This window comes from Lepidochelys olivacea (assembly GCF_965140295.1).
Source record: "Lepidochelys olivacea isolate rLepOli2 genome assembly, chromosome: 14".
NCBI classification, from domain to species: domain Eukaryota; kingdom Metazoa; phylum Chordata; order Testudines; family Cheloniidae; genus Lepidochelys; species Lepidochelys olivacea.
The window spans coordinates 26,298,989-26,369,016 of NC_140424.1; the positions used below are offsets into that span (position 1 = coordinate 26,298,989).

At 46.4% G+C, this 70,028-nt stretch overlaps 4 protein-coding genes across 7 annotated transcripts; 3 read left to right on the forward strand and 1 right to left on the reverse strand.

Moving 5' to 3' along the window:
• The first annotated feature begins 7,866 nt into the window (after positions 1-7,866).
• On the forward strand, positions 7,867-19,809 carry TMEM220 (transmembrane protein 220). Its single transcript, XM_084647546.1, has 6 exons — positions 7,867-8,181; positions 11,375-11,404; positions 12,069-12,129; positions 14,185-14,308; positions 16,206-16,265; positions 18,612-19,809. Exons 1-6 carry the CDS (start codon positions 7,921-7,923, stop codon positions 18,742-18,744), a joined length of 669 nt encoding a protein of 222 aa, XP_084503672.1. The 5' UTR covers positions 7,867-7,920; the 3' UTR covers positions 18,745-19,809.
• Positions 19,810-25,789: 5,980 nt separating this feature from the next.
• On the reverse strand, positions 25,790-40,228 carry ADPRM (ADP-ribose/CDP-alcohol diphosphatase, manganese dependent). Of its 3 annotated transcripts, none has more exons than XM_084647531.1 (4): positions 40,011-40,228; positions 38,140-38,494; positions 31,152-31,268; positions 25,790-29,564 (listed from the first exon to the last, which is right to left on the reverse strand). In XM_084647531.1, exons 2-4 carry the CDS (start codon positions 38,468-38,470, stop codon positions 29,269-29,271), a joined length of 744 nt encoding a protein of 247 aa, XP_084503657.1. In that variant the 5' UTR covers positions 38,471-38,494; positions 40,011-40,228; the 3' UTR covers positions 25,790-29,268. The 3 variants fall into 3 exon arrangements, with proteins under 3 accessions (XP_084503657.1, XP_084503656.1, XP_084503655.1); XM_084647530.1 differs by having other exon boundaries at positions 38,083-38,494; XM_084647529.1 differs by having other exon boundaries at positions 37,840-38,494.
• Positions 40,229-40,452: 224 nt separating this feature from the next.
• Positions 40,453-52,303, forward strand: SCO1 (synthesis of cytochrome C oxidase 1). Of its 2 annotated transcripts, XM_084647541.1 has the most exons (7): positions 40,453-40,565; positions 40,832-40,957; positions 41,375-41,465; positions 42,662-42,859; positions 45,366-45,458; positions 45,607-45,722; positions 51,293-52,303. In XM_084647541.1, exons 1-7 carry the CDS (start codon positions 40,485-40,487, stop codon positions 51,422-51,424), a joined length of 837 nt encoding a protein of 278 aa, XP_084503667.1. In that variant the 5' UTR covers positions 40,453-40,484; the 3' UTR covers positions 51,425-52,303. The 2 variants fall into 2 exon arrangements, with proteins under 2 accessions (XP_084503667.1, XP_084503668.1); XM_084647542.1 differs by lacking the exon at positions 45,607-45,722.
• Positions 52,304-57,370: 5,067 nt separating this feature from the next.
• On the forward strand, positions 57,371-58,924 carry LOC311530249 (uncharacterized protein; the record flags this gene model as incomplete). Its single annotated transcript, XM_084646713.1, has 2 exons — positions 57,371-57,795; positions 58,383-58,924. Exons 1-2 carry the CDS (start codon positions 57,393-57,395, stop codon positions 58,922-58,924), a joined length of 945 nt encoding a protein of 314 aa, XP_084502839.1. The 5' UTR covers positions 57,371-57,392.
• Positions 58,925-70,028: the final 11,104 nt, after the last annotated feature.

A 70,028-nucleotide genomic window follows, 5' to 3' on the forward strand; every position in this document is an offset into this window, starting at 1 on the left:
CAGCTGTTTCACTGCGTCAAGCACTGGGAGGGAAGGAGCGGGGAGAAGCGGGACGTGGCGCGCTCAGGGGAAGAGGCGGAGCAGAGGTGAGCTGGGGCGGGTGCTGTTGGTGGGTGCAGAGACTCACCAATTTTTCCCCATGGGTGCTCCAGCCCCAGAGCACCCACGGAATTGGTGCCTATGCCCTCTCCCCCCACTCCCTACTAGTGGAATAATACCAGCCTTCCAAGATGGTGTCCAGTACCAGGTGACAGGATCACATGACCCTGCAGTGTCAAAGTAGCATCCCAGGAAGCTTCTGAGGAACATGGGAGATTAGCATCTTCAAAGCCCTATTGTTTTCCCTAGTGGTTTATTAACTAACCAGCCAGACTGATTGCATTTTGTCTAGTGGGTGTTCCCCAAGTGCAAACACTTTTCTAATTGATACATAGTCAATATTCCTAACTTCAGATACAGAAATGATACATGCATACAAATATGATAATCACATTCAGTAAATCATAACCTTTCCACTGATATCTCACATGACCCATCTTGCATAAAACAGATCTTATGCCATGTTCATATCATAACAATATCTCTATGAAGAATATGGGGTGTAGTGCCATTCATGGGTCTGCCCCGTGGAACTGTGTGGGCCCTTGGAGCTGGCACACTAAAGGGGTCACTCCCAGGAGACTGGTCACAGGTTGGGGCATAGACTGGACCCTGTGTCTGTGACAGACAGACAGAGGATCGTTCCTGAATACACCAGCAGTATTTTGCAATATGTGACTTGCAGCAGCAAAAACAAGGTTACTCCAAGGAACCAGCTAAGAGAAATGGTGTATGATCACTTCTTTAAGGGGAGCTCATGGAGCTGTGCAGAGTGAAGGTTAAATTTTGGAAAGTTGGCTAGGGTGCAGCTGGTGGAACTGCTTGAAAAAGACAAACAGGACAAGAACCAGAGTCTAATCCTAGATGGGGCTTCAGGCATGTGGCCCAGCTCACCAGTATCAACCGGGGAGATGCAGAGCCACCTGAAGAAGGGGGAAGAGTCTGAAGGTGCCGGGGAAGCACCTCCAAACCCCAGTAGCAGCCCCAGCAGCAACAGGGCAGACCCTCGACCAGGGCCATCCTTAGCGTTTATGGAGCCCTATGCAGTATTATTAAACTGGTGCCCCTATGCCCAACGGCAGCCTGGGCTCACATGTGTATTTTAGATACGGCTGGTCTTTTGAAGGATTTATTTAAAAAATGATATGTCTGAAGATCGAAGCATTTAAGGCTAAAGATGTGCATCTAAAAATCTATGCAAGGATTTTTTAGAGATGTGCTTTTATAATGAAATATTTTTTAAAGCCAATTTTAAATTAAGGTTCTGTAAACTAACATGTTCTGAGTAAATATTACAGTAATGCACAACTGTTTTTGTCAGTAAATTCAGAAACTGACAGTATATACGCGGGGTTTGGCAAATGCCTGTTAAATGGCTTCATTACCTCTTGAATGGCTCTTTAACAGTTTCAGTGTTGTGCTAATAGGTCTGGCAGGCTGGAATGCTTTTTCACTTTTAAGTAATAGATCCCCTCCGGAGGAAGACTCACCAGGCTGCAGCAGCCAGCTGTGGTGGGAGCCTGCAGGAAGGGTCAGAACAGGGATAGGAAGAGGCAGGAGGGTGGACACTAAGACCCAGGGTGCCCCAAATTTTCGGGTACCATACACAGCTGCATATGCTGCGTATGCCTAAGGACGGCCTTGCCCTTGCCCTTGCATCTTGAGAGTTGGAGAAGCAGAGGCTAGAGATGGAGGCAAGGAGCCTCTGTGTGCAGAAGCAGGGGACTGAGACTCAGGAGGGAACAATCAGCAGAGAAAGACCACAGGGTGCCCACTCTGCAGGGGGCATAGATGATAAATTGTTGGCCCTATTCCAGGAGTGTGAGTGTGAGAGAGCTTTCCCTTCACCCCCTCCCCTGGTTCTTGTCAAGCAGACAGAAAGCAGAAGACCAGAAGTCCGAAGTGCAGGCAATCCAATGTTTATTGGGGTTAGTTCCAAGCAAGTATATCCATAACTCTACACGCCAGCAGAATCTGTTTCCCAGTGTTCAGTTCCCAGCCCTGATGCTGCAGAGCGTTTACCTTGTGTCCCCCTTTCCAGCTCTGATGCTGCAGAGCCTTGCCTGTGTCCCCATTCCCATTCCCACCCCCTCCTTCTTAGCAGGCCCAAATATACCTACAATGCACACCCTCGGTCCCACCCCTTACAACTTATGGTCATGTTCCATTTTGGAGGGTTGTGAGTCTAGGGTCTTCATCCCATCTCTTTTGTATCCCATGGGAGGGATAAGGAGCGAGGTTGTATACTGGCCAAGGCCAGGCTTTGCTTTGGCTTTTAGTGTTTCTTATGCCTGCCCCCACCCTCCCCTATTCCCCCTCCCAACTGGTTGCTTGACCTTGCCTTGAGAAAGGAGTTTAGGCAGTTTTAACATGTGCGCTTGTGTAATATACTCCCACGATGCCCAGTAACACTTTAACTGTTCTTATCTGTAACAAACCCATCTGGCTAGGTAGAAGCAACATACACAGTGTCTTTGTCTATACATATTAGTAAGGATCCCTTTGTTCACATATATTAGTATAAGATATTAGAGTATCAAAAAGTCAAACCCAAAATTCTATCTCAGGCTGACAAACAAGCCTATATACTAACAGGGAGATATAGATGCCTGCCTCGCCATCTTGGAGAAGGCTAGTGGGCTGAACTAAATTCCCCCTGCAGACTGTCTGTGTAGTCTCACTCTTTTGTTGAGTTCCAGAACCATTGAGGTGTATAGCCAATCGGATGGGACTGAGACTGGGACCTATGAACATTCAAAGGAGCCTTTTTGTGTAAATTTTGGTTAACACCTGAGGCTTATAAGAAAAGGTTTTGGGCTGTGCAAAAAGCAAGGGGCAACGTATATGGAGGTTGGCAGTGGGATAGATGAGTATCCCCACAAGTGGGATAAAGGGGCTGGTGTCGCTACCCTGGAATCGTTGTATGATCTGATAAAGATAGGGAAGGTCTATGAAATATGTCCCCTTGAGCTTAAAATGTGGCTACTGGATCAAGCACCTAAGGACTCACATAGTGCAGGCTGATTGGTGGGTCAGTGTGTGGACAGAAGGTCTGGCCACTAAAAGAGACCCAAAGGGGAGTGACCTCAGTTGGGGCCGCAACAAGGGGGCACTATGAAGCAGATCCAAATGGGGGTTTAGGTAAAATGAACCTTGGAGGGATGGCCAATGTGGATAGACCATCCCCAAGGGATTGCAAGGGCTGGAGGTGCCACATTTATAGGAAAACCGGGCATAAGTGGGCAGGATACCCAAAGCTTGATGAAATAAGGTTTGCCCAGGATAGAGCGGCAAACTCTTCCTCTGTCCAGACAAGAAGAAGGCAGCCAGTATCTCAGGCACAGAGAACAAACTATGTGACTGAACATTTGGAGGAAATCAGTTACACAGCCAGGGCGGAAGAGGGGTGGTGACAGATTGGATCCCACTCCAGGCACTGGTATATATGTTCTGTTATACTCTCCTGGGCTCAGACCTGTCTGATCCCCCGTGAAAGTGAAAGGTAGTAGCTAATGGGAAGGTATTCATGGGGTGGAAAGATTCTGGGACAGAGAGAACCCTTGTCAAATCATGCGTGGTATAGCCCCATCGAATGCTGAAGTGCTGTGTAACCTGGGATAAGGTTACAAATATAAAGCCTACCCATGGCTCAGATCTCTGTGCAGACACAGGAAGGATCAGATTGACTAGTAGTTGGGGTTCTCCAGGATATCAACTTTGTCATCCTTCTGGGGAATGTCACCCCTGCAGGACTCTGTTGAGGGGAGGGAGGACAACAGGTTAATCCCAACAGGGGAGATGGACTCCTTGCATACAAAAACAACAAGGAATCCGGTGGCACCTTCTGTTAGTCTTTAAGGTGCCACCGGACCCCTTATTGTTTTTGTGGATACAGACTAACACGGCTAACCCCTGATCTTTGCATACACACAGCCCTAAGGGTGAGACACAGCTCTGGAGGGGCCTGCCAGGATGGGGGAGCACCTGGAATTGCTGCCTCACCAGACCCTGGGACACCAGAATCTTGGAGATAGTGAATAATGCAGGAGATACCCAGCCCTGAGAGCCCTGCACTCTGAAGGGGGCAATACAAGCTTCCTGCAGGAGTCTGGCATTGCAAGGAGCCATGGAGAGAGACAGGGAACACTAATGCTGAAGGCTCAGTCTTGGAGTCCAGGGGCCTGCCTCTGTGGAACTGTGGGGTTCCTTGGGGCCTGGTCCACAAAAGGGTTCACTCCCAGGAGACTGGTTACAGGCTGAGGCATACATCAGACCCTATGACCCATGACACAAAGCAGACTGGCATATTGCCCTCCTTTAATTCTTTATTAACTGAGTCCTCTATCAGCCACTTCATTATCTTGCCTTTGATCTGTGTCAGACTGACAGGCCTACAATTAGCTGGGTCATCCCATTTACCCTTTTTAAATATTGTCAATTAACTTTCTTCCAGTCTTCAGGAACTTCCCCAGTGTTCCAAGACTTATTGAAAATCAACATTAATGATTGATTTATCATCATTATCAACATGGGCTGTGCTGGGTGGTTGCTGTGTCCCGCTGGAGTGTCACTTTGTACTCCATGAGAACTACTGCTGCTGCTCTAAGGCTGTGCCTGACAGGACTGCACAACATTGCCATCCAGTGTTCTCCAGTGCACAGTGCAGACCCCACAGCAGTTCTGAGCTTTCTCATTTTACACCTTTCCCCGACCCTAGGAGAGAGCCCTGTAGTTCAGCAAAGAAGCTGTAGGAGAAAGACAGAGCCAGCACAGAGCTGGTCGTCCCCTTCCTCTGTGAGTGGTGTGTGAAAGGCTTCAGCTGGCCAGAAGCGCACACTCAGTCCCATCATACTAGGCTCTGTCCACAGTGATCCATTCTTCTGTAATGTCTATACGCAGCTACTGTAGTTCTCTGTATTTCAGAATGAAGCCCCATGCATTGAGAAAGATCCAGCTGGTTTGGAAAGCAGCAGCAGAGGTCACTGGGAACATGCCAACCACCCTGATATACTGCTCTCTTCACTGGTTCCTCCAAAAGCAGAATCCAGTTTCTGGTCACTGTCCGGACTTTCAAACCCTGCATGGAATTGTCCCAGCTATCCCAGAGACCATCACTGTCCTTCCAAATCCCAGAGCAGCTATGTTCCACTGGAACATAGACATTGATAACCAATAAAGGGAGGTTTGTGGCCCTGGGAGACACAGCCTTTGCAAGAGCCAGATCAAACCACGGATCCTGCAGTGTTGCCAACTCTCATGATTTTGTCATGAGTCTCATGATAATGATTGTTTTCCTTAAAGCCCCAGCTCCTGGAGGCAAGTGAGTATGTGATGATTTCAGCCTTCATTCTTAAAGAAAAAGTAAGTGTCTAGCCCTTGTGGCTTTGGAGAAAGGGTGCACTGGGGTGATATTTTGAAGCTAACGGCTCAAAAAGCAGAAGGCAACTAAAAAGAACCCCAAGTCTATTAATTTTACATAATTTCATGATTTTAAAGCCAATCTCATAATTTTTGGTGAGCCTGACCCATGATTTTTGAACATTTGGGGTTGGCAATACTCAACTTGTGGTCAGAAGAAACACCAGAATGACCATGTCACATTCAGAGCTAAATGCAAAATGCACTTCTTCACATAGGCTTTCCTACTAGAAAGCCCTCACCCTCATCATTCCATATATCCCAAACAGCAGGAAACTAACTCAACATGGCTTCTTCCCAGCATAGGCGCCGACTCCGCGGGTGCTCCGGGGCTGGAGCATCCACCGGGAAAAATTAGTGGGTGCTCTGCACCCACCAGCAGCCAAGCTCCCTGCCCTACCCCACCTCACCTCCGCCTCCTCCCTTGAGCTCGCTGCGTCCCCACTCCTCCGTCTACCTCCCAGCGCTTGCCACTACCAAACAGCTGTAGCAGCTCTGGGAGGGTGGGAGGAGGAGCGGGAATGTGGCACACTCAGGGGAGGAGGCGGGGCCGAGGCAGGGATTTGGGGAAGGAGTTGGAATAGGGGCAGGGAGGGGGTGGCGTTGGGGCAGGGACTTTGGGGAAGGGGGCAGAATGGGGGCAGGGCCAGGGCGGAGGGGGCATTGAGCACACACTGGCGCCAGTAGAAGTCGATGCCTATGCTTGCCAGCAGGCAGGGAAGAAAGACTTTATTGTGGTTTTACTAATGGGAGGCACTCAGACTATGGGGATAGAAGCTATATAAGGAGAGAGAGGAAGCTTTTTGAGCCTTCTCCCAGCCCAGGAGCAGCCCTACCTCACCAGCCCTGGAGGACCCCATGTCTTCTTCACTGTCAACTAGACCTGCCAAGAATAGGAAATTGAAACCCCTGAGGTTACTCCCTGGACACTTTGGGCAAAGGTCATCATGGCTTCCTTGGCTTTTCCTCTATTCCTCCTCACTGTCTTGCTTCCTCTTCTCTTTGAAGCTGCCTTTCTAACCGTCTCCTGCACCTGACTTACACTTTTTCTAGGATTTCTTATGCTTAAGTGGCATATAATAGGGCCCTAACCAAAAGATTTGTCTGTGGGATGTAAGGGGATATAATTGGTTATACTCACACATATATATAATGGATCCCTGACCAAGAGATTTGGCTGTCGGGAAGGAAAGGAAAGATCTTGGTGATGCTGAGGTTAAAGAAGTGGCAAGGATTTGGATGTGACTTGGATATGTATGGTGTTAGAAGAAGTAGGAGAGGGAGAAATCAAAAACAATGTAGTGGTTACTTGTTCTTCCCCATCCACCTTTCTCCCTTTGACTCTTCTCTCCCATATTCACCCTATGTAACTTCATCTTCCATGATGATGTCCCAACTGATTAGCTGCCCATCTCCTTGCCTTCAACTCCTGATTTGATTTCAAGTAATGTAACAATGCTCCCACTCACCAAGGTGGTCACTTATTCAAGCCTCTCTTGACTAAACACTATAACTTCTCTGACCTCTCAATATCTGCCTTCTCCCTGTCACCTCATTCCCTTCAACATTATCTACCAGTCCCTCCCATGACCATTCATATCCAGGACTTATTCTCACTACTCTCAGTCCCCCCCTTCCCCCCCACTCTGCCCTCTGCTCTGACTCAGATGTGGATTCTCTCCAATCCACTGGACTCTTTTGCCTCTCTCTCTGCCGCTTGAACATCTGTCCCTACAACCCTGACTCCTCAACAACCTGTGCTACTGGACACCCTTGGAGAAAGTCCTGTGACCACGTGAACTTCCTCCAGTTCTGTCATATTTCTTGTCAGACAGTACTATGTCTCCACCTCACTGACTCCACACCCATAACCACAGCTGCTTGTTTACTACCTGTGAGTTCCTCCGAAATCCTTTCCCCTCCTCCCTTTCTGTGAAAGATCCTGATGACTTTTTCAAATAAAATATCTACAAGATGGGCCACAGCCACCCTCCTCCTCCTCCTCCTGTCACTGATGCAGAGGTTTCTCCTCGGCTCTCACCTCCACCTGCCCCCGCGATCCTTCCCAGCTCGTGACCTCTTCACTCCTATTCTCTCCCTTCCTACACCCTTTGCTCGCTTTTGGCCTCTTCCCTTAAAAGGAGGGTCTCTCCATCCTGAAAAAATCCACCCTTGACCCTGCCCGTCTTCTTCTTCTGTCCCCCCTTCTTCTTTTCACTTTTAAACTCAGACACACTGCGGGCAACCAACGCCTGGATTTCTCTCCTCCAGCTGCATCCTGGAGCCACTCCCGTGAAACTGACCAAAACGTCGCTGGTCTTTTCCCGCCTGTACCCGGGGGCTCTGGTCTGCCCCGGCCTCGATGCGGCTGAGCCTTGTCTTTGGCTTTTGCGACTCCGTCCTATGTCTTTCCCGGGGGGGGGGGTCCGAGGCCGCCCGCCGCCCCGTTACCCCCACCATCGGGGACCGAGCCCCGCCCCGTTACGCACCCACCGACCAGGGAGCCCCGCCCCGTCAGCCCCGGGTCCGAGCCGGGCCCGCCCAGGCGAGGTGGAGCTCGGCGCGGCCTGCACCATGGCGGGGAGCGGCGCCGGGCCGGGCCGCCTGTGGAGACTCTGCAACCTGCTCATGGCCGCCTTCTTCGGGCTGGCGGCCGCCGTGCAGGTGAGGCCGGGCCGAGGGCGAATGGGGGGAGGAGAGTGAATGGGGAAAGGGGTCAGTCAGGCTGCGGGGTGAATGGGGAAAGGGGCTGGGGGTGAATGGGGAAAGGGATTGGGGGGAGGAGGAGGAGGGTGGATGGGGTCAGTCAGGCTGCGGGGTGAATGGGGAAAGGGGCTGGGGGTGAATGGGGAAAGGGATTGGGGGGAGGAGGAGGGTGGATGGGGTCAGTCAGGCTGCAGGGTGAATGGGGAAAGGGGCTGGGGGAGGAGGAGGGTGGATGGGGTCCCCCTTGTGTCCCGATATTCTCTTGATCACACTACAGTACTTGCATGAGGTGAATTGAAATATACTGTTTCTTTTGTTTGGTTTCAGAGTAACAGCCGTGTTAGTCTGTATTCGCAAAAAGAAAAGGAGGACTTGTGGCACCTTAGAGACTAACCAATTTATTTGAGTATAAGCTTTTGTGAGCTGCATCCGATGAAGTGAGCTGTAGCTCACGAAAGCTTATGCTCAAATAAATTGGTTAGTCTCTAAGGTGCCACAAGTACTCCTTTTCTTGTATCTTTTTACAGTGCAAATATTTGTAATCTGATGCAATAATATAAAGTGAGCACTGTACACTTTGTATTCTGTGTTGTAATTAGGGTGACCAGATGTCCCAATAAAATCGGGACTGTCCCGATTTTTAAATTTTTGTCCCGAGTCCCAACCGATGCACAGTCGGGACGCCATTTGACCTGATATTGCGGCTTTGGCCGTTCTGGCGTTTTTTGTTTTTTGGGTTTTTTTCCTTCTGCAACTCTGGCCACTTTTTTTTTTTTTCCTTCCCCCTTGTGTCCCGATATTTTCTCCGTTTCATCTGGTCACCCTAGTTGTAATTCAAATCAATATATTTGAAAATGTAGACAACATCCAAAAATATTTAAATAAATGTTACTCTATTATCGTTTAACACTGTGATTAAAAACTGTGATTATTTTTTTTAGTCTCGCTACTAATTGCAATTTTTGTAATTGTCTGACATCCCTACCGATAATCCACTCCCCGTGCCAGTTCACAGGACTGGAGTTTTCATTTGCAGATTATTGTTCATGGAGTTTGGTGTGGAAATGGCTCATAGAGAAGCTTGCTGCTGTGCTTGTGTAACAGGCCAGTGTGTAAACTTCACTGTGATGTTCTGTTCTGTGGAATGCTGCATGTACTCAGAGGTCCTGTGGTTTTGGCTGTGTAATGGCAGTAGCAGTTCGTTGCTGCAGCCCATCGTGGTCAGATGTCGTGAGGAATGTCATCAAGAAGTGATGTAGCTTTCGTCTGTCATAAGACAGAACCTTTTTCATGGCTTAACCCTGCCATCATACACTGCCAGTTTGGGGCTGTTCATGGTGGAGTGGGGCTTCCTAAGCCCCTCAAGGAGTTTGGTGGAAGTGTAGTTTTATCAGGGAGCAGTTCTCTTTGAGATTGTCATTCCCTTTAATTAGGTGGAGCAATTCATACGAGGAAAGTCAGATGAGAGGAAATTTATGTATATTCCAGAGATAAAATCAAAAGAAAAGAGAACAGTATTTTATCAAACCTGGCTATATGCAGGACTAAAGAGGGAACATAGGAAAATTGGTAATTAATAAATATTAAATAAAGAAAAATAATTTAATGCTGGAAAAACCTACTGTTGTTACAGCATAAAATGGGGCTTGAAATAGACAAGGAAATTGTAAAGGAGGAAATACAGTTCTTCAGTGACTGGAATCCACCACCATAGCCTGTGTACACATAATGCAGGTTAAATCTAGACAGACGTTAAATCGGATTGCCCAGAGTGAACAAGATAGATAATTTACTTTACTATACCTCAGCCAAGCCATAAATAAGGCTCCATGGGCTCTGTGACAAACTGGACCTAAATTTTGCATCAGATTGTGTATTAAAGCTGAGGAGCTGGGCTAGGTAACAGGGCTGTGCACAACCACAGAGTCAACGGGGAGCCCTGCTGCCCTATCTCTACCCATCCTACCCAACCTCCAGCTGATGTGAGACGTGGAGGAGCTGTGTTTGCTGGATACTATAGGTGGTTTGTCAAAGCCCAGCTCTTCTCCAGCCCACTTCTCCCAGTGCAACAGCAATGGTTTTACACATCTTCATGACTGCCGTGTACAGCTCCCCACTCCTCCCCTGTAACATCGAGTTGGCTTTCCCAGTTCACCAGGCAGTAGAACCAACGGGGCGCCCTTAATGTGCCAATGACTCAGCGTATGGAGGGTAGAGATATGTGGCAGGATTTACTCCTGGAGGGAGTCTGCTTAAAAAAATAAAAAATTCTGCACATTTTATTTGTCAAAAGAATGCAATATAATCACACCAATTTCAATTGTTTTGGTAATTTATTTAAACTACAATACAGAAAAAAGTCACAATAACTGTTCAGCGTTTCCTAAATACATGAAAGTGAAATTACAAACACTTCGTAACTAATACCCTGCATTTCAGTTATAATCCTGAGTTATCAGCCAGAGGGACCTGAAAAAGTATGACTCTCGGGGGAGAGTTTCCTTAGGCAAAGCTAGAAAATCTTTGATCAGAATATAATATTATGGAAAATTAAAAGTCCGCTGAAGGGGTGATGTGTTTTACAGATGGAGCAATTGAGGCACAGAGAGGGGAAGTGACTTGCTCAAGGGTACTGTCACCCACTAAGTAAAGTTGGGAACAGAGGCCAGATCTCTTTATTCTCAAGCTAGTACTGAACCCAAAGTACAATCTTCCTTGATTGAATCCAAACTCCAGCTGGCTCAGACTGGCAGTTTTGCCCTAGTGTTAGCATTGAAAGCTGCCCCCTGCTCTTATTCTTTGGTGTTATCAAGAAGAAACTGTCACCCATAATTCTGTTTAAATTGGTGACAGTTGGCATAATTGGGGAAAATGTGCTTCCCCTGCTCAACAAAATTTTGATCGCTGGATTCTCTATTACATGCATCCAGATGATGACAACAGCAGTGCAGGGTGCTTATGCACACGTGCTGGCTCGAACCAACTCTCCTCTCCAAAATAAGAGAAATCTGAACCAGGAGGATCCTTTAATAAAGTACTTTTTATTCTTGACCCAGCCGGGAGGACAAATGTAGGTTTGAGAATCCTGACACCAGGTGAAAGCCTGTAAGATCTTGTCTGAGTGCTCATTCTGACCTCTTTGTTATTCCAGATAAATGACCCTGATGCAGGACTGTGGATAGTGAGTATGACTACAGACTTTCCTAGCTGCTGAAGACTCTGGAGCATTTTATAGGAGAGAATCCTAAATTTGCTCCTTTGTTGGACATCTGCCCTCTTTTCTGTTACAACGCCCTTCTGAAAGGTTTGCAATGACTCTTCTAGCTTTGGCCTGACCTGTGGCGCACAAGTTCACAACACTTGGGTGACTTCAAACCACCTGAATGGGTTCTGTAATTCTGCCTGGAGCAGGTAAAACCTGAAGCCTGCTTTGGATGAGTTTTAAATCCTCATCCTTGATTAAAATAAACAGCTTTTTAAAATTACACCTTTTGGGAACATCATCTTCCCTCTGAATAGTGACCTGGGTGTGGAAAGGCGGTGGACAGGTTACTCAAGTTTGATTACCTGCATGACATTTCCAGGGGTTTTTATTCCACTTTGCTTACCCCCACCCCCTACCATCTTTGTCTAGGGCAGGCACCAAACTATCTCTTCTCCTCCTTCCCTGGGGCTCACACCTCCTGACCTGAGTACCTCTGGGCTCCACATCACCTCTGTGTATTGTAATCGCTCCAGATCACCTGCTCTGCTGCATTGTGTAAATGAGCTGGATGGGATGTGGCTGCTTCTCTGTGCTCTGCCTTCTCATGCTACAGAGTGGACTTGCAATATCTCACTAACAGGTGGTCTACATTGTACCTGCTGTCCTTACGCTGCTTGTTGGCCTTAATCCGTCAATTACAGGTATGATATTGGCATTCTAAATGGACTCACTCGTCAGATCTTCACCTCAAAGAGATTAGTTTTCATTTTTTGCCATGGTAGGATGCAAACCCAGGGCTGCATGGAAATGTGCTCAGCTGTCCATGACTGCAGGTAGTAAGGTGCTCATTCCCAGGAGTGATGGTGACTGCTTTCCTGTTTGCAGATGGATGTCCTAGAAATGGATTTAGTCCATTCTCTCTGCATCAATTCCTCGTCCTGAGACATCCTTATTACTGCACCTATGCCGCAACAGTCTGGTTCTAGTACTAAATGGTGATCTATTGGGCTGTGCACGAGACTGCGAGCCAGAAACTTCCATGTTCTAGTCTTTGGCTCTGCTGCTCCCATTGGCAAGTCACTGAACTTTTCTCTCTGTTTCCCCATCTGTAAAACTGGGATAATTCTTACCTGTGTCCTAGGAGGGCTGAGAGTTAATGTCTGTACAGTGTTCTGAAGAGATAACGGTATAACTACCAAATACTGTGATTACCACAGAAGGTGCACATACAGCAGTGTAATATTTTTAGTGGTTATAATATGGCATGGTAGGAGTTCTAAGATTGTATAGTCACTGGGGAATGTTATCTGCTGGCTGAGACCGATGCGGCTGTATTTACAGGGTCCCTGTAAGGCCAAATTTGGCCCAGAAAATAAAAGATCACTAGAAGTATTTCCTTGATTTTTTTTTCTCTCATTGGAAAGAATTTTGAGAAATTGTTTTTTATATGCTAAATGACAACCATATATGCTGAATGAATTTTATTTTGGATTAAGGAAAATCCCAACAAAAACAAAGTAAAGTTTCCATGAGAGAGCACAGTGTCTCTTCTGTAACATGCTGCATCAACTCTGCCACCTAAAATGCTGGCTTTGTTAAATGAAAGTGTAACAGTCACTGCTCATAAATAAACCTTGCTCTGCAGCATTTGCAACCTCAACATTGCAGCATTTTGCTAGTGCATGAGAGCCTGAAAGTGAAACTGAAAGTCTGTTTTCAATGCCCAAATTGAGATAAATGCCAAAAGTAAACAAACAGGAGTGTTGAAAAGGGAAATAATTTTTCCAGATTCTTTTGGTTTAGATAGCCTAAAGTTTATTTTCAGCATACTTGTATATTTTCAGGACATTTGTTTTTCCTAATTATTTTAATTTTGATATTGCCAAATCAATAAGAAGCATTTCACATTAGGACTGTGAAAGGCCCTGAGCTGCAGCCAGTTCAACAGAACCATCAGCCTTCTATGTAGACCTGTTGCAAAGTAAAAAATCATACACAGCTCTTTTCTATATTGGGAGCCTATAATGATCAGCTCTTGCTTGGAGCTCTCCATCCACTGGAGGGTTCAGCCCTCAAGAGATTTTGTTTGTTAAGCCTTCTGGTTTTCCATTTGTTGACTTGTCATTATGGAGGTCAGCCAGAGAACCATTTGTTATTCACTTACCTATGCCTCCCGTAGCCCTCCAGCATGGACCTGTAAGCCACAAGAGCCTGTGTCCGGGCCCCTTCTAATCTTTCCTGAAATATTTTGAGGCAGGGACAGCTCATGCCCTAGAATTACGGGGAGCACCCTGATGTCACTGCCAAGAGCCTGACAGTGGGCATAGGGTGTCAGGAAGTCATGCTCCTTGCTATGTAGAGGCTTCAGTTTGTAATTCTCCATGGCCTTTTATGAAGCCATTGAACAGTGGAGCATGTTTCTGTTTCCTAGGGAGGATCTGTGATGGTCTTCAGAGCTGTGGTGCTGCCAAGGAGTTGTTTCCCAGGAACTCAGAATCTGAAATCCACCCAGAGCTTGCATTTGTCAACAGTATTTCTAGACCAGAATTCCTTTGCCATTCCAAACACCTGGATACATAAAAGAGCAAGTCCTACCTAGTATTGCAGCAGACACTCCTGCATCCCTCCTTCCTAGTGCATGTGTGTTTGTGGAAGGGTCCATTTTCACGCAGCCTCTTTACAGTCTGGAAGACTTGGGATGTACTTCATGTAGTATGTTCATAAGCATTTAGTAGCTCCAGTCTGTTCTTCCCCAGATAATGTCATCTGGAGGAGCCTGTCAGATCTGCATTCTGCTGCTTGTTTAGTTGGAACCGTTGCCTTGGGGTGCTCTTTGTTCGCTTATGCAGAAAGTAACATCTTGCATGAAGAGGAAGGAAGGTGAGTAATGCATCTATTCTGTCCTGATCCATACAGCCCATGCATGAAGCAGATTGTCCCTCTGGCAGCTCACTCCCAGGCAGACCAAGCTTCAGTTTTTGATTGCTACAGTGAGTGGGTTGGCCCTAAAAAGAAGGGAGTCAGGCTAGTAAGGAACTCAGCCTGGATGTTGCTAGTCCAGCAGTATGTTGGACAAACCGTTGACGAAGGGGCCAGTGAGCACAGGTTGCAGCTTGGCTGAATCCCCTGTTCTCTTTGCTTTGGTCAGTCACAGATGGGGATGGGGTAGGGGTCGGTACTGGCTTTCAAAACTCACAAGACTGGCACTGTGCACCTTGGAAGCACCCTGTGTTCTGATTCCAGAGCTTTAGAGGCAGGAATTGGGTAAGTTTTTTCAGAATTGTGTTCAGGGTGGATTGATGTAAATAAAGTGATTTAAATCATCAGTTTTAATAAACTTTTACATTTGCACTTCAGTTATTTTCTGAAGAAAGGTGCACTCTCATTGGTTGATATAACCATTACAATGTGTTGATTTACAACTAAATAGAGCCTTTACACTAGATTTGGTACATCTCTTTGCTACCTGAGAGGGTGCACTATAACTATATACATTTATGTAAACAATTATATAGCTTAATATTTTCAAATTCTTATTAACCATACATATTTAGTATGTCAGAAAAGGGCAAATGATATTGCTTATTCACTAGATAGTTAAACAAATCATGAGCAAAAAGTTAACTTCATTAGGATGGTAACTGGAATTTAATTAAACACGCACAACTGTATATATGATTTATTTTTTATTAAAACAAACGTAAAAGTTTTGGGTAAATAAAATTCCCATATCAAAACATGTTTCACATTCACAACTAAATAATTTATTAAACAAAGGGATTAACTGTGGTCTGTGAATTAAATGGATTATTTCAGGAAAGTTTTACACAAACATATTTGAAAAGTGACTGGAGCTTAAATTCCTACTCTCATCTAAGTTTCTTGAAAGTGAGATAGGCTGAACTATTGTACCATATTTATAAAGCTTGACCTCAAAAGTTAGACTCGGGCAAAACACCTTTATATAGAAAAGCATCCTTTAATTCATAGAGGCTAATGGATTCAGTATATTTATTGTTTATTTAAATGTTCAAAGATACAAGTAGTTTAGGTCTTAACATATGTTTTGTATTAAATTCAGATTTCATTTTAAAGTGGTTTATTTTTAATAAGAAAAAATTATAATTTAAATAACAAAATAGAAAACGTTAAAAAAAATCAATTTTCATCCCCCAAATTTTGTTTGGAGGGTACCATGTACGTACGTTTCTGGAATGTACCTACCTGTCAAGCTGTTGGAGACTTGATGGCACAATCCCCACTACTGCCAAGCATGGAGGAAAGGGGGTTGAAAGTGAAGGAGGCAAACTCCCACTAGGCAGAGACTCAGATATTCCTTTTTGTTTAAGTAAGCAAGGTGCTTGCTTGTGCACAAGGTAAAAGTGATCGTGTCTTAAGTTGCCATTTAAATGGACACCCTGAGGCGTAGTTTACGGGTTTATCTGTAGTCTGTAAAAATTTTGGTTCAACGGCCATGAGTTTGTACATATTCAACTGTCATATCATTATATTTAGTATTAAAAGGAGTCTAATAGAAAATGGAAGCAGAAATCTGTGCAGATTCTGTAAATTGGTTGTGTGCATGTAGAGTAGGAATTCCATTCAGATTTCTGTGAGCTCAGATCCGGCTTTAATAGTAAATCTAATTCCTCTTAGGGGGAGCTTGCACGCCTACCCGTTACTTTTGCAGAGAATTTGTCCTTTGTGTAAGCAAATACTTGTGCACACTGTATTCTGATTTTTTTTATTTTTTCATTTATGTATTTATTTTGTATAGGGAGTTGTTTGGTCTGGTGATTATTACAATATGGATGAATCTTTGCCGCAATTCAGCAAAGTAAGTCTTTAATCCATTTGTATATTCATGGTTCGTGATAGGGTATATACTACAGGGCTGGCTGCAGCTAGCTGTTTCCTATCCATAGGTGATTTTGGCTGTGTGCTGCCTTGCTGCATATTATTGTCTAAATTCTGCTCAGACTTGGGCACAGCACCATGTTCATTTGGGTTTCTGGAAGGACAAGGTCTGCTGGTCATAAGCGGCATAAAGCAAAAGGGAAAAAAGGTGAGGCAAACCTGGTCCAGAGGACAACTTGAAGGAAACCTGTTGCTCCTCCTGCAGAGTCTGAAGGTGGGGATGTTTCTTCATAAAAAGAGACTGTGTATAGCGGTAGCATAGTGTTATAGTGGATGCAGGCAGTAACTGCAAAAACCAAGGTGGCAAAAGTGTTTCCATTAGAACGCTAGTAATGGGGCATAACGTATGTAAGAAAGGACCCTAATGAGGAGTGGGCCGACTCCGCTGCCATCAGCATAAGCAGATTCTCTGCAGTCGTCGTAGGAGGAGAGGGAGACAGAACCTGGAACCTGGGAGGGAGATGACAAAATTTTGCTGGGCATTAAACCAGCATCAAAGCAAAGACCTCAGTGTTTGGAAAAGCTGCACCAGCTCTGACTGTAAGATGGGGCTGGAAAATGAACAGCTGCTCAGTGAGCATTGCTGGGATCCAGAGCAGTCTGCAACATGCTGCAGCTCCTGCTCCTTCTCTGAGCGCCTCAAGGGCAGTATTTGTACCCTAGAGCAGTGACTCTCAGCCTTTCCATACTGCGGCACCCCTTTCAGGAGCCTGCTTTGTCTGGTGTACCCCAAGTTTCACCTCATCTAAAAACTACGTGCTTACAAAATCAGACATAAAAGTACAAAAGTGTCACAGCACAGTCGTACTGAAAAATTTATTACTTTCTCCTTTTTATCATATAATTATAAATATTGTATTTACATTTCAGTGTATCGTATATAGAGCAGTATAAACAAGTAATTGTATGAAATTTTAGTTTGTACTGACTTTGCTAGTGCTTTTTATGTAGCCTGTGGTAAAATTAGGCAAATATCTAGATGAGTTGAGGTACCTCCTGACAGACCTCTGCCTACCCCCAGGTGTACATGTATCCTTGGTTGAGAACCACTGCCCTAAAAAGAGTGGGGTGTGATGCCCAGGAGGGGCTCTGTCCCACTAATACTGCTCTCATCCATCAGAAAGCCTTAAGAGTTAGGGCTGTTCCATTAGAATGAAAGAGAGAAGATCCAGGAGCCCTGCAGAGATGTTATCTTTAGAGAGCAGTACCTGCATGCCATGCACTGCAAGGAAACAGTTTCTGTAATAGGCCAGGAGCCAGTGTTTAAAGGAAAGTAGCAATAGAGACTATCCATCTGCTTTGTTATTTGTGTAGAGAAGGGTTAAATGGCACAGTGTGTTACTACATAAGCTTTTCTGGTGAGCTAAAATCAAATCCAGACCCAGCACAAGTGTGGTGATCTCTATCCACACCACAAAATCTCAGCGCAGTTCCTCAAATCAAGGAAAGCCCAGACCTAGCGTACTAAAGGGTGCAAAGAGTATGCCTGCCGTTAGGGCATGCCATTAGGCCTCACTTTAAGACTAAAATATACCCTCATTTCAAAAAGAAACAAACACAAAAATACTCTTAACTCAGTCTTTGTTCCTTGTGGTCGTCACTTCCCCCGTCAGTCAAGATGCAGCCATGGAGGTGCATCATGTGTGTTTGCCTCATTTACACCAGGTCACAAAGAATTATATTTTGGTGTGTGCCCAGTGAAAATATAGTCTGGGGAATCTGCATGTGGAAGCTGGAAAAAAAGTAGTACTCCCAAACTATCAGTCTAGGAAAATCTGGCTGCTTTCTGCCCCAGGTTGAAATCCTTGCCTTTCTGCCTCCCATTGCTCTGACACTGCCTGGATTCTAACTTGCTGAACAGGGGTCTGTCTCTGTGCTGCTGTGGCTGCAGGAAGGGAGTCTTTGGTGTCCGTCACTAAAAGTTGAGGGGGATGTAGCCACATGGACTTGGGGCAGCTGAGCAGCTCTTCAGTGCAGGTTGGAAAGGAGCAGAGAAGGGGAACAAGTGGGCAGGCTCCTGGACCCGTGCTGCTGCCTGTTCTGTTCTCCTGTCACAGTAAAGGCAGAGTTTGGGAGCAGGCGCTTCAGAGAAGCCACTTACAGCAGCAGCGGCCAGAGAGGTTTTGTGGTACGCTGATTGCAGCTCATCAGCACTGCTTTTCTCCAGGCTCCTCAGTCTGATGAGGAGCCTCACCCCAGACCCAGACACCTCTGTTGCTAGCTGGGTTTGATCTGAAATAACACAACTGTCTTTTGTTCTTTCCAGAAATCCCCTGGGTGGAATTCGTCTGATGGTCGCAATTTCTCTCTCGCTCTTCCCCTTTGTAACATGGCTTTACATTTACATGAACTCAGAGATGCGATCATCCTGGCCAACTCACTGCAAAACTGTGATTTAACCAGGCAGGAACAAACACACACAATAAATATTCAAACAGCTATTTGCCTTCAGCTTTCGGTTCTCAGTTGAAAACTGGTATCAGAACAACAGGAACTGCAACTATGGCCCAAGAGCACATTGCTGCCTCAAACAGCGCGGTTTGAGATTTGTTATCATTATCCATCCATCTCCTCTTTCCATGGACCAACCTGTGGATTTCAAACTGTGTCCTTCATGTAGTGATGACACCACAGCCCCTGTATCACTGTCTCCTCCAGTACCACAATGAACAGGAGCAGGGGCAGACTAGATCCTGGTAAATATGTGCCCTTAGTGTGGATGAACAATTGTACAGCAGCGTCTGCTAGGAACTCCTAGAAAGGACAGAAACATTCAAATGTGATCCTCTCCTCCTCCCTCAGGGCCTGCAGGTGAGCAGCCAGACTCTTATGGGCAGTGATATCAATGGCTTCTGGGAGACCTGAAACAACTAGCAGGGGTAGCTGTTCTGTCTGTTTAGTCAATGAGAAGAGCTCAGTCTCTGCCATACCTAGGCTGAAAGTGGACAAGAAATTCAGAAGGTTTTTGGAGAACTGCAGAGTTGCTTCTCAGCTGAATCACAAATTTCTTAGAAATCTTCTCCACAAAGTATTAAAGGTGTCAAGTATGGCTGTTGTAGTCTTTATTACTGACTGATGGGCCAGCGAAGACATGGGACTATGGGAAGGATTGACAGGTACTATAGTCCAGTGGCTAGGACACCAGCCTAGGAGTCAGAGGCCTGCATTCTATTCCCAACTCCACCACTGACCTCCTGTGTGACCTAAACCAAGTCATTACACCAAGCTGTTCTTTTATTTCCCTTCCTACCCTTTGTCTGCTTCATCTGTTACGGAGGCACCAATTGCAGTTTCATAGTTAAGGTTAAGTTTGGTTTTGTATTAAAAGCAGGGATTCAGCCTTTGTGTATGACAAATACAGTATGTCCTCTCCAAGCTTAATCATTTGCCCTTTGAATACAGAATGAATTTTCTAAGTATTTGAGTAATTATGTTAAAATTAAATGGGTATTTTTAGAAATTTAGCATCTTATGTCAAGACTTTTTTTTTGTCCCTATTGATGATGTTAATGCAATAACACAGACTCTTTGTGCATGAGATTTTAGGGAGGTTGACTACATTTGGAGAAATATTGTAAGGGTATTGGCCATTTTTTGCTGTTCATAATTGGAAGTGCAGCAGCACTGATAAATGGTCTACAGCAAATTCCATGAAGTCCTACTGTCTCTTAAAATGGTTGCCATCTCATATTGTTTTCAATGGGACTGAGGCCAGAAGCTGCCCTCAGGAAATATGGCACTGCCACTGCTCCTCACAGCTTTCCTCTCTGCCTCCCAAAAGCCTGCATACCATCTTCCCTGAGCTCGGTTTTGATTCTTTCTCATGGGGAACAATGGGAGGCAGTCACCATTTTGAAAGAGGGCATCCTAACTGAGGATAACAGAAGATGATGGCTATTTTGAAAAAAGGGCAACTCTTTGTGAGTTTCTCTGAAGGACAAGACTTCAGGTTTCACTCTCTACTGACAAACGTTCACTTGTAAAAAATAATAGCAAACAATCATCATTAATCCACAATACTTCGTTTGAGGGGCAGTGTCAAGGTTCCTTCCCCACTCTGAACTCTGGGGTACAGATGTGGGGACCCGCATAAAAGACCCCCTAAGCTTATTTCTACCAGCTTAGGTTAAAAACTTCCCCAAGGCACAAAATCTTTGCCCTTGGACTAGGGTATGCTGCCACCACCAAGCGCTTTAAAAAAGAACTAGGGAAAAGGACCCCTTGGAGTTCCTCTTTCCCCCAGCAATCCCGCCAAACCCTTACTCCCCCTTTCCTGGGGAGGCTTGAGAATAAACAAATTGAGCACAGACTAGCTTGGGTTTCTTAAGATCCTAAAAACCCAATCAGATCCTTAAAAAAACAGAACTTTATTAGAAGAACAGAACAAAGATAAAAGAAATACTCTGTAAGATTAGAATGGAAGATAATCTCACAGGCAGTCAGATTCAAAACATAGAGAATCCCTCTAGGCAAAACCGTAAGTTACAAAAAGACACAAAAACAGGAATACAAATTCCCTCCAGCACAGCGAATTTAGAAGCCAAAACAAAGAAAACCTGACGCATTTTCTAGCTAGATTACTTACTAACTTTACAGGAGTTGGAGGGCTTGCATCCTTGATCTGTTCCCAACAAAGGTATCACACAGACAGACAAAAGCCTTTTTCCCCCCCTCCAGATTTGAAAGTATCTTGTCCCCTCATTGGTCATTTTGGGTCAGGTGCCAGCGTGGTTACCTTAGCTTCTTAACCCTTTGCAGGTGAAAGGATTTTGCAGCACAGTATACAGAAAGGTGGTTACCCTTCCCTTTATATTTATGACAGTCAGTCTCTTCTCTTCTCAACAGCTCACTTTGCTGTTTGCTGTGCATTTGCTCCCCTTCTTTAATTTTGGAGCTCTCTGCAAATTTGAGCATAGCTTAGTTTTCAGTAAATAGTCACTCAACAAAGGAGGACACGAGTCAGTTGTACGGAGGTTGTGGGGAGGGGGCAGATATTTTTTAGTTGGTCATGAAGTCCTAAGAGGGTCCTGGTTTTGGCTAGACTTAGCAGGAAGAGTCACTGTCTGAAGACTGACATTCTGTCCTAGCTCTGGTACAGCTCCCCCTGCTAGATGCTCACCAGGTTGCTGTTTGGGTCCTAATGGGGAACCATGTGCTCTTAAGCTTCCCTTGCTCTGGGAAGAATCCAGCAAGGTTTGTCTCAGTCTTTGGTCCCTCAGGCATGCTTATTGGGCCCAGACTCTACCTATTGCTCCTTTAGATAAGTGGACCTGGTGGTCCAGCTGGCCCAGCCCCATATCCTGGCTGGTTCTGACCCCACAAGACACACTGATAACCTCAGTAAACCTTTTCCCAGTGCTCCAAACTTGTGGGCAGTCTGGCTTACGGTTTCTCTCTCCAGGGCTATGTGATAACCGATGCGCATAACACACAGGTTTTGCAAAAGTTTAACACAATTACTCTTTAGATACCCCAAGAAATGTACAGATTTAGACAAAAACAATAAAACACTTCTATGCCCTTGTCATCATGGAGTCACAGGGTCTGGTCTCTGTCCCAGTCTGTAACAGGTCTCCTGGGAGTGACTCCTTTAGTAGGCTGAGCCCCAAGGATGCATGCAGTCCACAGGCTTTGTGGGTTTCAAGACTGGGCTGTTGGCACCGGCAATCTCTGTCTCTCTGTGGCTCCCTGCAGCGAATCCAGCCCAGTCAGACTCATGTGGGAGACTTGTACTGTCCCCTTCATGGTGTAGGGCTGTCAGTGAGTATTACAGTGACACAGCCAGCCTTTGCAAAACAAGGTACCATTTATTAGTCACCAGGCTCCGGAATCTGAAAATCCTTAAATCAGCACAGAGAAATGCCTGGGAAAGCATAGTCCATGCTAGTTATCCCAGAGCTCAGCTGTTGTGAACCCAAGTTCAAGCTCTCATGCACTTTCTCTCACCTTCTTAGTTCCCAGGTGTCTATCCCTTCCTCCAGAAACCAACGCTTTATCCCCTGCCTCACACCTTCCAGTCCTTTGATCTTGAGCTGGGGTCTTTGCTCGGTTTCCCTGCTGAGAGGGTTGTTGGTTGCTAGGTGTCAATGTGCTGGGGATTGGGTTTGGCATGGGCTTCTCAGATTTTCCAGTCCTTTTTAGTGATCCATTCAGGCTCATACAGCTGTGACATCCTACAAAGGTGCTTCCATGTGCATAGAGAATAGTCAAGGTTTAATAACCCTTCATTGTTAGTCCTTGGAATTTCTGTCCAAGATGAAGGTAAAAGGTCAGCAGAGAAGGCAGAGTAGCCTCACAATCAAAATGGCATTTATAGATTGATAATCTATACGGAGAGTTTATAATATTAAATGGGAATTCGTAAATTGTATATAGACACAATCCTCTAATTACAGGTTTCAGAGTAACAGCCGTGTTAGTCTGTCTTTGTCACAGCTTCATTGAAAAAGGAGCTCTGCATAGCTCAGGGGGTATATCTATGCTGCAATTAGACACCTGCAACTGGCCTATGTCAGCTGATGAGCTCTGGCTGTTTAATCGCAGTGTAGACATTTGGGCTTGGGCTGAAGCCTGGGCTCTAGGACCCTGGGAGTGGGAGGGTTCTAAGGCTCAGGCTCCAGCCCGAACCTGAACGTCTACACCACAATTAAACAGCCCATAAGCCTGAGTCAGCTGACAGTGGTGAGCCATGGGTTTTTAAGTGCAGTATATTCATACCCAGTGTAAGAACCACTGGCTTAGCTCAGAATTTTGTTAGGCTTATAAACGTGCTTATTGACCACCTTCTGATCTTGCATACGCCAGTGTAAATGTGGAGTAAATGCAGCAAGATCCAGATTTATTCCAGTTTTACACCAGGATAAGCTGGTGAGAATCTGGCCCATTTTCTTCTTCCCCAGTAGTATTGAGGAAACTCTAATGGGACTCTGACATGTGCAGTAACATGCATCCTGCACCCAGGGGGGTGGGTTTGTACTCCCTCCACTTTCTCTGGCACCTGTCAAGATTTCCATTATCTCACAGTGACACAAGAATAGCAGGCTCCCTTACAAGGTCACAGATCTCTCCATGCAGGAGCAGTGGAAGCTCCCTAAAAATGGGGAAGGGCACACTGGTGCCTGAACCGTGGCCCTGCCCTTGCACCATCCCTTCCCGTCCGAGGCCCTGCCCCCGCTTGCTCCCTCCTCCCCCCATTGCTTGACCTTACAGCCAGTAAAGAGGGAGGGTGTAGCCCTCCCACTTTTAAAAGTGATGAGACCATGGCCCTCTAGCCCTCTCTGTTCTGGCACTCCTGTTTCAGTGCCCATGTCCACAAAGACAAAAATGTTCAAAACAAGGTTCCTAACATTAAGTACTTAAATCCATAAGAATGGCCATGCTGGGTCAGAGCAGGGGTCCATCTAACCCAGTATCTTGTCTTCCGACAGTGGCTGGTGCCAGATGCTTCAGCGGGAATGAACAGAACAGGATCCACCCTGTTTCCAGTCCGAGCTTCTGGGAGGCAGAGGTTTAGGGACACCCAGAGCATTGGGTATTATACCTGACCATCTTGTCTAATAGTCATTGGTGGACCTATCCTCCATGAACGTATCTAATGCTTTTTTAACTGAGTTATACTTTTGGCCTTCATAACTTCCCCTAGCTACAAGTTCGACAGTTTGTGCATTATGTGAAGATGTACTTAGGTTTGTTGTAAACCAGCTGCCTATCAATTTCATTGGGTGACCCCTAGTTCTTGTATTATGTGAAGGGGTAATACTTCTCTATCACTTTCTCCACACCATGCATGATTTTATAGACCTCTATTTCTCTCTTACATCAAAGCTGATGCGTAACTTGTTTGTATCAGTGTATAAAGATGTATCTCAGAGGGAGTGTCTTTGTCCAGCCGAGGGGGCAGTGGAAAGTCCCGCCACTGACAGCTGCATCCATTATCACGGGCATACGTGTCAGTGTACCTGTAATCACTGAGCCCGGGGCATTAGCACCATGCTTCATTGGTAATAAACCTGGCCTAAACCAAGTCTGGTGGTCTTATTGGGCAGTTTGATCGGAGCCTACTATACAGGCTATCTGGTCAGAGCCAGTGCGGCACACAGAGGGAACACATGCACGCAGCCGAACATCTGATGAGACATGCGACTGTTGCCTCACGTCTCAGCAGTACAACCAGACCAACTTCTTGTTTCCCTGCGCTACTTCCTAGGGGCTCCTGCTGGCGCTGCTCCATCACCACTTGGACCTGGCTCTCAGACTTGTGGTCAGACAGCCCTTCCACCTGTCTCCTGGGGCAGTGGTTTGCCTTTTCTCTCTGCTGCCGGTCACAGGCTCAGCTGAGGACTCAACTCCCTGGGAGGGACATCTGCCTCCTTCTCTGGTCCAGCCCCAACTGAGGTACAGGGCCCTGCTCTTATATTTTCTGTGAGCGAGGGGGGGGTTAGCTGTGCCCATCAAGGGAAGTTAACCCCCTCTGTACCAGAGGGAGGCCATTCTGCCTCACTACAGACCTTGTCAAAGGCTTTCAGAAAGTACAAGTACACTATATGAACTGAATCACCCTTTCCTCATGCTTTTTATACACTAAAATAATGCTAATAGATTGGTGAGGCACGATTTCCTTTTATAAAAAACATATTGACTCTTCTCTAATATAGTGTGTTCATTTATGTGTTTGATAATTCTGTTCTTTACTATAATTTCAAAGAATTTGCCTGGCACTGAAGTTAGGTTTACCAGCTTGTAATTGCCAGGATCACCTCTGAAGCATTTCTTAAAAATTGCCATTACATTAGCTTTCCTCCAGTCATCGGGTAGAGAGGCTAATTTAAGCGATAGGTTACATTACCACACTTACCGAAATGTAGGGCTTAAAGGGACCTTGAGAGGTCATCTAGTTCAGCCCTCTGCACTGAGGCAGGACCAAGTCTACCTAGACCATTTTTGACAGATGTTTATTTAACCTGTTCTTAAAAGCCTCTAATGATGAGGATTTCACAACCTCCCTTGGAAATCTATTCTAGTGCTTAACTATCCTTACAGTTAGAAAGTTATCCCCCTAATATATTACCTAGCTCTCCCTTGCTGCACATTAATCCGATTCACGGAGATCTATTTATAACATACCTTTATAACAGCCCTTAACATATGCCAACATATGATATGCCAACAGAATCTGTCATAATTTTAAGTGTTATCTTTGCAGTTCATGTAAAATTAAACTTACGCTAAACTAAAAAAAAATGCTAAATAATTCCATTAATTAGGCTCTAAGTGGCACATAATACATACATGGCTATTTTTTTTTCTTTAAAAGAAGAAGGGGAGGGGACTAGGCTCTAACTTCTTACTGGCACTGTATGGTTTGCTAAAGAGGTCCTCTCAATATGTCATCACAGAATGATACATGCTGGGATTTCCGCAAAGTGTCAAAACTTTAGTCTAATTTTTTTTTTTAAAAAAAAGCTAGGTTAAAACTATTACTTGCTACTCCTTTAGTCTGGGCAAGGTGGAGGTCACTAGAGGGGGAGACAAGACATAGCCCCCATTCCCAAAGGAGTATTCCATCCACAGTTGGCTCAGACAGAAGAGAACCAGATATACTATTGCTAGACTACTGGTTGCCAAAATTTTTGTTAAGTCAACCCACCAACTCCATTTTGTCTTTTTTTAAAATGACCCACCATTATATATATGTCCTCTCTCCCCCAGCCCTGCAACCCTAATCCAGGCACAATGCAGAGGGAAGGCCTGAGAGGAAGGGGTTGGAAAGTGACCCCGCTCCTCATTGACCTCACTGTGGCAGCTCCTATCCTGTGGGACTGGCTTCCCACTCCACGTGTTATGGGAGGCTCCCCTCTGCCAGTTGGGCCAAATTTGAGTGGCATTGTGACCTGGAGCATACGGTCGCAGCATCAATCAGGGATGGCCAGGCCAAATTTAAGTGGTGCTATGCCCCAGTCTCATCACCAGAGCAAGGAACTGGGCTTAGTCCTGTAGAACAGGAGCTGCTGCTGCAGGGTGGGCTTGCTCTCCATCCTCCCTCTGCTCCATACCTCCCACCCACAGTGGGCCAGGAATAGCATATGTTTGCCCAGGCCAGGGCCCAGTGATGGGTTAATCCAGCCCTGGATGGGGAAATCCATCTAGAATCTTTGGGAATTTGGGAAATACTGCACTAGACAACTGGTCATCCCCTTCTTTAGTTTTGTCTTCTCCCACCTGTTCACCCAATAATTTTCACCACCTCTTCTCTCTACCTTCAGTTTCCCTCCACTACTGCAGACAATCTCATTGTACTATTCCTGTCCTACCACTTTCACAACACTGCAAATAGAAGCAAAGTAAAAAAAACTCATGAGAACTGCATGGCCTTTCATCAGTTTCTGATCAGTGATAGCATGAGAGTGAAAGTGGTATATGAAGAAAGCACAGTCATGAGCATTCAAGATTCTCTTGTTCAACAATTTTTATAACTGGTATGGGTAGAAATGAGATGGCTGTGAAGGCATAGGATACATGTGATCTTGCATCAAATTTAGACAGGGTGGGTGGGCACAGTGCTCCAGAGAAGCCAATTGCTAGAAGCATTCTGCATCACGGACAAAATAAATCAAAGTAATAGCTTATTTTACTTATCAGTATGAAGCAGTACTCTTAACAGTGGCCTTCATAACAAAAGAAAAAGGGTGCTTTTGACCACTACTTATTTTTAATCAGGTTTTAACTCAAACTAAACAAAACTTTAACTTAATATTTTGACCCATACCAGCTATCAAAGATAATTTAAGCTCTCCCTTAGTCGCAACTTACCACAGCCATTGGTTTAAAGTACAGTCCTACTTCATGACTAGAGCAGGTAAGACCTATCACAGGACTTCAAGCAAAAAGCCTTCTAGAAGGAAGTGCCATCATCATGCTAAACACCACCTGCCTAATGGGTGGTGGGATGAACAGCTTCCAAGTACAATTTTGATTTTTGTTCTGACAGTCCCCCCACTCCAATATATTTAGCTTATTGCACTTGCTTTTTGAAAAAATGCTCATGGACTATATATCTATATATGCATTTATTTTTTAGAATAATTAAGCATATGAATGATATGCAGACCCTCCTAACTACAGAATTATTCAATAAAACTGTGTTCATACCCTAAGTAAATATTGGTTCTCTCGTATTTTAATTAACACATTTCCAAGACAACCCACCAACACTGTCAGAATCTAACAATAGGCTGTCCAAACCCCGATTAGGACTTAGGACAACTGTAATTTAAGACAGCGGCTCTCACCCTTTCCAGACTACTGTACCCCTTTTATGAGTCTGATTTGTCTTCCATACCCCCAGGTTTCACCCCACTCAAAAACTACCTGCCCAGTAGCAGTTCTGCAATTTCATATTTGAGTTCCTTCAGAACTCTTGGATGAATATCATCTGACCCTGGTAACTTATTACTGTTTAATTTGTTCCAAAACCTTCCCTACTGACACCTCAATGTGGGATTTGTCACATACAAAGAATGGCTCATGTGGGAATCTCCTTCACATCCTCTGCAGTGAAGGCTGATGCAACGAATTCGTTAGATTTTCCTCAATGGCCTTCTCTTACTTGAGTGCTCCTTTAGCACCTTGATTGTCCAGTGGCCCCGCTGATTGTTTGGCAGGCTTTCTGCATCTGATGTACTGCCTTTGCTAGCAGGTCTTCAAATTCTTTTTTGGGCTGCCTAATTACACTTACACTAGACTTGCCAGAGTTTATGCGCCTTTCTATTTTCCTCAGTAGGATTTCACTTCCAATTTTTAAAGGATGTCTTATGGCCTGTAACTGCCTCTTTTACTTTGCTGTTGAGCCATGGTGGCATATCTTACTGTTTTATTTTTTTATTTGGGGGTATACATTTAGTTTGAACATCTATTACAGTATTTTAAATAGTTTCAATGTGGCTTGCAGGCATTTCACTGTTGTGACTATTCCTTTTAATTTCTGTTTACCTAGCTTTCTCATTTCTGTGTAGTTCCCCTTTTTGAAGATAGATGCTACTGTGGATATCTTTTGCATATTTCCCCCTACAAGGATGTCAAATTTAATTACATTATGGCCTATTACTATTACTTTGCGGTTCAGTTATATTCCCGTCTTGGAGCAGACCCTGTGCTCCACTGAGGACTTAATCAAGACTTGCCTCTCCCCTTGTGAGTTACAGGACTAACAGATCTAAGAAGTAGTCATTAATGGCATCTAGAAATTTTATTTCTGCATCCTTTCCTGAGGTGACAGGGATAACGTTCCTGAGCATTTCATCTATAAAATCGTAAATCCACTCCCTAGACAAAAAAACAAAAACATTCAAAGGAATCTGGTTTTTAGAGGTGCAGGGTATCTACAACTTCTGCTGATTTCAGGAAGCAAACTACTGGCAGGCTGAAGAATATCATCAATGTTAGTGTTTGAAAAGAAGCTGAATCACACCTGATAGGGATAAGATTTGCATTTCATAACACAGTGTGACGAATAAAGATGCACTAATAACTCCTTGCTAGTGTTATCACATACCCTTTAACGCTGTTGGTGTCTTTTGTGCCACAATAAATAACAAATTGTTCACTCTTAGCTCTTTCAAGCAGAAGTTGTCCAGGTCAAGTTGCATTTATTTCAGCCTGAGTTGAGTTGTTGGCTGTCCCTTCCCTGCCCTACAGCAGGAAGCTAGGCCTTGTTTCTTGCAGAAGTAAAGCTTCTAAGAGAACAGCTCTGAGAGGCGAAGGTGGCAGCACTGAGGCTCTATTGATCAGGCTTGAGGCTGTAAGCATCATTGTGCAGATTTTCTATAAACAGAAACACCATGGCTGCAATGGTCAGCTGTTATTTACTAAACTAACTAATTTCCAGAGCACTGTCTGGATCACGCACAATTGTATTTACAATGATCCTAATGCTTTGTATAATACATTACTTTGTCTGGAATTCTACCTCTTCCCTTTAATACCAGTTTATCATCATAGACATATATCGTTCCAAAGGCCTGGCTCTGTGGTGGAGTTTCAACAATCCCTTCCAAAGTAAGATGGTGGACTCCGTGAGAATCTAAATAATAACCACCATCATGGAGGTGCCCTGCGAGAAAGCACACCACACACTGATGAGAATGGATGACGGAAAGGGCATCTTTATAATTCCAAGCAAGGCAAGCACTCCCTGTAGAACCTGGATGAATGGGAATGTGACCTGCAGTTGGAAAAAAAGCAGAATAATGGTAAGAGACATCACCAGTGACAACCCCGGATAAAAGTGTTTTATATCATCTCCCCATCTGGAAATCGCTTATGGATGCTGGAATCTTAGGGGTTTGGGGGGCAGTGAAACCCCTAGAACTTTTCTTTAAGTTTGGGGTTTTGCGCACAGGATGTCCAGTCATATGGAATAATGAGAACGCTCTCCATCTCTCAGGTTTCAGAGTGGTAGCCGTGTTAGTCCGTATCAGCAAAAAGAACGAGGAGTACTTGTGGCACCTTAGAGACTAACAAATTTATTTGAGCATAAGCTTTCATGGGCTAAAACCCACTTCATCAGATGCATGCAGTGGAAAATACAGTAGGAAGTGGGTTTTAGCCCACGAAAGCTTATGCGCAAATAAATTTGTTAGTCTCTAAGGTGCCACAAGTACTCCTATCTCTCAGGTATTTCTAAGGTATCTAGGTACCGAATCCCAGCTGAGTTATGCTCACAAGACCATTGCCTTGGGTCATCAAATCTAAAACTGCGCACTGAGGCTATGTCTACACTACAAATTACTTCAGTATAACTTGCATCGCTTAGGGTTGTGAATAATCCACACCTCTGAGCGACGTAAGTTATACTGACCTAAGCAGCAGTGTAGACAGCGCTATGCTGGTGGGAGAACTTCTCACGCTAACACAGCGACCACCTCTCACGGAAGCAGGAGTTATTTCGCCGTAGAGCCTCTTCATGGCTGTAAATGATGCAGTGTAGACAAAGCCTGAACATCATAATGGCGGCCTCTAGAGGCGCCTATAGCACTCCCTGCTGGAAAAACATTCTGATTTACACTTCTATTCACAAAGCTCATATAGGGTAAAATGTTCTCATCACTCTTTACCAGATGTAAAATGGTTACTAACTTCAGGGTGGGGCACGTCCTTGCTCCAGTTATGAAACGTCCTCAGTGAGTTTACCTGGTTTTGCTGGTCAGCCAGCTCAGTTGCCATGTCCTTGCTCTGGCTGTGCAGCTGGCTTGGCACACAGCCCAGTTGCATAGTTATGTGGAGGTGTCAACTAAAGCCCAGGGAGAGGAGAGGAAGAGAGCTCCCACTGTGGCTACTGCTGTTCCATGATCCACAGCAAATCAGTGTTTTTGGTGCACAGTGCCTTTCACATGCCCAGAGCCCCAATCCCTAAATGGCCCCCCTCAAAGATTGAACTCACAACCCTGGGTTTAGCAGGCCAATGCTCAAACCTCTGAGCTATCCCTCCCCCCCATAGCTCCCCTAAAACAGCAACTTCCAATACCCTGCAGCAGCCTACTGCCCCCCCCACCTAGGACCCCTCAAATCTGAAGCCCCCTTTCTTGCCTCTGTCCAGCACAGTCTCCTCCTCCTGTTCTGGAAAAAATGTATGTGTGAGGGGGAAACTGAATTACTCTAGAATATAAAGTATTGGTAGGAAATCCTATGAGCGGAAAAAATTGGAGTACCCCCTATAGTAAGTGCAGCATCCCATCAGTTTATCACTGGGTTTATTCCCTCACAGATGTCTCAATTTACATGCATTCACACATACAAAAAGCAGACTTACCCACAACCACAACTCTCTCTTGATTAGTGTCAGAGAATGTAAGAACCTCATTGAACCAATCCAGCTGTGCTTGGCTAAATCCTCCATTGAACTCTACAAATTGGGGTTCAGCAAGTCCTGTAATGAAGAAAGGTCAAGCACACACACACCAAATAGCTACTTCCCTACCTGCTTTGGTTTTTTATGGACATCTGTGCTTAGGATAAACAGCTTCCTTTCCCCTGACAGGCTCTTATGTATCTTGTGCCTCCAAAAATTCAGGCTTCATGAGTAAATGAGGGAAAATGATTTACTAGTAATTTTGCTTTGACAATGCCACACACGCAGGATTCCCACTCTTGCATCACAGCAGTCTAGCAGAACACAGGCCAGAACTTCATGAGTGGCTTTCTGAGCTGGCACTTGGACATGAGTCCTTTGCTTGTGTTGAATTACAGCTGCCACAGCTTCGTCCAGTAGGGTTGCCAACTTTCTACTCACACATTTTTTTTGCCTCTGTCTTCACGAACAAGGTCAGCTCCCAGACTACTGCACTGGGCAGCACAGCATGGGGAGGAGGTGGCCAGCCCTCTGTGAAGGAAGAAGTGGTTAGGGACTATTTAGAAAAACTGGACGTGCACAAGTCCATGGGGCCGGATGCGTTGCATCCAAGAGTGCTAAAGGAATTGGCAGATGTGATTGCAGAGCCATTGGCCATTATCTTTGAAAACTCATGGCGATCGGGGGAAGTCCCGGAAGACTGGAAAAAGGCTAATGTAGTGCCAATCTTTAAAAAAGGGAAGGAGGATCCTGGGAACTACAGGCCAGTCAGCCTCACCTCAGTCCCCGGAAAAATCATGGAGCACGTCCTCAAGGAATCAATTCTGAAGAACTTAGAGGAGAGGAAAGTCATCAGGAACAGTCAGCATAGATTCACCAAGGGAAAGTCATGCCTGACTAATCTAATTGCCTTCTATGATGAGATAACTGGTTCTGTGGATGAAGGGAAAGCAGTGGACGTGTTATTCCTCGACTTTAGCAAAGCTTTTGACACGGTCTCCTACAGTATTCTTGTCAGCAAGTTAAAGAAGTATGGGCTGGATGGATGCACTATAAGGTGGGTAGAAAGTTGGCTAGATTGTTTGGCTCAACGGGTAGTGATCAATGGCTCCATGTCTAGTTGGTAGCCAGTATCTAGCTGAGTGCCCCAAGGGTCGGTCCTGGGGCCGGTTTTGTTCAATATCTTCATTAATGATCTGGAGGATGGTGCGGATTGCACCCTCAGCAAGTTTGCGGATGACACTAAACTGGGAGAAGTGATAGATACGCTGGAGGGTAGGGATAGGATACAGAGGGACTTAGACAAATTGGAGGATTGGGCCAAAAGAAATCTGATGAGGTTCAACAAGGACAAGTGCAGAGTCCTGCACTTAGGACAGAAGAATCCAATGCACTGCTACAGACTAGGGACCGAACGGCTAGGCAGCAGTTCTGCAGAGAAGGACCTAGGGGTGACAGTGGACGAGAAGCTGGATATGAGTCAGCAGTGTGCCCTTGTTGCCAAGAAGACCAATGGCATTTTGGGGTGTATAAGAAGGGGGCACTGCCAGCAGATCGAGGGACGTGATCGTTCCCCTCTATTCGACACTGGTGAGGCTTCATCTGGAGTACTGTGTCCAGTTTTGGGCCCCACACTACAAGAAGGATGTGGAGAAATTGGAGAGAGTCCAGCGAAGGGCAACAAAAACGATTAGGGGTCTGGAACACATGACTTATGAGGAGAGGCTGAGGGAACTGGGATTGTTTAGTCTACGGAAGAGAAGAATGAGGGGGGATTTGATAGCTGCTTTTAACTACCTGAAAGGTGGATCCAAAGAGGATGGAGCTAGACTATTCTCAGTGATAGCAGATGACAGAACAAGGAGTAATGGTCTCAAGTTGCAGTGGGGGAGATTTAGGTTGGATATTAGGAAAAACTTTTTCACTAGAAGGGTGGTGAAACACTGGAATGCGTTACCTAGGGAGGTAGTGGAATCCCCTTCCTTAGAAATTTTTAAGGTCAGGCTTGACAAAGCCCTGGCTGGGATGATTTAGTTAGGATTGGTCCTGCTCTGGGCAGGGGGTTGGACTAGATGGCCTCCAGAGGTCCCTTCCAACTCTGTTATTCTATGAAAACTGAACACCTTTGCCCTGCCACCGTCCCTTCTCCGAGGCCCTGCCTCCACTCACTCCATCCCCCATCCCTGTTGCTCGCTCTCCCCCACACATATTCACTCGCTCATTTTCACCATGCTGGCTCCGGGGGCTTGGGTGTGGGAGGGGGTGAGAACTCTGGCTGGGGGTGCGGACTCCGGGGTGAGGCCAGAAATGAAGAATTCAGGATGTGGGAGGGGGCTTCAGGCTGAGGCAGTGGGTTGGGATGCAGGAGACGGTGAGGGCTCTAGCTGGGCGTGGAGTTCTGGGGTGGGGCCAGGGATGAGGGGTTTGGGGTGCAAGAGGGGGCTCTAGGCTGGGGGGTGGAGCCAAGAGGTTCGGAGTATGGGACGGGGCTCCAGGCTGAGGCAGGGGGTCAGGATGTGGGAGGGGGTACAGGCTCTGGGCTGGGGATGTGAGTTCCAGGGTTGGGTCAGAAATGAGGGGCAGGAGATCAGGGCTGGGGCAGGCAGTTGGGGCTGGGAAGGGGGTGAGGGGTGCAGGCTCCAGGTGGCACTTACTCCAAGCAGCTCCCGGAAGCAGCGGCATGTCACCTCTCTGGCTCCTATGCGGCAGCGCGGCCAGGCAGCTCTGCGCGCTGTCCCATCTGCAGGCGCCACCCCCACAGCTCCCCTTGTCCGCAGTTCCTGGTGAATGGGAGCTGTGGAGTGGTGCTTAGGGCAGGTGCAGCACATGGAGCCCCCTGGCTGCCCCTACACCTAGGAGGCAGAGCGGGGGACATGCTGCTGTTTTCAGGAGCCATGTGGAGCCACGACAGGCAGGGAGCCTGCCTTAGCCCTACTATGCTGCCGACCAGAATTTTGACGGCTTGCTCAGCGGCCCAGTCCCTTTTTGACCAGGTGTTCCAGTCGAAAACCATACGCCTGGCAACCATATTGTCTAGTACCCTCTACAGGAGAGAAGCAATGGCTCCTCTAAAATGCAAACTAAACAAAAGCATGAGTGTGAATTTTTCAAAAGATAATGGCCATCTCCTGAATGGAAATAACTTTAAGGTGTTACAGCAACACACCCTTTTAGGACAGACTTGCAAACCCAGGGGAGGTAAGGGTGAATCTGGTGTGATATATTCAAAAAAGCAGAATTACAGAAGTAATTTGCCCATCTTTAAAGATGCATTACACACAGGATTCCCACTCGTGAACAGTAAACAGCTCAATGATGTCTCATGCTAAACTGATAAATGTATTGCAAGTAGCAGTAAGAACAGTGGGAGGGTACAGCAAAGAATAAGGCCCAATCAAGAAACATCGCAAAGACAGAGCATACTCCGTAGCTGACCTATAGGCTCTGAAGTACTAAAAGTGATCCCATATTCTCTTTCAAAGCTAAAGTTAAGTTGTGACAAAGTGAGACTTTTCTGAAATATTTTTATAAATTCTGTGTGTGCCTAAGTTTTCCCTACATTTTGCGTGGCTACCCAGTAGGGGAAAAAGGACTAAGTTTGCTCTTAGGGCAGGTTAAGAGACATAGATGTATGTCTGTGTTGCCTACCTTTCCGAGCCTGAATGGGCCCTTAAAAAGGACTTGCTGAAGCTGACCCCAGATCAATGGAAAATCCAAGACGACAATGAAAAACCCAATCTCCAGGACGCTGGCATCTAACAACCAATGACCCAGAGGGAGATGGATTTTCCCACCTCTCAGCTGGGAAGCTGAGCAAAGATCACAGCTTGAGAACAAAGGACTAAAGAGATGTGAGATGGGGAATAAAGGGTTAGTTTCCAGAAGAAGTCTGGACTCCCATGTGGGAACTGATTAAAGAGGTCAGAGTGAGGCTTTGTCTGCACTACACAGATAGATCAATGTAAGCTTCCTTGTGTCGGCCTAGCTATGGAAGTGTCTTTACGTAAATGTTATTCCCGCTCATAGAAATGCCTCTCTCTGTCGATTTAATAACACGAGCTCCCCGAGCAATGTAGTCGTGGTCGACGTAATGAAGTCGACAAAATGTCAGTGTAGACACTGCATTGCTTACGTTGACTGTTTCTGGCTTTCAGGACTCATCTCACAATGCCCTCCACTGATAATACAATCGATACAAGTGCTCCTGGTGAGAACACACGCTTCTGACACAAGGAGCCAGGTGTGCACACACACAAATGATTTAATAACTGCAGTGCCTGTACACCAACGTAAGTTAGGTTGACATAATTTTGTAGTGTAGACATTGCCTGAGAGGGAGAGCCAGAGCCAGAGCATGGGGTTCACGACAGCTTGGCTGCGCACTGGGGTAACCAGAATGGGCTGTGCTTTACCTTTCATTTCTCTATGCTGACCTAAGGACTTTTAGATTCTGTAGCCAGGTGACTAATAAATTGTGTTGAAATGACTGCCGGTATTGCTGTAACTCACTGAGTGCCCTGTGTTCTAAAAGGGACAGTACAAGCCTCCCGCAGGAGTCTGGCTTGGTTGGATTTGCTGAAGGGACCCATGTACAGAGACAGCGCTAGCTGGTGCCGAAGGCCCTGCCTAGGAGGGCATAGGCCTGCCTCTGTGGACTGTCGGTCCTGGGCGCCCGGCATACTAAAGGGGTCACTCCAGGAGACTGGTTACAGGCTAGGGCACTAAAAGCTCAATAAACGTATGTCAGAACAAGTATGCAGCTGTCTGTAAACTGGAAACACACAAGGCTTTTACCAAGATTTTTGCTGCAGGATTGTCAGGCAGTATCAGTTGAAAGAGTACCTCTATGACCTTCAAACATTTCTGTGTCTAGAAAGAAATGAGACAGTCTAAGGACTACAGTCAGTTCCAAATCAAAATCTAGGTCAGTGGTTCTCCAGGTGAAAAAAGAAACAAAACTGTCACTGAAAAAAAGAAGTTCTGCCTCTATCATTCATCACAGAAATTTTGGAATTTTTTTTCCCATCTTGCTGATGTCTTTTCTTGTCCACATGCCTTACACTGTGCTCAACTGGCTATTGTAATTTGTGCTAAAGCATCCAATTGTACTTATTGAGTGTCATTGCACAAACCCGTGTGGGGCGTCCCTGAAAAGAAGTCTTGGGGGAAAAAATTCAGGTGTTGAATCTCTCTTGTATGTGGCGTTGCAGCACTTATAATGGCACCACAGAGCATACTCAGAATGTTAAAACTTATCATCCTCTGTGACAAAGGTACAGCTGGCTCCCAAGCAGAAATGCTCGTGTGGAGAGGTCTCCCATGTTTAAGAAGGATGAATTCAAACTGGAACAGAGAAGGGCTACTAGGATGATCCGAGGAATGGAAAACTTGTCTTATGAAAGGAGACTCATGGAGCTTGGTTTGTTTAGCCTAACTAAAAGAAGGTTGAGGGGAGATATGATTGCTCTCTATAAATATATCAGAGGGATAAATTCCAGAGAGGGAGAGGAATTATTTAAGCTCAGTACCAATGTGGATACAAGAACAAATGGATATAAACTGGCCACCAGGAAATTTAGACTAGAAATTAGACGAAGGTTTCTAATCATCAGAGGAGTGAAGTTTTGGAATAGCCTTCCAAGGGAAGCAGTGGAGGCAAAAGATCTATCTGGCTTTAAGATTAAACTTGATAAGTTTATGGAGGAGATGGTATGATGGGATAACACGGTTTTGGTAATTAAATATTCATGGTAAATAGGCCCAATGGCCTGTGATGGGATATTAGATGGGGTGGGATCTGACTTACCCAAGAAAGAATTTTCTTTAGTATCTGGCTGATGAATCTTGCCCATATGCTCAGAGTTTAGCCGATCGCCATATTTGGCATCAGGAAGGAATTTTCCTCCAGGGCAGATTGGAAGAGGCCCTGGAGGTTTTTCGCCTTCCTCTGTAGCATGGGGCATGGGTCACTTGCTGGAGGATTCTCTGCTCCTTGAAGTCTTTAAACCACGATTTGAGGACTTCAATAGCACAGATATAGGTGTGAGGTTTTTTGCGGGAGTGGTGGGTGAAATTCCGTAGCCTGCGTTGTGCAGGTCAGACTAGATGATCATAATTGTCCCTTCTGACCTAAATATCTATGAATCTATGAAATTCTAGTCCTTGGAGAGTTATTTGAATGAAACAGATTATTCAGATGGCATTGAACATACACTGCCCAGTCAAAGTTTGCTCTGGAAACTGTATGGGTGACCCAAAGACAATGCCTTTTAAACAAATGGGTGAGTACAACGGCATATGTCACGTTGGACTGTTGCCCCAAAGAAGTTTTCCTGACTGAAAAAAGATAATGATGTCTTGGTATAGAACTCGAAGAAGAGGATTGTGCCTAATGGCCAGTACCTCACACGACAAATCTAAGAGCTAAGAAAGTAAGTTGATGCCCAAGAGTGGGAATTTTGCGTGTATATTATGGGAAAAGAACATACCCTTACTCAGGGCTGGTTTGTAGGATCAAACGAAGCTCACACTGATTTATCACCTAGTAACATATCTTACATTAATTATCAGTCTTTCTACTATGAAGAGCAATATTATCTGAAGCAGAATTTTGGGAACACATGTTAACCTCTCTCAGGCAGTGCAATACCTGTGGGACTATTCAGATTCTCATTTGGGTTTTTCTCCTTCAGCAGCTTCAAAGAATCCTGATATTTTTGGGTCGATTTATCCCTCCCAAGGATACTTAAATCATAAGCATCAAGTAAAATGAACCGAAATTTTGGGACTGGGCTAAAATGATAAGCATAGTAATGTTCTTCAGCAGTGTCTCCAGGAGAGTCCTGGCTTCTGGCAGCAGAGCCAAGGAAGATCTGGTCTTCTAAAGACTTACTGTTAAGTTCAGATTTTGTTAAATAGTCTCTAGTAAAGTTGTACAATTCATGATTACCCCATGTGTGATGGATTGGGGCTCTAAGCTTTTTAAACTTGTTCATAACTCTTCTCAGAGCACTTTCTGATGTTTTATGCTGGGCATTAAAACCATCAATAATATCCCCAAGCTGCAGTACAAATTCAAGTTGACTGTCTTCCTTATTCCACTCATCAACTGCGCTCTGGAGAAGGTGAAGGCTGTGTCTGTAGTATCTCCTCCGGGACCTCCAGAAGTTATAACCATCCTCTAGATCAGCATACTGAATATCTGCTATGACTCCAAAGGAAAAGCACATCTCAGAGTTGCTGGTCAAGGCTCCAGGTCCCCAGGTAGGAGTTGCATCCATAACTGTCAACCAGGCTCCCAAAATCTAATGCAGGAAGAAAGACTCAGTTCAAAAAAAGCTGGGTGCTTTAAAAGAAATAAAATCAGCTGCAACCCCCAGAAGAAACAGAGACATCTCTCCAGATTCATTTTTTATGCAGCTAGAGACCTGCAGAACTCTTTGGAATGAGTTGTCACTTCAGAAAAAAGCAGAAGCACTAGGAGCCTGCCACTCTTGAAAAAGGCAGAGGGGGCAGGGGATTGCATGTTTGTACAGTAATAGTCATGTAATATTCCTTCAGTATGTGACATTTCCAGATTAAAAACTAGTTAAACTAGAGTTCAAGTTGGGAGTATGTATCAGTAATTTAAGGGTAAAAACATTGTACGGATGTTGTAATTATCCCCAAAATAAGCACTACCAACCCCAGAAATTCAGACTTAAGGTTGAGTTTAAAAAATAAACCCTACTTATTAAGAATGTGGTCCCAGATTAGCTTGAACTGATTTTAAAAGACAATTAGCTCTCATGGTTGAGGAGAAAAGCTTGAAGCTGGGAATCCCAATGGCTTAAAAACCAGAAGGCAAAAAGAATCCAACTTTTATATTTAAAACTCTCATGATTTTTAAGCCAGTTTCATGATCTTCTGAGGGCCGATTCATCATTTTTGAACACACAAGGTTCCCAGTACTGTGCTCAGAACTTCTACAAACCAGGGCTCCAGCGGTTGAAGCTGGGCACCCAGAAAGGTGCATCATGCAGCCAGAGGCCAGCCGTGGAGGGTTTAGTTTGATTGGTTAAGCGGGGTTCTGGCAGAGGCAGGGATGAAGCCCAGTTCTCCAGGACCCCAGGTCAGTTGTGGAAACACAGTTCCAGCCTCGTTTGCCACAGGTTGTGCCTCGGCTCGGTGCAAGGCATTGCATGGGGCAGGGGCAGCCTCTGGGAAAGAGCAAGGCCTGGTGGGGGGGGGGGGGCAGCGGCTGGTCATCTGTTCTGGGCCAAAAGGGAGGGTTAAAATGACAATCATAGTAACGTTGTCATGGTAACACAAGTCACCATGCTATGATGTCACTTCCACAATCTCTGGCGTGACATCATTCCACTGTAATGTGGGACAGTGACATCACCCTTCAACTGATGTTGTTTCTAGTTCTAACCCGTTTCCCAAGGAGAAAAGTTTTGCCAGGTACAAGGTTTCCAACTGGAAAGTCCGGTCGAGAAGGGACCTGGTAGTGTCCAGGCAGATGTACTGACCGGACATCAAAAGTCCGGTTACGCAGGGAGGGGGGAGGCGCCGGGTCATTCACCCCAGCTCCTCTCCGCTGGGGCCACCTCCACCTGCAGGCGGGCAGGCTCCTTGTCGGGCTGCAGCAGCTCCCCCTCGAGCCCCAGGGCAGGGGAGGGACAATCCAGTGCGTGCTGGGGGCCCTGGGGCAAGAGACGGGGCAGGGGCGGGACCTCAGCGGTCCGGTTACCAGCAACTAGAGAGGTGGCAACCCTACCCCGGACCCCCAGCCCACTTCCGGGCCCTCCGCACCGAGCAAGCCGGCGAACTACGAACCTGGCTCTGTCCGCGCTTGGCCCAGGTCTAGGGCTGCTAGCCCGCCATGACTGTCCTGGAGTCTCCAGGAACTAAAGACGAATCTGTAAGTGGAGCTGTCAGGCGAGGAGAGCTCCCGGAACTGGCAACGCTACGGCCACTGCCCGCGGCCAGCCGGCGCCCGCGGGGACGGAAACTGAAGGACGCCGGCAGAAGCTGGGAGGGGGCGGGGCTAGTTGGCGGTTTCGCCGGAAGCTGGGAGGGGGCGGGGCCAGTTGGCGCTGACGCCGGAAGCTGGGAGGGGGTGGGGCTAGTTGGCGGTGACGCCGGAAGCTGGGAGGGGGCGGGGCTAGTTGGCACTGTCGCCGGAAGCGGCGCGGGGGGCGGGGCCAGTTGGCGCTGACGCCGGAAGCTGGGAGGGGGTGGGGCTAGTTGGCGTTGACGTCAGAAGCGGCGCGGGGGGCGGGGCTAGTCGGCGCTGACGTCGGTTGCAGGATGGCGGCGGCCGGGCGGGCCTCTCTGCTCCGGGTGCTGGGACTCTACGTTCCGGGACGCAGGGGCGCGTGGAGGCGACCGGTGAGGGGAACTTCCGGTCCGGGAAGTCGCGTCCCCTGGGGCCTGGCGGGGTACTGCTCCCAGCTCTGAGCAGCCTGACCCGGCTTGACTCTATCTGGGGGCAGGTGTCCACGGCCAGCGCCTCGCCCTGTCCCAATTGCTCCCCGCCCCGGCGGGCGTCGCCCGGCCCCCGCCTGCGCCCCCCCTCCCTTCCCGGCCGGCCCTCGCCTGCGCCCCCCGAGCAGCCTCGCACCTTAACCTCCTGGTCACCTCGTGTCTCTCTGTAGCTGCTCGCTGTCAGCCTCGCTCGCCGCTCCTCGTGCTGGGATCTCCCCGGTTCCTTGGCGGCGACTCGCCACCTGGCTACTGCACCTCAGGGAGACAAAGCGAAGACGGGCCCCTCGAAGCCCGGGGTAAGGAGGCCACGTTCCCAATGGCGGCCATAGCCATGTCCTTAATCTAAACTCAAAGAGGGGCTGCGGGCTAAGGCCTAAAACTCCCTCATGTTCCTTGTGTGTAGCAAGCGGTGCCCGGCCCTCCTGCTGAAGGGGGAAGCGAGGGTGGGGAGGGTCCCTCTGTGGCAGCCATAGCCGGAATTTCTCTCCTGTGTTGATAGTCTCTGTGCGGTGGCTGCATTTACAAAGTACCCGGGGTTGGTTTTTGGGGATTGGTTTTTCAAACAGGATTGTGGTTGATCTCACAGGTATTTTGTCATATGGCAAGAGCTGGGTGTTTATTTCATAAACACATACTTAGCACTTTTCTATATTTAAAAAAAAATTAGTTAAAGATGGTGAAGTTTAATCTGTATGGAATCTTTCTCCTAGTAGCCAGTTTCCTGGAAGTCCTTGGCACTCACATTTGCAATTGGTGGAGCTTTATTGGCAGGAATGAAATACTTCAAGAAAAAAAAGGAAGACAGTATGTATATATTACATTATCATCCCAAAACCTTTGTAATTCCCCTTCCAAGCCTTTATAGCTGTGCAGATAAAAAGATCTTGTGGCCATGCTAGTTGTGGTACTGCTGCTTTTAAGGGGGACAATTAGGAGAGATTGAAAATGCTGATTTTAGCACACTGCCTATCAGTGTGCTAGACACCTCATCAACACATGAGATGGCAGCTCCCTGTCCAAAAGAGATTCTGGTCTAAATATACATGGAAATAAGATGCAGCACAAGACTTTTTGCACATTCTTTTTTCTGTTATGACCTATTTTACCCATGTAGTTTTAGTATCCTTTCCATTTAGCTGTTTAACTCATGGTCATTTGCTCTTTGATTGTCAGTTTGTATTTTTACCCCATGTGTGCATATATACATATTTTATACCGTTATCTGTTTATTCAGTATTTTACTTTTCCTACATTTGTTTTGATTTCTTTTTGCTCTTTTAAAGTCCTCTTTTAAAACTTGTAGTTTTGTTGGTTTATCTTAAGTTGTTATATTGTACCTATTATCGTGGTATGAAAGCATTACACAAGATTAGAATATAAAAGCCCAGAATGGAAGTGTGTGTGTCTTTGTTTCCCCAGGGTGTGGAAGTATGTGTAAGACTTTTTAAGAACATAGATTCCCCATTCTGATTTTAACCCCTGTATTCTTTTTTTAAGCACTTACTTACCTAATTCTTTTCTCCTTGTCTTGATACTGAAACCCAGTTAGACGTGGCAGCACAGCAATTTCCCTTCCTCCCTCTATAATAATAATTATATAGTAATGTAATAATTTCCTCTTCCTCCATCTCTAGAAGATGCCTGACTCTTAACTGCAGGTGTTCCATCCCAGTTCATGTTTCCTGACTTCAGCATATGAGCATTCAGTGCCATCTTGATGATAAGCTCCTTTTGGAGCACAGTAGGATATAGTTTATATGGAAAAATATCGCAGTAAAAAACTGTTCTGTTTGTTTACTATAAAGTTGTCTTGTCTAGTCCTGGGTTTATATTTTGCAGTGGGCTTTAAAATTCAAGATGTTACATTACTGTTGTACTACTAGGAATATTTGCCTTTGAGAGCCTTATGACTCAAACTGTCTTTGAATGGTTTCTGGGATCCTTTGCCCTCTCGTGTGTGGCACAGCTTGTAGTAACCTCCCATTGCTGTCTGGTTTCAGTGCTGGAGAAGGAGCAGAAGCGGGCTCTTGGGAAGCCATTGCTGGGAGGCCCTTTCTCACTTGTGGATCACCAGGGACAGCCCAGGACCCACAAGGACTTCCTGGGCCAGTGGGTGTTAATCTACTTCGGCTTCACGCACTGCCCCGATATCTGTCCAGAGGAACTGGAGAAAATGATTCTAGCGGTGGATGAAATTGGTAAATGAATCCAGTCAGAATTCTAACTCTACTTAAAAAAGGCAGCACTTCATGTAGTGAAATACTACAGTGCTTCTCCCAGCTTACTAAATGGCAGTGGGACCAGCTCCTTAATATATGTGAAAATGTCTCTGCATTGCTTCACATTAGATGCACAGTTATAGAAGATCAGGTCAAACAGGGCCTCATGCTTTGATCTTGGGTGAAGCCTCATATTATAAGGTATGCTCTGAGTCAGTGTTGGGTTCCTATAGTTTTTTGTATTTGGCACTACCCTTTGGGATGTGGCATGTTCCTGCTAGAAGAGTGTTTCATTGTTAATGAAACATAGTAGTGACTGCTAACCAAGGGCAGCTTCTTGATTAAAGAAAGGCTGGATCTATTCTGGAGAACAGATCTCTCTTGTCTGCATTAGAGAAATCTTCCCCATTCATCCCTCTGATTCAGTTGCAAAACATCTTATGTCCATGTGCAAAAATGCCGGGGAAGCAGCAATCAGTGTGACTTATCCCAACATCTTATAGGGGCAATACCTGGGGGACTTTGAATGGGCTGTATACATGCCTGTATGGTGCTGCATCCCCCATTGCTGGGGTTGGGGTGAGGTAGCCCCTATAGACCTCTCATGAATCTCACAAACATTCCCGTTACAATTTTACCAGTAACATTCATTTAAGAGGAGGTACTGTCAATAGGTGAAAGTTCCTGTGGCAAAGATCTTGGCTCCACAGGATAGGGATCATCTCCAATACCCTGCATGTTCAAAACTTCCTTTCAACAGAAAGGTTCTGCAATGGATGCTCTCTTTTAGTCTTCAATATTTCTTGGGTACAGAGGAAGTCTAGCAGAATGTTTAAAATCTCAGCTACTTGTCCCTGTGTGGCACTCCCAGCACCAGTGAAGCTGGGCCACTTGATAGGGTGTGATTGTAGATGGCAGGCTCAGTGAGGTCCACATCTGCTTGTTGAGGAGGGAGATTTGGGCCTCCAGCAGCACCTAGAGTAAAGGAGGAAAAGCATGGATGGTAACTGCTGGCAGGATGGAGGTTTTCCTAGCAGGAAAGAAACTAATGTGCTCTGGTCAAAGGGTGAGGGAAGGAAGAGGGCAGAAAGGTGAGTCCAGCTCTGTTGTGACAATGGGGATGACTGAAAGATGGCCTCTGGGCCAGGTGAATTGTAGGATCTGTTGACAATGGGTTCTGTCAGCTTCTCCAGAAGCAAACCTAATACACCTCTACCCTGATATAACGCGACCCAATATAACATGAATCCGGGTATAATGCGGTAAAGCAGTGCTCTGGGGGGTGGGGCTGCGCGCTCTGGCGGATCAGCTTGTCAGCATGTCTGGCTCCGACATGCCGCTCTGAATGGCGTGGTAGGGGTGCCGGGCTGGGCCCGAGGGTTTGGATAAAGAGCAGAGGGTCTTCGGGGGCAGTCAGGGAGCGGGGGGGTTGTATGGTTCAGAGGTTCTGAGGGTGGGGCGGTCAGGGGACAGGGAACGGGTGCTTTGGATAGGGCGTGGGAGTCCCGGGGGGCCTGTCAGGGGGCGGGGGTGTGGATAGGGGTCGGGGCAGTCAGGGGACAGGGAGCAGGGGGACTGGGTAGTGGTGGGGTCCTGGGGGTGATTAGGGATGGGGGGGTGTCTCTGGAGGGGGCGGTCAGGGGACAAAGAGCAGGGGGCTTAGATAGGGGGTAGAGTCTTGGGAGGGGTGGTTGGGGTGGGGGGTGGGGGCTCTGGAGTCAGTAGTCAGGGGACAAGGAGCGGGGGCGGTTGGATGGGTCGGGGGTTCTGAGGGGTCAGTCGGGGTGGGAAATGACTTAATAACGGAAATGCTCGAGGCCAAAGCAAGTTCGATATAACTTGGTTTCACCTATAACGCAGTAAGATTTTTTTGGCTCCTGAGGACCACGTTATATCAGGGTAGAGGTGTATATTGAGGAGAGTGAGGAGTGGCAGATCACCCTTTCCCCTCTAGGAATGTGCAGTGCTGCAGCAGAAAGTAGCTGCTGCTGCTGCTGCAGGAGGAGCCTTCCCTGATGTCTCGGTGATGTGGCATTGCTCCCTTGGAAGGAGGAGGTAGCAGGATAGGTGGTGAAATGCAAGATACCATCTCCTTTCAACAGGGCGAAGTGGTTATTATTTCTCAAGCTGCCTGTTCTTGGTTACAACATGCATTCCGTGCACCTCAATTGGCTTGTCAGCCCTAGTAAATAGAGGTAGGGTCTCCACGTGAGGAGAAGGGACCCCCAGGTCAGACACAAGGATTTGGAGAACTCCATTTTATCTCATTGCACTTGCTCCCTGGCCTTTTAAAAAAAAGTTCATTAGATGCTATTCAAGCTGCTCAATATCATTCCAGAGTGGTGGTCATTTCAGTCTGTGCCAAAAAGGGCCCCCTATACTCACTGTGTATTATAAGTTTGGCTGTAGCCTCATTATGTGGGAGATGAGCTGTGGCATTGGGCCTGTTGAGAGCAATATTAACTGTTAATGTTTGTGGTGACAGACAAGATCCCATCTCTGCCAAATGTGACCCCACTCTTCATTACCATCGACCCAGAGAGGGACACCGGAGAAGCCGTGGCCAGATATGTTAAAGGTACCATTGGCCTTTCTCTTCCTTGCACGGTGTAGCTGTTCTGAACTCGTTGCTTCCTTTTGTGACTAAAATGAAGGCTGGGCTCTACCAAAGTTGGTTCTGGGTGACAGGAACCTTCTCATGGCTAATGGGTTGCATTTCTGTTTAGAGTTTTCTCCCAAACTGGTTGGACTGACTGGTACCAAAGAGCAGATTGAGCAGGTGACCAGAGCCTATCGTGTGTATTACAGCTCAGGCCCCAAAGATGAAGACAATGACTACATAGTGAGTAAAAGCAGGGCTAGTGCCCGAGTGCTCTATTATTCACAGATTCATTCACTGATTTTAAAGCCAGAAGAGATCATTCTGATAATCTAATCTAATAACCTGCATAACAAATGCCTATATTTATTGCTACTACTAAATGTTTAAGTTAGGGGGGTTAGCCCCAAAGACCTAAACTGGGACCAAGGTGCCATTGTGCTGGATACTGTACAAACACAGGTAATGGGTATGTCTACGTCTACACAGCAAGGAAAACTCAGGCTTGCAGGGCTTGGGTTGCAAGGCTATTTCATTGCTGTGTAGACTAGGACCCGGCAGGGTGGGTGGGTCTCAGAGAGCCCAAGCCTGGAAGTCTGCACAGCAATGAAACAGCCCTGCAGCCTAAGTCCCATGAGTCCGAGTCAGCTGGCATGAGCCAGCTGTGGTTTTTTCTTTGCTGTGTAGGCATACCCAAAGAGGCATTTTCTGCTCCAGTGAGCTCATGTTCTAAAGGAGGCACACAAGGTGTGCATGGGGAATAACCTGCAATAACGTACAATTCGTGGTTATGAATTGACATGAATTTAATTCCACGTTGTATTGTTTTGGTCTCACTTTTAATTGGAAGTAGAGGTAGGGTGAGGAGGAATGGCAGGAATTGGGGATTAAGGGAGTAGGAAGAGGGATGGTCAGCTCATCACTGCCTAGCGATGATCAACTGGCAGGGTTTTTTTGTAGGTGGAGGTGGGATTTGAAGGAAGATTAGTCAGTGTCTACAGTCAATAGGAGAATTTCTGTGTGTGTAAATTGCAGCATGGGAGAAAACGTGGAGCTGTTTAAGGATTGGTGCACAGTAAAGCCTGGGAATATTGGCATTGTGAAGGGGGGACTGACACCACAAGTGACTAAATTAGATGGGTGGGGGCAGGGTAGTACTGTGAAAGATCTTAAAGGTGAAGACAAAATTCTTGTGTTTGTGGAAGTATGGGGAACCAATGGAGGACTCAGCAAGGGATGAGGTAGTCCAAGTGGTGAGCCAGGAAGAAGAGTTTTGCAACAGTGTTTTGAGTGGATTTGAGGCATGTGAGATTGCAGTAGTCAAGACCAGAGAAGAGGGGATTATAGTAGTCAAGATACTAAATAAGGGCTTGGATGAGTTTCTGCAATATGGGCAAAGGGAGAAGGGTGGATCTAAGGGATGTATGGGAAGAATCAGCAAGCTTTAGAGATGTCCTGAATACATAAAAGTCAAGGACAACACCCAGGTTATAGGCCTGAGTAACTTGGAGGAAGGTGTTGTCCACAGTTGTTGTGGTGGGAAGGGGGAGGTGGCAGATCAAGAGTTTGGTTTTGTCTTCTGAGTTTAAATTGGCAGCTGGATATCCACAAAGATATCAGTTACTGAGATATGGGATTGAAAGGAGGTGGAGAGCTTCCCCACAGAGAGGTAGGTGATTTAAGGTTGTGCTTGCAGATAAGAGCATGTAGAGGCAGTGGGAGAAGAGTGGGCCAAGAACAGTGACAGGGGGAGGGGGATGCATTGAATGAGATATTGAAGGAGTGATTAGAAAAGTAGGAGGAAAACCATGAGAAGATGATGCCAGTGCAGAGCTGGATTTCAAGAAGGAGAAAGTGGTGTCAGTTGCCAAGAGGAGGAGTAGTAGCCCTGAGATCTGACCAGGATGAAGTCACTAATGGTATGTCTACACAGCAGTGCAAGGCTATGGTTTGCAGGGGTTCTCAAACTTCATTGCACCGCAATCCCTTCTGACAACAAAAATTACTACATGACCCCAGGAGGGGGGACTGAAGCCTGAGCTGCCCAAGCCCCGCTGCCCCAGGTTGCGGGGGCCAAAGCTCAAGGGCTTTGGCTTTGGCCCCAGGTGTTGGGGCTTTGGCTTTGGCCCTGGGCCCCAGCAAGTCTAACACCAGCCTTGGTGACCCTGTTAAAACAGGGTTGCAGCCCACTTTGGAGTCCCGATGCATAATTTAAGAACCACAGTCAGCTGAACTGTGTCGGGAACCCTGGGCTTGAGCGTCTACATTGCATTTTAACCCTAGGTTAAGGATTTTCCGACGTGTGCTCAAACCTAGGGCTCTGGAATCCACGCTGCAGTGTACCGACCTGAGTCAAAGTAATCCTAACCCAGAATGCCAAGGACCCTCCCCACCCCCGCTCCATCATCACTCGAACCCGATGCATATGGTGCACAGTGGGGAAACATTAGTGCCCACCCTTTTTCCTAACTGTGACAGTGCTGTTGATGGGACTCGGGTCCATAAGGAGCACCTGAGTACATAAACTGCATAGTTAGTTCCTTTGGCTGTCAGTAGAAAGCTTTATACTGAACTCTACCATCTAATCTGAGAATTGGGCTCTCCCCCTCTACGCAGAGTCACATTGGCAGGAAAATGCCCATTTGTACCTGTTCTGAGGATAATTAGGACATCAGTTTCCGGGGCTGCCAAACTATTAAAATGAAACTTTGCAACTTTTAATTTTTAAAATGGGCTGTTCAATAAAGGTGTTTTTGGCTAGTTGGTTATGAAGGGTATCCCCAGGACTTCGCGTGTAGTGTTTTCCAGAACCCTCCAGGGATCCCTTATCCCTACCCTGGCTGTACCCCAGGAGGCAGGGATAAGGGATCCCTGGGAGCTGTGGGGAAGTTTTGGGACTGCCTCCCACTCACCACCTTGACACTGATTAGGCATCTCTGAACACGCAGCCCCAGGGAGGGCAGGGGACCCCGGGAACAAGGGACAGAGAGCAGAGCGGGACCAAGTGTCTGACCTGCAGGGAGCAGGAGAAGTTGAGGTGTTGGAGGTCATCCCTTCTATCACCATGCTGAGCCGGGAGCTCTGCTGCTTTCCCCTGCCCCCCACAGGGTAGCTGCTTAGTCCTCATTCTGCTCTCTGGCCCGCCCTGGGGCTGCATGTGCAAGGTTGCCCCGGCAGCGCGCACCAAAATCTGGCTGTGCTCTTGTCACCAGGAAGCAGCTCTCTTTGCAAAAAGCTTGTTTTGATCAGTCTCCATTGAAAACTCTTCAAGACCTCTGGTAGTGTGTGTGCAGACTGGTGGTGTTCAGTAGACAATGGGTTAATACTGATCTGAGTGCTGGGTGCAGGCTGTTTGCAAAGGGAGGTGTGGCTTTGATTTGCAATAGAGTGCAATAGACAGCACTGCAGATTGGTGGCTTAGAGAGGACTAAGGAAGTTCCCCCAAGGAACTCTGAGATAATTCTGGAACACTTCTGGGGCTGTGTGCATACAGGAAAGCAATAAGGCTCAGACCCTAGATCCCAGCTTAACACTGGCTTGGACTCTCCAGTCCTGGAGGGTCCTGGGACCTTAAGTTTGAGCCCTAGGTTAACACAATTGGTGTGTGGATGCAAGGGGGGTTAGGCTTGAGCTTAGGCTAAAACCTGGGCTTATGTTGCTGTGTGGACATACTCTAGATATGTTGGTGAGAGCAATTTCAAAGAGCTCTTCTTCAGGTATGTGTAAGGTAGCAGAGGGTATATCTACACTGCAGTGTAAGCCCAGAGTTAGTGGAAATTGAGTTAGCTGACCTGTGTTGCGGAACCCTGGACATGAGCATCTACGTTTTGTTTTTTAACCCTACATGAAGATTGTTTTCTAACCTATGCTGGAACCTATGGCTCTGGAGTCCACACTACAGTGTGCAGACCCAAGTCAAAGTAACCATATCTGAGTCCCTAGCAGCACCATTCTCTTCCCCAAATGTGGCTGCTCTAGTCCTAGGACTGTGGGAAAACTTTACTGCCTGCCCTGCAAGTTACAGGTAGTTTGAAGCAGCTTGCTTTGCAAAAAACTTGATCAGTTTGCTCTCCATTGCAAACCCAGGAGGTTTTCATGATAGTGTGCTTGCAGATCGGTGATCAGAAGAAAATGGGTTCATGCTGACCTGAGCTGCTGCCCTTTGCAAAGGGTCGGTGGCTTCCTTTTTCAATAGAGTGGATTGCAGGTTGTTGGGATGGAGAGGGCTAAGGAAGTTGTTCCATGGAATTGTCATGAATTTAAGTTCCCAGGCTCATCTTTTGAAAGTGTTGTGCAGGTTTCGTTTGGAGACAAGTACTGAAAGATCAGATACGGAGTAATCTCTTTGTGAAAAGTGTTTGCCCAGGGTGATACGGTGTTTTTGTCTCATCTTTTTTCTGCGTAAGTTCATTCTAGAGTGCAGTGATTGTCTGGTTTCACCCACACTTCAAACCGTTCATGCATAACAATCTAACCCCCCAGTTATCCACTTCATTTCAAGTGACCTGGCCTCCTGCTTAACAATCTGTCCCAACCTGTGTTTAGCTCAGTTACTCTTCTTCCTTCCCCAGGCTTATGTAGCTCAGAAGCTTGTATCTTCCCCCAACAGAAGTTGGTCCAATAAAAGATACTGCCTCACCCACCCCTGTCTCTAATATCCTGTGACTAACACGGCTACAATAACACTGTATGCACTTTTAATTGTTAACACTGAAGCAGGTTTGTTCTGAAGTTTCAAAGATTTTATGCAGCTATGAGACGTTTTTAATAAAAATACAATTTGTCTCTGATGCCGCTAACACATGTGCATGTCTAACTTCAAGCACATGAGTAGCCCCACTGAAGTCAGTGGAACTGTTCATGTAAATCAAGTTAGGTACCCTTGTAAGTGTTTTCAGGATCAGGGCCTTCGTTTTCAATACTTTGCCCATAGCAATCTTGTAAAGCTCAGAGAAGAGCCCCTACCAGGAGACAGGTTTTAACTGAGTTAATTATGTTTTAAATTGCAATAGCACACATTTTAAAGACTTCAGTAAAGTCTCCATCTGATTTACATAAATGATCTTTTAAAAATAAATTAAACCATTTTATATTGCCTTGATTTAAATCTTTCCACCCTGCTTGAAAGGCAGCTGAAGCTTCTTTGAATGCTAGCACAGTGTAGCCAGCAGAGGGAGCTCCATAGCAGGATACAGTGCCTTTCCCCCTACACACAAGGCCTTCTCTCCATAGCTCGCTTTTCTCAGTAACGTTATTGCCCTCACTATCTGCTCTGAGAGTGAATTTGGTTTACTGGAGCGTCCCTACCGCCATATCCCTTTGATTTACATCAGGTGAAGGTCTGGATCCTAAGTGCCTGTCTCACTGCAGGAGCCGGGGTTGTAGGACAGCAAGGAGTGAGAGGGTCTTGCAAACGTTGAACTCCAAGATGTTAGTCCGGCAGGGGCAGAAAGAAGTTCTCTTAATCCGGGCATCAGAAGAGCTGGGAAGGGGGAAAACAGGTCAAGCCTCATTTTCTCATCCCATCTTGTCCTCTGTACTTACCCTGCGTGAAGACTGGCATGGGGGAAGCTGCCTACAGCTCCTGCAAGGCTCTCCTCCTTGCAGTGCCTCTTCACCCTGTCTGTTTACAGCTTGTTCTCAAATTTCCTCCTGCTTGGGCCATTTCTAGTTTGTAACTAGCATCTGTTCTTGTTAGTAAATCTCCAGTCAGAGATAATCGGATGGAAAGGCTAATCAGGGCACTAACCCTTACTGCCGTCTGAGTGATGCTCAGGGCCTGCAGCACCAATTTGCTCTCTGCTGTCTTACAGGTGGATCACACAATTATTATGTACCTCATTGGGCCAGATGGAGGCTTTGTGGACTACTATGGCCAGAACAAGAAGAATTCTGAGATTGCCACTTCTATCGCTGCACACATGAGACAGTATAAGCCCAGCTAAAATACAAGATCTGCAAAGAATGGTGCAAAGTCAAACTGTAAGGCAGGCTCCAATGGGACTGGTGTGTCTTTGCTTTCAACTGCACTGAACTTATAAGACTGTCCTTATGTCACATATTTCCTCTCCAGATAAGAAAGGTACATTGTGTTTATTTCTGTGAAATGTAGCTGCTTATCAGAAATTTGTACATAACCTTTCCCATTGGGTGTATTTGGCAGTGATAACCATGCTGCAGAATAAGAAACTCATTTGGGATTCTTATGGAACTGGGGAGCAAAGAATTTAAAATTTTTACAAAACTATTTTTGTTGGTGAAGGTATCTCTGCATTAGTTATGCACTCACTTTTGGCAAGAGACAAGTGAGAACTGCCCTCTGCAGGGAAGGCTGTTCTCTGATGTAAGTTGCTGACATTTTGGCATCCCAAAGGGCTGTTCCCCCTTCTCTTTTCTGCAGTGCCTTTTGCTCTTGCACAGACACTTGTAATGTTCTGTCTACAGTAATGAGCCTTAATAGCAGTCCTACCCTGTGGTTTACTGGAGAGCACTGAAGGCACATCTTCTTCCGCTTGTGGGACCAGCCCTGTACAATAACTGAGTATTTTTGGGCTCGAGCCCAGGGATGCAGCATCATTTCCAGGCAAGATTTCCAATGTCCTAATGTAGAATGGTGTTACTCTTACTAGTAATGAAATAGGTTATGAGTTGGGGATGGATTTTCTTCTGGTGTAACCAGCTGCCTGTAGCTTTTTAGTCTGACAGTTGTGAAGCACTGAATAATGGAGTGGAGGAGTGATCAGCGATTGGTGTATGTGCCCAAGGCTGTTGATCAGGTAAAATGTGTGCAATGCTCTGATTGTAAAATAAAGGAATGAATCTTATGTTGCATGCAGTTAATTTTCGTGGATGTCACGGCAGCTATCAAATCTGAATACCACCTTCAAAGGGAGCAGAGTGAGTGTTGCGTATATCCAGTGCCGCACACTGAGAGCAGAGAATGCAGCGATTACTCACCGTGCGTTGACGGTTGCTTTGAATAGGCTAAAATCCATATTTAAATGGGCATATGAACAATTCTGGTCAGAAGTGCATAGTGCAGTCTTATGGATAGTAGAGTGGCAGTGTGTTCCTTGTCACTCTGGCACATCCACAGCAGAGAGGCTTCTCTCTTAGCTTAGCAGTCTAAAGCTGTCTTGTACAGTTACTATGTTTTAAAGAGCCTGAGAACTATTTGTCAAGCCTGATCAAGATTTGTGTATGATCCAGCCAACTGCTCTGAGGAGAGCTTCAATCCTTAGCAAAATCACACAAACTAAAACTTTATCAATGACCATTAAAGATTCCTCAGGCCTTAAATCAGAAGTTAAGGGAAAAGTCTCCGGTATTCCTTGCTACTTTGACATCCCCTACAATGCTGTCAGTAACACTCTTCAGCACTCCACAGGCCTTAGTGGTGGCCGTATATGCTCCTGTATCGATAGCACATCTGTCTCACACACCCTGCATTTAAGGAGTTACTCTGCCTTAACATAGCTGAGGTCATAGTTGGGGTTTTGTATTATGTGTGATGGCGATGGTTGGAGGGAGTGTTGTTCACACCACTTCTGTGATAGTGAATTAATCAGTACATGAGAAGCAGCATGTGAAGCAAAGCCCAGACTTTCAGATTTCATACAAAAGGGGTCTGAAAAAAACAAGACAATCTAGTTCAAATGACAGTGGTGAGTTTGAAGCTTATTCTGTCTGTATTCATCTAATTTTCATTAAATTACCATGAAAAAATCCAAGTATTAGTCAAAGTTCACATTTGTTTTGGGTTTTTTGCCCTTTTTAGGAAGGTCATCCAGGAGATATGCTGTCTGCAGTAAACATGAATTTGTGTGGAACAAATCATGCCATTAGCTGTATTGCTTTTTATTATAGAATTAGAAGACCAGTGAATGAAGGGAATGTAGTAGATGTAATAGAAGCATTCTTGGTACGGTACCCCATGATATTTCAAAAGCTGAGTCATATTGCCTTGGCTACAAAGGCTGTCACGTGGTTTAAAAGCTGGCTGAAGGCCTGTATGCAGGAGGTTCTTCCACATGGTAAGGTGTCAGGGAGAGGAATAGGAAGAGGTGTGCTAGTAGCATAGATTTTTGGCAAGTCTAAGTTAACATCTGAAAGAGGAAACACCCCTTTAAAATCACAGCTGCTACTAAATGGAAAACTGCAAATATTACTGGGGTTGGAGAAATGCAAACAATGTTTTTAAGCTATAATACAGTAAAAGCTTTGTTATCCGGCATGTTGGAGGAAGTGGGAGAGTGCTGGTAAGTTAAAAATTCTGGTTAACGAGGAGCAGCAGGGACATGTTGCCGCTTGCAGAGAGCTGCCCGAGGTGAGCGCCACCCCAATCTGGCACCCCAAAATGCCAGTTTCTAGAGCTTTCCAGTTGATAAAGTACTGGTCAAGTAAACACAGCTTTTACTTCTAGAGCTAAAGTGAGCCACAGATGTTCAATGGGAGACAGAAACATAAAAGCCAGCCATGCTGAAGAGACTTAGTGATAGTAGTAAGTATGCTAGATATGAGTTTGCAATGGGATATTGTGGGGCACAAAAAGGGCCAGTGAGGTTTGGGGTTGTGTAGACAGAAGCTTTGCTTCACAGAGCAGGCATGCATAACCTGAGTCTGAGAAGATCCCACTTATGGTCTTCTATAATGTGGGCTTTTCACCTCAATCCTCTGAGTACACAAGTGTTCAGAGAGATGAACGAAATGGCCTTAAACACCAGCAGCACCTGGATGATGCCCAAGTAAACTCAATTTTTCAGTTGCTAGCAGTGCTATCTCCTGGCTCTCCTTGTGCCTATAGCAAATCAGCATCTGACTCAAGGGCTGCAATAGTTGGCAGTAGACCCCACGCCACCTACTTCTCAGTCCTGAGCAGCAAATCAGACTGGGCCAATTGCCTCTCCATGAAGAAGTTACGGATGGTTTAACCAAGTATTATAGGATGAAATAAAAATTCCTTGAGCGCAAAAATTATGAACCTGTAGAATTCCCAAGTGGTAGAAATCCCAACCCATAGGATGCACAAAACTAGACTGAACAAAATATTACTACATGTAGGAGTACAAAAGTATAGCATGTTCAGGCAAAAATTGAGTTACACCTAGCAAGAGACATAAAAAACAATGAGGTTCTTTAAATGTATTAGGAGCACGAGGAAGGTGAAGGAAAGTGGAGGTCCTCTACTTAGCTAATAATTGATGACATTGAGAGGGCTGAGGTGTTTAATGCCTATATTTCTTCAGTCTTCATGAAAAAGGTTAACGGTGACCAGATACTCAACACAATATTAACAACAAGGGGAAGGAATACAAACCAAAATAGGCAAAGAACAGGTTAAAGAATATTTGATAAGTTAGATATATTCAAGTTGGCAGGGCCTGATTAAATTTTTCTTGGGATACTTAGGGAACTAGCTGAAACAGTCTTGGAACCATTAGCAATTATCTTTAGACCTCCTGGAGGCTGTTTGAGGTTCCAGAGGATTGGAGAAGGGCAAACACAGTACCTGTCTTTAAAAAGGGGAACAAAGAGGAGCTGGGGAATTACAGACCAGCCAGCTTAACTTCGATACCTGGAAAGATACTGCAAGACATTATTAATTTGTAATTATTTAGATGATAGGATTATGAGGAATAGCCAATAAGGATTTGTCAAGAACAAATCATGCCAAATCAATCTGGTTTTCTTCTTTGCTGAGTTACTGGCCTAGTGGAAAAGGGAGAAGCAGTAGATATGATATATCTTGATTATAGTAACATATGACACAGTTCCACATGACATTCTCATAAACTAGGGAAGTGTGGTCTAGGTGAAACTACTGTAAGGTAGTTTCCCCATGTTCATTTCACCCCCCCCCCCCCCCGCTGTTCCTCAGATGTTCTTGTCAACTGCTGGAAATGGCCCACCTTGATTATTACTACAAAAGGTTCCGCCCCCCGCTCTCCTGCTGGTAATAGCTCATCTTACCCGATCACTCTCATTACAGTGTGTATGGTAACTCCCATTGTTTCATGTTCTCTATGTATATAAATCTCCCCACCATATTTCCCACTGAATGCATCCGATGAAGTGAGCTGTAGCTCACGAAAGCTTATGCTCAAATAAATGTTAGTCTCTAAGGTGCCACAAGTCCTCCTTTTCTTTTTGCGGATACAGACTAACACGGCTGCTACTCTGAATACTGTAAGGTGGGTGCGCAACTGGTTGAAAGGCTGTACACAAAGAGTAGCTAGCAATGGTTTCTATCAAAGTGGGAGGGTGTATCTAGTGAGGTCTAGCGAGTCAGTCTTGGGTCCAGTGCTAGCCAATATTTTCATTAATAACTTGGATAATAGAGGGGAGAGTGTGCTTATAAAATATGTGGATGACAGCAAGGGGTTGCAGGCACTTTAGAATGAAAAATGACCTTGACAAACTGGAGAATTGGTTTAGAATCAACAAGATTAAATTCAATAAAGACAAGTACAAAGTATTATGCTTAGGAAGGAAAAATCAGATGCACAAATACCACATGGGGAATAAATGACTAGCTGGTAGTACTGCTGAAAAGAATCTGGTGGTGGTAGTGGATCACAAATTGAATATGAGCTACCAATGGGATGCAGTTGCAAAAAAAAAAAAAAAAGCTGCTAATATTCTGGGGAGTATTAAGGGAAGTGTCATATGTAAGACACCGGAGGTAATTGTTGGTTTCAGAGTAGCAGCCGTGTTAGTCTGTATTCGCAAAAAGAAAAGGAGGACTTGTGGCACCTTAGAGACTAACCAATTTATTAGAGCATAAGCTTTCGTGAGCTACAGCTCACTTCCTCAGATGCATATCGTGGAAACTGCAGCAGGCTTTATATATACACAGAGAATATGAAACAATACCTATTCCCACCCCACTGTCCTGCTGGTAATAGCTTATTGTCTCACTCTTCTTGGCATCGCAAGGCCTCAGCTGGAGTACTGTGTCCAGTTCTGGGCGCCACACTTTGGGAGAGATATGGACCAAATGGTGAGTGTCGAGAGGATAGCAACAAAAATTACTAAAGATTTAGAAAATCTGACCTATGAAGAAAGGTTAAAAAAAACCTTGACATGTTTGATGCTGTGAAAAGAAGACTGAAGGGAGACCGGATAGCCTTCAAATATAGTGCTGTTATAACGAGGACAGCGATCAGTTGTTCTCCATGTCCACTGAAGGTAGGACAAGAAGTAATGGGCTTAATCTTTGGCAAGGGATATTTAGGTTAGATATTAGGAAAAACTTTCTAACTATAAGGATAGTTAAGCTCTGGAATAGGCTTCCTAGGGAGGTTGTGGAATTCCTATCATTGGCAGTTTTTAAGAACAGGTTGTATAGACACTTGTTCAGGATGGTCTAGAGGTATACTTGGCCCTGGTCTACACTAGGACTTTAGGTCGAATTTAGCAACGTTAAATCGATTTAAACCTGCACCCGTCCACACAGTGAAGCCCTTTATTTCGACTTAAAGGGCTCTTAAAATCGATTTCCTTACTCCACCCCTGACAAGTGGATTAGCGCTTAAATCAACGTTCCCAGCTCGAATTTGGGGTACTGTGGACACAATTCGATGGTATTGGCCTCCGGGAGCTATCCCAGAGTGCTCCATTCTGACCGCTCTGGACAGCACTCTCAACTCAGATGCACTGGCCAGGTAGACAGGAAAAGAACCGCGAACTTTTGAATCTCATTTCCTGTTTGGCCAGCGTGGCAAGCTGCAGGTGACCATGCAGAGCTCATCAGCACAGGTGACCATGATGGAGTCCCAGAATCGCAAAAGAGCTCCAGCATGGACCGAACGGGAGGTACGGGATCTGATCGCTGTTTGGGGAGAGGAATCCGTGCTATCAGAACTCCATTCCAGTTTTCGAAATGCCAAAACCTTTGTCAAAATCTCCCAGGGCATGAAGGACAGAGGCCATAACAGGGACCCGAAGCAGTGCCGCGTGAAACTGAAGGAGCTGAGGCAAGCCTACCAGAAAACCAGAGAGGCGAACAGCCGCTCTGGGTCAGAGCCCCAAACATGCCGCTTCTATGATGAGCTGCATGCCATTTTAGGGGGTTCAGCCACCACTACCCCAGCCGTGTTGTTTGACTCCTTCAATGGAGATGGAGGCAATACGGAAGCAGGTTTTGGGGACGAAGAAGATGAGGAGGAGGAGGTTGTAGATAGCTCACAGCAAGCAAGCGGAGAAACCGGTTTTCCCGACAGCCAGGAACTGTTTCTCACCCTAGACCTGGAGCCAGTACCCCCCGAACCCACCCAAGGCTGCCTCCTGGACCCAGCAGGCGGAGAAGGGACCTCTGGTGAGTGTACCTTTTAAAATGCTATACATGGTTTAAAAGCAAGCATGTGAAAGGATTACTTTGCCCTGGCATTTGCGGTTCTCCTAGATGTAGTCCTAAAGCCTTTGCAAAAGGTTTCTGGGGAGGGCAGCCTTATTTCGTCCTTCATGGTAGGACACTTTATCACTCCAGGCCAGTAACACATACTCGGGAATCACTGTAGAACAAAGCATTGCAGTGTATGTTTGCTGGCATTCAACCAAAATCCGTTCTTTCTCTCTCTGTGTTATCCTCAGGAGAGTGAGATATAATTCATGGTCACCTGGTTGAAATAGGGTGCTTTTCTTCAGGGACACTCAGTATAGCCCATTCCTGCTGGGCTGTTTGCCTGTGGCTGAACAGAAATGTTCCCCGCTGTTAGCCACAGGGAGGGGGGAAGGTTGAGGGGGTAGTCACGCGGTGGGAGGAGGCAAAATGCGACCTTGTAACGAAAGCAAATGTGCTATGTATGTAATGTTAACAGCAAGGTTTACCCTGAAAGAGTGTAGCGACTGTTTTATAAAATGTGTCTTTTTAAATACCGCTGTCCCTTTTTTTTTCTCCACCAGCTGCATGTGTTTCAATGATCACAGGATCTTCTCCTTCCCAGAGGCTAGTGAAGCTTAGAAAGAAAAAAAAACGCACTCGAGATGAAATGTTCTCCGAGCTAATGCTGTCCTCCCACACTGACAGAGCACAGACGAATGCGTGGAGGCAAATAATGTCAGAGTGCAGGAAAGCACAAAATGACCGGGAGGAGAGGTGGAGGGCTGAAGAGAGTAAGTGGCGGGCTGAAGAGAGTAAGTGGCGGGCTGAAGACAGGGCTGAAGCTCAAATGTGGCGGCAGCGTGATGAGAGGAGGCAGGATTCAATGATGAGGCTGCTGCAGGACCAAACAAGAATGCTCCAGTGTATGGTTGAGCTGCAGCAAAGGCAGCTGGAGCACAGACTGCCACTGCTGCCCCTCTGTAACCAACCGCCCTCCTCCCCAAGTTCCATAGCCTCCACACCCAGACGCCCAAGAACGCGGTGGGGGGGCCTCCGGCCAACCAGCCACTCCACAACAGAGGATTGCCCAAAAAAAAGAAGGCTGTCATTCAATAAATTTTAAAGTTGTAAACTTTTAAAGTGCTGTGCTTAAAGTGCTGTGTGGCATTTTCCTTCCCTCCTCCACCACCCCTCCTGGGATACCTTGGTAGTCATCTCCCTATTTGTGTGATGAATGAATAACGAATGCATGACTGTGAAGCAGCAATGACTTTATTGCCTCTGCAAGCGGTGATTAAAGGGAGGAGGGGAGGGTGGTTAGCTTACAGGGAAGTAGAGTGAACCAAGGGGCGGGGGGTTTCATCAAGGAGAAACAAACAGAACTTTCACACTGTAGCCTGGCCAGTCATGAAACTGGTTTTCAAAGCTTCTCTGATGCGTACTGCGCCCTCCTGAGCTCTTCTAACCGCCCTGGTGTCTGGCTGCGCGTAACCAGCAGCCAGGCGATTTGCCTCAATCTCCCACCCCGCCATAAACGTCTCCCCCTTACTCTCACAGATATTGTGGAGCACACAGCAAGCAGTAATAACAGTGGGAATATTGGTTTCGCTGAGGTCTAAGCGAGTCAGTAAACTGCGCCAGTGCGCCTTTAAACGTCCAAATGCACATTCTACCACCATTCTGCACTTGCTCAGCCTGTAGTTGAACAGCTCCTGACCACTGTCCAGGCTGCCTGTGTACGGCTTCATGAGCCATGGCATTAAGGGGTAGGCTGGGTCCCCAAGGATACATATAGGCATTTCAACATCCCCAACAGTTATTTTCTGGTCTGGGAAGAAAGTCCCTTCCTGCAGCTTTTGAAACAGACCAGAGTTCCTGAAGATGCGAGCGTCATGCACCTTTCCCGGCCATCCCACGTTGATGTTGGTGAAACGTCCCTTGTGATCCACCAGAGCTTGCAGCACTATCGAAAAGTACCCCTTGCGGTTTATGTACTCGGCGGCTTGGTGCTCCGGTGCCAAGATAGGGATATGGGTTCCGTCTATAGCCCCACCACAGTTAGGGAATCCCATTGCAGCAAAGCCATCCACTATGACCTGCACATTTCCCAGGGTCACTACCCTTGATATCAGCAGATCTTTGATTGCGTGAGCTACTTGCATCACAGCAGCCCCCACAGTAGATTTGCCCACTCCAAATTGATTCCCAACTGACCGGTAGCTGTCTGGCGTTGCAAGCTTCCACAGGGCTATCGCCACTCGCTTCTCAACTGTGAGGGCTGCTCTCATCCTGGTATTCATGCGCTTCAGGGCAGGGGAAAGCAAGTCACAAAGTTCCATGAAAGTGCCCTTACGCATGCGAAAGTTTCGCAGCCACTGGGAATCGTCCCAGACCTGCAACACTATGCGGTCCCACCAGTCTGTGCTTGTTTCCCGAGCCCAGAATCGGCGTTCCACAGCATGAACCTGCCCCATTAGCACCATGATGCATGCATTGGCAGGGCCCATGCTTTCAGAGAAATCTGTGTCCATGTCCTGATCACTCACGGGACCGCGCTGACGTCGCCTCCTCGCCCGGTATCGCGTTGCCATGTTCTGGTGCTGCATATACTGCTGGATAATGCGTGTGGTGGTTGATGTGCTCCTAATTGCCAAAATGAGCTCAGCGGCCTCCATGCTTGCCTTGGTATGGCGTCCGCACAGAAAGAAGGCGCGGAACGATTGTCTGCCGTTGCTCTGATGGAGGGAGGGGCGACTGACGACACGGCTTACAGGGTTGGCTTCAGGGAGCTAAAATCAACAAAGGGTGTGCCTGTACATCAAGGAGTATTTCAGGCAGGACTGCACGGAGGGTTCCAATAAGAAATGGTGCACCAAAGTTATCGTTGTTATTGGAACAAGGAGGTTAGCCTGGCCTCTGATTGATACATGGCTAGATTAACCTCGCTGCGCCTTCTCTGTGACTGACTGCAGTGTGATCTAGACAGGGGAGGAGGAAAATGAGTACAAAACAAATCTGGTCTATTTCTTGTTCTGACCCACTCCATCTATCCTTTACATCTTTGGCTGGCAGCAGACAAAAAAGGCGCGAAATGATTGTCTGCCCTTGCTTTCACGGGGGGAGGGAGGGTGGGAACGGGGTCCTGACGATATGTACCCAGAACCACCCGCGACAATGTTTTAGCCCCATCAGGCATTGGGATATCAACCCAGAATTCCAATGGGCAGCGGAGACTGCGGGAACTGTGGGATAGCTACCCACAGTGCAACGCTCCAGAAGTCGACGCTTGCCTCGGTACTGTGGAAGCGCTCCGCCGAGTTAATGCACTTAATGCACTTAGAGCATTTTCTGTGGGGACACACACACTCGAATATATAAAACCGATTTCAAAAAAACCGACTTCTATAAATTCGACCTAATTTCGTAGTGTAGACATACCCTTGGTCCTGCCTCAGCATAGGGGACTAGACTTGATTTCTTGAGGTCTCTTCCAGCCCTACATTTCTATGATTTTAGGTATAATCAGGAGCAGTCTTGTATTAGTCTTAGGAAGAGGAGTAGATGGCCAATTGTCTGATTCACGGAGAAGTGCTGCATCTAATATGTATTTTTTTCACCTTTCAAAAAACCTGAACAACTGAATGAAAACTAAGCTTAGAAAATGGACATGCCATTACAAAGCTCTGGGAAATGACAGTGCAGCTTAGGCCCCTCTTTCTTGCAGAGGGTTTGGAGAAGTGAAAAGGTTACTTTGTTTAGAACAAGTTGCATGTCAGAAAGGAGTATTAGTTTGGAATGTGCCTCAACAGATCTTTGTCAAGAGTGTGCATTCTAATGTAAGAAGATTCTTGTGGAACTAAGATATCTTTCCTACCTCTGAAATGCCAGATAGATTAAAGAAGTTTTTTTCAGTTTTAAGTTCTCACCAAGAATTTCCTTGGATCAGTTTGCGCTGTGTGTGTTTGTGTCTCGGTAGAATTTAACCTTCATTCTCAGCTGTTGAGGGTTATTCCTTTTGGTGGCAGTCCAGTAGTGGCTGTCATATAATGTTGCAGGACAAACAATTTCCAAAGGAAGTCTCATGCTTTAAATCATGTATCAATCATAGGATCTGTTTGTAGACATTGACTGTCAAATCCAGACTGGTATTCAAAATTAGAACTGGGCAGGAAACAGTTTTCCTATTTTATGGAAATTTGCGATTTCAAACAATTTTCTATTCTCCTTTGGGATGAATTCAAGACCTTCTAAATCTTTTTATTTAAAGCGGTGTGAGGAAGAAAGAACAACTCCAGACTAACCTTATTTGTCAGAGCAGGAACTTGAACTTGCTTCTCCCACGTCCCAGGTGAGCACCCTGACTCCTGGCTATTCTGCCTCTCAGCCCTGGTCTACGCTACAGGGTTAAGTCGAATTTAGCCGCGTTAGGTCGATTTTATAATGAATGCGTCCACACAAGCAACCCCGTTCCGTCGACCTAAAGGGCTCTTAAAATCGACTTCTGTACTCCTCCCCGGCAAGGGAAGTAGCGCTAAAATCGACCTTGCTGGGTCGAATTTGGGGTAGTGTGGACGCAAATCAATGTTGTTGGCCTCGGGGAGCTATCCCAGAGTGCTCCGATGTGACCGCTCTGGACAGCACTTTCAACTCCGATGCACTAGCCAGTTACACAGGAAAAGCCTCTGGAACTTTTGAATTTCATTTCCTGTTTAGTCAGTGTGGCGAGCTCAGCAGCACAGGTGACCATGCAGTCCCCCCAGAATTGCAAACAAGCTTCAGCATGGAGCGAACGGGAGACACTGGATCTGATTGCTGTGTGGGGAGAAGAATCTGTGCAGGCAGAACTCCTATCAAAAAGAAGAAATGCTAATATATATGGTAAAATTGCACAGGGCATGGTGGAGAGAGGCTACAACAGGGACACACAGCAGTGCAGTGTGAAAGTCAAGGAGCTCAGGCAAGCCTACCAAAAGACAAAGGAGGCAAACGGTCGCTCTGGGTCAGAGCCCCATACATGCCACTTCTGTGATCAGCTGCATGGCATTTTAGGGGGGAACCCTACCACTACCCCACCACTGTCTGTGGACACCTGCAAGGGGGGAGCCTCATGCAACACGGAGGAGGATTTTGTGGATGAGGAAGAGGAGGAGAATGCGCGGCAGGCAAGTGGTAAATCTGTTCTCTCCGACAGCCAGGACCTTTTCATCACCATGGAGCCAATACCCTCCCAAGGTGGGATCCCCGACCCTGAAGGCGAAGGCACCTTTGGGGAGTGCACATTTGTAACTACAGTACAGGGTTTAAAAACAATAGTGTTTAATGCTTGATTTGCCCTGAAGACGTGGATGCATTCGCGGCAGGTACAGCTACTGGAAAAGTTTGTTAACGTGTCTGGGGATGGAGCGGGAATCCTCCAGGGACATCTCCACGAAGCTCTCCTGGAGGTACTCTGAAAGCCTTTGCAGAAGGTTTCTGGGGAGGGCTGCCTTATTTCGTCCTCCACGGTAGGACATTTTACCATGGCAAGCCAGTAGCAAGTAGTCTGGAATCATTGCAGCACAAAGCGTGGCAGCGAATGGTACTGGGTTTTGGTCGTATTCAAGCAACATTCGGTCTATATCTTTCTGTGTTAGCCTCAGGAGAGTGATATCATTCATGGTCACCTGGTTGAAATAGGGGAATTTTTGTAAGGGAACAGTGAAAGGACCCTGTTCATGCTGGGCTGTTTGCGCTTGGCTAAAAGAGATCATCCCATAGCCATGCAGCAAGGGGAGGGGTGAAGGGATCATCCCAAATAGCCACGCGGAGTGGTGGGAGGAGGTGTTTGCTGCACATCCACCTGAAAACCACAGCCCCTCCTTTTAAATGGCAAACCCAACCGGCATTGCTTGCTATGGGAAAGGAGGGCGCTGCAGTTTGAAAACATTCCTACGTGTTATGAAGGCGTTAGAAGCCAAACTCGCGTACCCTTTCGCTTACCATGGCTGTCTGGAAACCGAATTCTGTTGCCCAACCGTGTGTGATGTATCACCATACCTGCAGGCGCTCAATATAAAAGGCAAAATGCGACCTTGTACCTAAAACACATGTGCTGTCTGCTGTGAATTGCTTGATTCACTGTGAAAGAGTCTCCCTTTTGTTCTCAGAAATGTATCATCTTAAATTTTACTCTCCCTTTTTATCCCCCCACAGGTGCAAATGTTTCTATGCTCCCCCTATCATCTCCGTCCCTGAGGTTATCGCAGATTAGAAGGTGAAAAAAACACACTCGCGATGACATATTTTCCGAGCTCATGCAGTCCTCCCGCACTGATAGGGCACAGCTGAATGCACGGACGCAGTCAGTGGCAGAGTCCAAGAAAGGGGGGAGGTATAGCTCAGTGGTTTGAGCATTGGCCTGCTAAACCCAGGGTTGAGAGTTCAATCCTTGAGGGGGCCATTTAGGGATCTGGGGCAAAAATTGGGGACTGGTCCTGCTTTGAGCAGGGGTTTGGAGGCTAGATGACCTCCTGAGGTCCCTTCCAACTCTGATATTCTATGATTCTATGAAAGCATTAAGTGAGTGCAATGAGAAAAGGCAGGATGCAATGCTGAGGCTAACGGGGGAGCAAACGGACATGCTCACGCGTCTGGTGGAGCTGAAGGAAAGCCAATAAGAGCACAGACCGCTGCTGCATCCACTGTACAACCCCCCCCACCCAAGTTTCATATCCTCTCCCAGGCGCCCAAGAACGCGGGGGGAGGCTCCGGGCACCCAGCCACTCCACTCCAGAGGATGGCGCAAGCAACAGAAGGCTGTCATTCAAACAGTTTTGATTTTTAGTGTGGCTACACTAAGCAATGTGGCTTTGTCCTTCCCACCTCCCCTCCTACCTCACCCAGGCTACCTTATCAGTTATCTCCCTTTATTTTTAATTAATAAAGAAAGAATGCATGGTTTCAAAACAATAATGACTTTTATTTCTTTTGCCAGCTGCGATCGAAGGGGGGAGGGTGGTTGGCTTACAGGGAATTAAAATCAATAAAGTGGGTGGGTTTGCATCAAGGGGAAACACACACAACCATCACACTGTAGCCTGGCCAGTCATGAAACTGTTTTCAAAGCCTTTCTGATGTGCAGCACGCCTAGCTGTGCTCTTCTAATCGCCCTGGTGTCTGTCTGTTCAAAATTGGCAGTCAGGTGATTTGCCTCAATCTCCCACCCCGCCATAAATGTCTCTCCCTTACTCTCACAGATATTATGGAGCACACAGCAAGCAGAAATAACAATGGGAATATTGGTTGCGCTGAGGTCTAACCTAGTCAGCAAACAGTGCCAGCGAGCTTTTAAATGTCCAAAGGCACATTCTACCACCTTTCTGCACTTGCTCAACCTATAGTTGAACTGCTCCTTACTACTGTCCAGGCCGCCTGTGTGTGGCTTCATGAGCCATGGGAGCAAGGGGTAGGCTGGGTCTCCAAGGATAACTATTAGCATTTCAACGTCCCCAACAGTAATTTTCTGGTCTGGGAAGTAAGTCCCTTCTTGCAGCTGCTCAAACAGCCCAGAGTTCCTAAAGATGCAAGTGTCATGCACCTTTCCCGGCCATCCCACATTGATGTTGGTGAAACGTTCCTTGTAATCCACCAGTGCTTGCAGCACCATTGAGAAGTACCCCTTGCGGTTTATGTACTGGTTGGCAAGGTGGTCTGGTGCCCCGCCACAGTTAGGGAAACCCATTGCAGCAAAGCCATCCACTATGACCTGCACATTTCCCAGAGTCACTACCCTTGATAGCAGAACGTCAGTGATTGCATTGGCTACTTGAATCACAGCAGTCCCCACAATAGATTTGCCCACTCCAAATTGATTCCCGACTGACCAGTAGCAGTCAGGTGTTGCAAGCTTCCACAGGGCTATCGTCACTCACTTCTCAGCTGTCAGGGCAGTTCTCATCTTGGTATTCCTGCGCTTCAGGGTGGGGGAAGGCAACACACAGAGTTCCAGGAAAGTGGCCTTATGCATGCGAAAGTTTCGCAGCCACTGGGAGTCATCCCATACCCGCAAGACTATATGGTCCCACCAGTCTGTGCTTGTTTGGTGGGCCCGGAATCAGCATTCCACCGTATCAACCAGCCCCACTGCTTCCATGATGTTCCCAATTGCCACATCCCGTGCTTTCAGGAACATCTGTGTCCATGTCCTCCTTACAATCGTCCTCATGCTGCCGTCTCTCAGCCAGATTCTGCACATACTGCAGTATAATGCGTGAGGTGTTTACAATGCTCGCATCAGCAGCGGTTAGCTGAGCAGGCTCCATGCTTGCCATGCTATGGCGTCTGCATGGGTAACCCAGGAAAAAAGGCACGAAAGTTGCTTTCATGGAGGGAGGGAGGGGAGACTGACGACATGTACCCAAAACCACCCATGACAATGTTTTTGCCCCATCAGGCATTGGGAGCTTAACCCAGAATTCCAATCGGCAGCGGAGACTGCGGGAACTGCAGGATAGCTACCCACAGTGCACTGCTCCGTGAGTCGATGCTAGCCATGGTAGTGAGGACGCACTCCACCAACTTAATGTGCTTAGTCGGCACATACACAATTGACTGTATAAAATGGATTTCTAAAAATCAACTTCTATAAAATTGACCTAATTTTGAGTGTATACATACCCTCACTCTCTCCTGGTGAAACTGTTCCACTTTCTATTATTCCCTGGCCCAGAGTGAGACCCTATAGCCCAGTGGTTAGGGCAGAGCAGGACTTGTAGCTACCTCTCCTACAGCCTAGATATCCTATCCACCTGTGTATTCTGGGATCTCTCTTGCTGGACCTGAGACACCTCAATTAAAGTTTCATTGAAACCCAAGAGTGCCAAATAAAAAAAACCATTATGTCAAAATATTCCTGACTAGCTCTGAGAATCTTGTTGTTATGTTGAGGGCGCTCCATTCCCTGCTGCCTGTAACCATAACATGAAAACAGACTAGATATCATTTTAAGGGATGCCACCCAGCACCTTAAAGGTGCAAGTGCCACTGTGATGTTTCTCAAAGTCCTTACCCCCCATTTAATGTTTTTTTGCCCACAAGCTCGGAGGTTGTAAATAATTATGAGAAAGATTTAAAAGAAAATCCCAACCCTCAAGTCCTCATTCTGCATGTCATAGTCCTTTAGACTGTAGCCTCTTTGGGACAGGGCCTGTCCTTATTTTTGTGTTATGTACAGTGTAGAACACACTGGGCGCTAACCATTTTGCTCCATTAGGGACCCAGTGCAATCTGCTGATATTTCGCAGCATTATAATCAGAAATTGTTTGGCCTCTGCTGTACTTCCATGTTTTCTTACTAGGGCCTTTAGCAGGAAAGTATCAGCTTAAGCCTTGCTTGAACTGTCATCAGAAGTAGTTGCTTTGAAGGTGATTGTGGGATCATAGATGGAGCTCTGGATGCAGCAGGAGGGGAGTAAGTAGCAGCAGCAGATAAATTTCAAAATAGCGTCTTCACCAGTTACTTCTGATGGTCTGTATTCCCTGAAACTCGGGATGCTCTGTGGGAGCTTTGCCCTGCAAGCTCCAAACGCATCCCTTACCTTCTGACTAATAACAGTTAGTGGGGAATGCCGGTCCTGTTGTGTTGGAGACTGCATTGCTAAGGTTACCAAGCAGGTTGTCAGCATCCCTCAAGTTACTTGTTAAAGTCCCCCGAAGCTAGTGATCTGCCTAGGGGAAAAATAGTTAGTGCCTTTTGTGGTGTATGTGTGGGGAAGGATAGGAGAGGTGAATCAAGAAGGGGCTGAAGGTCTTTTATTTAATTTTTTTTTCCTCCTGGTGTTTTATATTAGAGATTCAGGATGTGTGTACCTGGCTTTTCCTAAAAGTCTCTGTGTATGACAGGAGAACAAGTGGGATTAAGGCATTACAAGTGGCAGGGAAGTGAGACATGAGCACTCAATTAGGGAAGGATTTTTTAGTTGGGCTATTTATAAGTCTTTGTTTTTGTTATCACCCATTTAACTCAAATGCCTGAGAAACTCTGGGAGAAAAGCTCTTTAAGGATTCGTTAAAGATTCAAACCCTGTCTTCATGTAAGGGCTGAGAAAGTTCCCAATCCACATCTCTGCACCCATTCCTCTAGCACAGCGGTTCTCAAACTTTAGCAACCTGAGGACTCCCATTTCGATGTAAAATTTTTCAGGTACCCCCCAATCCCTCCGCTTAGCCCATGGCACTGCCCCCCACTCCACGTCTTCTCCCAAGGCTGCACCCCCGCCCCACCTCTTTCTGCACCCTGCTTACTCCATCCCCCTCCTTCCATCACTTGCTCTTCCCCATCCTCACTTACTTTCACCAGGCTGGTGCAGGGGTTTGGGATGCAGGAGGGGGTGCAGGCTCCAGTCGGGCAGCGCTTACCTTGGGCAGCCCCCAAAAGCGACCGGCACATCTCTCTGGCAGCAGCTCCTAGGCAGGGGGACCAGGGGATCTCCACGCGCTGCCCCTGCCCGTAGGGACCGCCCCCGCAGCTCCCATTGGCAGCAGTTCAAGGTGGGGGCAGCGCATGGAGATAACTCCCTCCTCAGCCCCCGTAAGGTCCGCAGGGGCATGTCAGCCGTATCCTGGAGTGGCTCAGAGCTAGGGCAGGCAGGGAACCTGCCTTAGCCCTGCTGAGCCACCAGACTTTTAGTAAAATCTCCTGGTTTGACTTCAGTAGCCTCCGAGAGATAGAGGAAGGGGGAGGAGATGATCAGCAGGGCCCGCACACCCTGGAGTTCCCTCGTGGACCCCCAAGGGTCCAGGGACCCGAGTTTGAGAAACTCTGCTCTAGCAGAAGTGAGAGACAAGGGTGAAAGAGCAAGCAGGAACATATGTGTTCCAGCCACACTGTGCATGCTGAAGGGAAGGGCACAATCCTGTTTTTCTTTTTGCAGGCCCCCTTTAAGTGCTGACCAGGTTGTGATGTGGGCTTACATGCTTTTTTTATTAAAACATTTTGGGTCTACTGGCCATATCGTGAGCTTGTTTAAAAACCCTATCTTCCAAGCCCTGTCTCTCGGGGAAATGGAGCAAACTCCGTGTCTCTAAAGGAGGAGTCACTAAAATGCTGAAACTTTAATGATGTGACCCAACAGGTTTAAAGCTTGGACCCCCTGCCCTAGTGCTGGGCACTGCAGATTTGTGCCTGTGCTGTGGGCGTGGAGGTGAGCGGGGCTGTTGATTCACATGTCCTTGCCACACCCTCGTACTGTGTCCTTTGATCACAGAGCCAGGTACGTGAAGGCAGCTGGGGGGCTCCCCTGAGCTTTCCGTCTCCACAGTGTGCTGCTCACTGGCGCTTTTCTGCATTTAATTTGTTGAGCAAACAGACTGCGAGCAGGGCCAGTGATTCTTCAGCAGGAAGAAAGGTTGATGGAATGTGCTGACCTGATGCAATAAGAGGAATCAAGTGAAAACCTGAGCAAATCTGTCTTTCCAGGTGCATGTAGTAAAACCTCCATAACCCCCTCCCCGCCCCCCACTAAAGGGGCCAGCAAATATCAGTTGCTAGGCAGAGGTGACTTTCTACAGATGAGCAAACCGGCACACAACCCTCTACTCAAGGAATGTGTTGAAATCAAGTAATGCAGCTTCTTCCATGCAGGCAAGAAGAAAGATGACACTGAAAGTGTTCAAATTGTTTTACTGGGTGGCTGTTGTGCAAACCAGAAGTGATGCAGCTGGCCTGGGTGAGCTTTAAGATCAGAACTCTGCTTGCATGAAGGATCTGAACCTGGGCTCTTCTGAAAGTTGACTTTTAAAGATTTCCTAGGTTCTTCTAATGGAGCTAGCTCACTGATTCCAATTCCTGAAATAGTATGAAGAGTAAGCCGCTCTGAGCTGCGCCGGCTCCCATTTCCAAGATGCTCCTAGACTAAAGGATCATGGAAATGGTGGTTGTCTAATAACAATGATCCTTAGACTATCCTTTCTGTGCAACAATGCAGTGAAAACCAGATTACATAAAGAAGCAATTTTATCAAAAGGTCCTCAAATCCTCCAGTGTAGGAAGTAGGTCACAGGTTCCCTAGTCACATAAGAAATATCAGTTAATCCTAGTTTGATGTATATTATGATGCGATTATTTTCAAGAACTCATGGAGAACAAGTTTGGTCCTAGAGGTCTGGAGGAGGGCAAACATTTCCTATCTTTAAAAAGAGAAACAAAGTAGACCTGGGGAATTACAGACTAGTCAGACTAATTTTCCAAC

Coding starts and splice junctions, on each gene's coding strand:
- TMEM220 (XM_084647546.1), top strand. CDS start 7,921: ATGTCTTTCCCGGGGGGGGGGGTCCGAGGCCGCCCGCCGCCCCGTTAC. Junction 8,182..11,374: donor GGCTGGCGGCCGCCGTGCAG/GTGAGGCCGGGC, acceptor TTGTTATTCCAG/ATAAATGACCCTGATGCAGG. Junction 16,266..18,611: donor CTTTGCCGCAATTCAGCAAA/GTAAGTCTTTAA, acceptor TGTTCTTTCCAG/AAATCCCCTGGGTGGAATTC.
- ADPRM (XM_084647529.1), bottom strand. CDS start 38,470: ATGGATGCAACTCCTACCTGGGGACCTGGAGCCTTGACCAGCAACTCT. Junction 31,269..37,839: donor GAATCTGAATAGTCCCACAG/GTATTGCACTGC, acceptor TCTTCATTACAG/GACTTGCTGAACCCCAATTT. Junction 29,565..31,151: donor AGAGAGAGTTGTGGTTGTGG/GTAAGTCTGCTT, acceptor TTCCAACTGCAG/GTCACATTCCCATTCATCCA.
- SCO1 (XM_084647541.1), top strand. CDS start 40,485: ATGGCGGCGGCCGGGCGGGCCTCTCTGCTCCGGGTGCTGGGACTCTAC. Junction 40,958..41,374: donor CGGGCCCCTCGAAGCCCGGG/GTAAGGAGGCCA, acceptor TTCTCCTAGTAG/CCAGTTTCCTGGAAGTCCTT. Junction 45,723..51,292: donor ATGAAGACAATGACTACATA/GTGAGTAAAAGC, acceptor GCTGTCTTACAG/GTGGATCACACAATTATTAT.